This window comes from Chironomus tepperi, unplaced genomic scaffold, assembly GCF_022539635.2.
Source record: "Chironomus tepperi strain 1889 unplaced genomic scaffold, CSIRO-AGI_Ctep_v1 contig_472, whole genome shotgun sequence".
In the NCBI taxonomy this organism is placed as follows: domain Eukaryota; kingdom Metazoa; phylum Arthropoda; class Insecta; order Diptera; family Chironomidae; genus Chironomus; species Chironomus tepperi.
Genome location: NW_027226594.1, coordinates 1,460,297 through 1,532,385, shown reverse-complemented (window position 1 = coordinate 1,532,385; position 72,089 = coordinate 1,460,297). Strand labels below are relative to the sequence as shown.

General features: G+C 31.2%; 2 protein-coding genes across 2 annotated transcripts in view; both read left to right on the top strand.

Moving 5' to 3' along the window:
• Window positions 1-4,517, top strand: part of LOC139099471 (cytochrome P450 4c3-like) — a 16,271-nt gene extending 11,754 nt beyond the window's left edge. The window contains exons 4-11 of the mRNA XM_070651941.1: window positions 110-226; window positions 300-459; window positions 1,505-1,574; window positions 1,686-2,058; window positions 2,129-2,335; window positions 2,942-2,984; window positions 3,130-3,150; window positions 3,649-4,517. Coding sequence (XP_070508042.1) covers window positions 110-226; window positions 300-459; window positions 1,505-1,574; window positions 1,686-2,058; window positions 2,129-2,335; window positions 2,942-2,984; window positions 3,130-3,150; window positions 3,649-3,968 — 1,311 coding nt within the window. The 3' untranslated portion in view covers window positions 3,969-4,517. The remainder of the gene's footprint in view (window positions 1-109; window positions 227-299; window positions 460-1,504; window positions 1,575-1,685; window positions 2,059-2,128; window positions 2,336-2,941; window positions 2,985-3,129; window positions 3,151-3,648) is intronic.
• A 23,039-nt stretch (window positions 4,518-27,556) lies between these two features.
• Window positions 27,557-63,005, top strand: Ptx1 (pituitary homeobox homolog Ptx1). The gene is made up of 6 exons (XM_070651999.1): window positions 27,557-28,908; window positions 35,690-36,176; window positions 48,452-48,580; window positions 52,383-52,612; window positions 59,642-59,831; window positions 59,898-63,005. Exons 2-6 carry the CDS (start codon window positions 35,804-35,806, stop codon window positions 60,317-60,319), a joined length of 1,344 nt encoding a protein of 447 aa, XP_070508100.1. The 5' UTR covers window positions 27,557-28,908; window positions 35,690-35,803; the 3' UTR covers window positions 60,320-63,005.
• The last annotated feature ends 9,084 nt before the right edge of the window (window positions 63,006-72,089 follow it).

Below are 72,089 nucleotides of genomic sequence, written 5' to 3'. Positions count from 1 at the left end.
AGCACATTATACATTTATCAATTGATTAACACTTCCATTTTATTTCAACCTCGAAAAAACTTTTCATGATCACCAAACTGACACTTTTTATTTATCCATTCATTTCTAGCCGATTTTGAGTAGTCCAAAGCACATCGACAAAAGTGACGATTATACTTATCTACAGCCATGGTTGGGTACAGGACTTTTAACGAGTTTCGGACAAAAATGGCATTCCAGACGAAAGGTAAATCCAACATAAATCCCACTTATTTTCTTTTTCATTGACATTTTCTTCTTTTCCTTTATATCCATCATAGATTTTGACACCAGCTTTCCACTTTAAGATTTTAGAGGATTTTATGGATATTTTCAATGAACAAAGTTCAGTGTTAGTCAAGAAATTGGAAAAGGAGATTGATCGGGATTCATTTAATGTTTTTCCATATGTGACGTTGTGTACATTGGATATTGTTTGTGGTAAGTTTGGCTGATTACAGCAAATTTGTGATAATTATGAAACTTTTCTTGAGTCTCGACTTGAGTTTTAATGATTGTCAAAGTGATTATGTGATGCTGTTCACTTAGAAGGGTTTATCCAGCAGTAGTTGGTATCAGAGTTGACAGGACTTGGACAGGACTTCAATATGGAAGCGTCTTTTGCCCAAACATTGGCAAAGTCTTGCCCACTCTGACTGACATCCAATTGTGGAATCTAAAGATATGACTAAAGACACATTAGACACGCAGGTTGACTGCAGCTTTATTATGAAGCTAAGGACACTTGATGCATACTTGGTGACTACTTGGTGCTTTCTTGACCAACAAAATATAGTCGTTAGAGCTCCGCTTCCTTTCTGGTTGATTAAAACCTCAAGACTAGGACCAAGACCGAGATTTCGAAGAATTCTTCGAAATTTATAGACAAGGAAGACTAAATGGACACCTGACATCTATTTTGAAGGCGAAATTTGAAATTTGTCACAATTTTCCTCTCGAATGTTCCACTTCCTCGTCCATTTCGCATTCAATATTCAATGCTGCTTAAGCATGATAATATATGCTAATATTGAGTATATTTACCAAAGATCTTGAACCTATCTGAATAAATCTATCGGTCAATTCAATTCGCGCTATGTTTTGGCAATCTTACTATTTTATATACCTTATTATAAATGCTAATGACTGCCAAATATCAACTTTGTTTTAATCACGATGATTTCGCAGTATATAAGCATATTGTGCTGATAAACAGTGAATTTTATGCTAATTTATCGCGATATTTTGATTCTGCGAATGAGAATCTTGCTTAGAGCCATTAAAATCCAAAAACCTGCCAAAAGTCACATGAGTAGGTTTACAACTGGATCCTTATCAGAAAATCATCAATTAAATTCATAATCAATAGACGGAACACATGTCGAACCTTGAAGATTGTTTTGTTTTTGCGAATTTCACGATTTAAAATTTTAATGATTCACTTCCTGCAGCATATGATTAGTCTATGTTTTATGACATATTTTAGAAACGGCAATGGGACAGCAGGTAAATGCCCAGGGAAACAAAGACTCGGAATATGTTAAAGCAGTTTATGAGTAAGTAAATGACTTCAAAGTCCAGAACTCAAAGGTGACTTCTTCAAGTCGACTTCAAGTTCTGCTTCCAATAAAGCAATTCCTTATTAATTAATTCCATGACTATTTTAGAATCGGCTCAATCATCCTCAATCGTCAAACAAAGTTCTGGCTTCATTCAGACACAATTTTCCGTTTTACAGCTGACTACCAAAGGCATCAAGAGTGCATCAAGATTCTACACGGATTCAGCTACAAAGTTATTAGAGAAAAACGAGACATGATCAGATCTGAACGACTTAACAACAACAACACTGTCAATAGCAACAACAATAACACAAAAATTGATGAAAATGGCAACCAACTTGGCAAACTTTACATGGAGGAAGACAACTTTGGCAAGAAGAAGAGACTTGCATTTTTGGATTTATTGATAACAGCCTCAGATGCTCAAAAGGGTGCACATTTGACAGATGAAGACATACGTGAGGAAGTTGATACATTTGTAAGGCTTAATTAGCACATTCAATTAGCGACTCAGTCCAAAAATGCGTAAATTTTAATTTTTTTCATAGATGTTTGAAGGTCACGACACAACATCGGCTGCTGTCTCGTGGAGTTTACTTCTATTAGGTGGAAATCCAAAAATTCAAGAAAAAGTTTTCCAAGAAATTGACACAATTATGTGCGGCGATAGAGATCGTGCACCAACTATGAGTGAACTACATGAGATGAAATATTTGGAATGTTGTATTAAAGAAGCATTGAGACTATATCCTAGTGTAAGTTGAACAAGGGGGTGATTTCTCGGGTACTTGTACTGGTACGGTATAGGTATATACCGGTATGGGAAAGTGGTCTCCATACACCACACCAATTGTATGCCGGTGGTGAACCAATGATGCACGGGTGGTACGGTATAGTGGTACGATGGGAGTGGTACACCATTGGCACCGTATAGGTACGGTATATATGCACCAATTTGGTATTATTTTCCGGTACTACTTGTGCTCTTATACCGTACCATTGGTGTACCAATATCATATCGCACTATGTTGTACCTTACAATGCCGTACCGTATTACTCCATACCATACCGTACCGAAACATGTCATACCGTACCGTAACATGTCGTACCGTACTGTACTATGTCTTACCGTAACGTAATGTACTATGTATTGCCGTACCGTACCGTGTCATATCGTGTCATGCGGTACCGTATTACACCATGCCGTACCGTAATGCACCATATCATACTGTACTGTACCGCACTATGTCATACCGTACCATGCCGTGCTTTACTGTACCGTACCATACCAGTACCGGAGAAATCAGCCACAACCTTTAAAGTCACTGACATTTGATGATGATTAAAAATTCATTTTTTAGGTTCCAATGATTGGCCGGCATTTGAAAGAAGATATTAAAATAGGTGAGATATATTTTGTTAATTAGCTGTATGGCTTACCACGTGTCTGCAAAATGCGTCAGTGATAATTAACTAGAGCCAAACAGTTAATTAAATTAAATATGAACAAAAAAAGAACTTGCTTAACTTAATTTTTTCTAATCGACAGATAACTACATCGTTCCTGCTGGTAAGTGTCGACTACCAAAAATGCTAATTTGGCTAATCTTTTAAGAAGAAATCCACAAGAGCATTAGCAAACTTCCTAACTTTTTAGCACATTTTTGGTATGAATCTGCAAGATATTTTGTCAAGGCGTCTGTTTGTTGATTTCATTTAGTGGATAGCTGCTAAAAATTTATGCAAATATTGGACATAATATGATTAGCAGTAGATTTTTGTTATTGATATCAATTGTGGCAAGCGATTCCAATGATGTGGAACTTCCTTGTAAATATTTGGATGCTATTTTTGGTGTATCAAGCCTGTCAATGACTTTAATCAAGTGCACATTCACAAAAGCATGACAGAACACCCCATTAGACATGTTCCGTCCAAACTACCAGCTGATAAGCATAATATTCATCAAAATAACTTACATCTTTAATGCTCTTGTGCATTATTCAAACTTATTCATCCAATTTCCTCCTTATTCCTTAACTTTATCTAATTCTCCCAATATTTATAGGCACAACAGCTTTAATAGTCACATACATGCTTCATCGTCGTCCAGAAATTTACAAAAATCCAGATCGCTTCGATCCAGATCGTTTCCTGCCAGAAAATTGTATTGGTCGACATCCATTTGCGTACATTCCATTCTCAGCAGGTCCACGTAATTGTATCGGACAAAAGTTTGCAATTTTAGAGGAGAAAGCAATTATATCAGCTGTATTGAGGAAGTATAGAATAGAGGCCGTAGACAGACGAGAAGATTTGACATTAATGGGTGAACTTATTCTACGTCCAAAAGATGGACTTAGGATTAAAATTACTAAGAGAGAATAGATTAAAAATTTATCCATATTCATGCATTTATTATTCACATTTTGCTTCGACTGATGGACATGATTTTTTTGAGTAGCATAGACCTGATAGAAATATTGGAATTTAATACAGGTACGAATGTGATGATATAATGTCTATCAGTTGTCATCGGAGTGTTTTTGTTAAGGAAGTTCGTTACTCAAAAGACTCGATAAGGATGGAAATGAGATTGTTAAGTAGAAGATGAAGTCCAAAATGATGTATTCCAGTATATTAGTTCTATAATAAGTGTGTTTTTGACTTTATGGTTGTGGCACATTCCATAAAAATAATGATTTTAGGTAGTTGATATGTTTTGGCATGAAATGGATAATAAGTCATTGGTTTTGGTATAAATTACTTGCTGACAAGGCTTTGAAATACGAGACTTTTTGGACTAATCCTTAAAAATTCCGAATTTCGAGATTTCTTCTTGTTTTAGACTTGTCAGCATCAAAACCGAACAGCTCAATAGGCAAATTTTAGTTTTTCGGCGTATTGAACCATGATGAACAGCCGTCATGTTGCCGACAGAGCTTCTACATGTCTTGTCGTCAACATGATACGTGGCAGTGACCTAGTGACTACCCAGAGTGGACAATAACATGTTATAACTTAAGTTATTAAGTAGTTAACGACTGGTCCTTACGTTTTTTTGTCCACTCGAGTACAGTACGTGCTACTCGGGACATTAAAACTAATATCCAAATTATTCCATATGAACCCTTGATGTGCAACATCCATAAAGTAGGAAACACATGTCTCTATAAAAATTATCTATACTTTATGCTTAAAGAAGAATATGATATGTGATTTTTCATCATATTTATGCACATTTTTAATTTGTATGTATGGTATTTGTGTATTTTATATTATTTTTAAGGCAATTAATAAATTTTTTAGAGAAATTTTTACTAAAATTACATAGAAGCTGTTTTATTGATCATCAGCAGAGATCGAAATCTTCTTAGATATTGCTTGGAAAAGTCAGCTTGAGGATACTTGACTGTATACGAAATTCAAGTCGAGTTCGAGCTCTGATCCTCAGTATTAGGAAGTATTAGAGGATATAAGGTTGGTGATCAGAATGAGAAGAGATTGAGGCTTCATCTGGCTGAACCAAAATGAACTGTAAATCGACACTTCTAAGACATTGTGCTACATTTTTGGCATTGGCTGCAAACCAACCAGGTCGATACAAATAAAAATTCTCCGTCCAGTTTCTATTTGGTGCTAATAAGTATAGCCATCCTAAAACCTTATAACATTCTAAATGAACAGCCCCTAAACATTTCCAGAAACATCTCATCTTATTCCTTCAAGCCTTAAATCAATAGAAAAACAGAAAAAATTGACAAAACTGCACTTTAGTCATGAAATAATATCCAAGTGATTTTAGTCCTAATTCATTTCACATTCAAAAGCGAGTAAAACGTGGAAAGCAATTTCTACTGTGTATATAATTTTTTTTTTAAAAAAAAAGACAACAGTTAGCTATATACGTACACTCAGATGGGGATTTTAAAACCTTTTAAAAGCTTTTCACATTTAACCGCATACTGTTGACGTTGTTTCAATTCATTGGCATGAAATTATTCTTTCATTTTTTTTTTATTTTCAATTATAAGAGAAAAGCGCATTTTTCATCGCATTGTTATTGTTTGCTGAAGGATTTCCTTTCGAAACTAAGGAAGAGGAATTTTTTAAAGCAATTTTTATAACTTGTTTGTAGCTTAATAATGCACATTGTCCGTTTGTTCGTTCGGATAAAACAAAAACTCAACAATTAGACACATAGAGAGCTTGAAAACGACTCGAATTTTGTATGCAGTCGAGTAGGCTCAAGCAAGACTCAATTTGACTTTTCCACACAAAATCTGACTTGAATTCGAGTTTTGGAGCTCACGTTTGCTTTAATAGCTCCTTTCTATTAAGTTATTGGCTCACCTGGTATTTAAAAGTTTCAAATCAACACATAAATATTATAATTAACAATTTTTCATTTTGGTAAACAAATACACGTTGTTTCGTTGTTTTACAGTGTTTTTCAATGTTTTTTGATGTTTTCTCAGTGTTTCTTGAAAAAAAAAAACTTGTCGTAACCGTTAAAACGTTTGAACTGTGAAAAATCCGTTAAATGATGAAATCCATAAATTTTTTGTATGGTCACTTGGAATCTACTATGTTTAGGTCGGAGAGGTGACTTTAAACTTACTGGATCTTGTTTTTATGTTTGAGAATTAACTTTGATCTTACTGGATCTTGTCTTTTAGATAGGAGAATTGACTAAGACTTTACTGGATCTTGCTTTTCAGGTTGGGGATGTGACTTGAATCCTACTAAATCTCGTTTTGTGGGTCTTGAAGTGACCTGTACCATACTGGATCTCGTTTTGAGGGTCTGAAAGTAGCATGGATCTTACTGGATCTCGTTTTGTAGGACTTATTAATCAATTTCTGTTATCTGGCACAAAAATGCGCTAGAGTCACTCAACAAAAGAGAGCAATTTTAATTTTTTTTTTATTTTTTTAAAATAACAGCAGCATCAACGCATGACATCGTTAAAATGGAAAAAAAAGTACGCGTTTACGGATGACATTTATTTATTTAACTGTTTGATGAGTGCGGAAAATGTTAAAACACATAAAATCCCTCATTTTAGTAGAACAATATATGCAGGACACCAAGCATGTAGGAAATAATAATTGTAAATATCCCCTTTTTTATACATCCGAATCCGAGTACGGGATTCTACTTAGTTAAATTCTCATTCTCATTCTCTCATGTGATTACTATATGCCTTTTTTCCCCTTTATTTTTATTTTTATGTCCTCCTTTCTTCCTATGTGTGTACATTGAGCTTCAATTTCACATTCAATTTTCCGTAAAATTTTGCACATCAAATCAAATATTTATGGAATTTTGTGATTTCTTTTTTAGTTATTGTCGTAAATTTTTGGGTCGACAAATTTACTGCCTGTAATTTGTCAGACTGCATTGTTTGTTTTATATTTTATTATTGAATGGAATTGTTTGGGCAATGATCCTTTTTTTTCATCATGAAAATGGACTCTGATGTTATGAATGAATATTTAAGTTTAAGGTTGAAGTATTTGGGTTTTTGTGAAGGAAAGGGAAATGAAAGGATTGAATTTTAGAGTTTATTGGGATTTTAGGACGTAACTTGATTATATTTTGATCAGTTCCACACTCATGGCTTGATTTTAAAGATTTTCTAGTCAAATTCCATTGATTATTTACTTTTGTAGCTGTATGATGACGGTTTTTGTCCTAAAGGACGTTTTGATGTTGCTTTCCCCAACTCTGCACGCTGTATGACCCAGGGTATATCAATGCAACGTACCTAGCCACAATTTGTGTGTCGCGAATCACACAAATCGAGTTGGTGTGACTAGAACAGCGAAAAAGCATCCGAATCCAACTAGACTTTCCCTGGGATTGAACCCGCGTCGTTAGAACGGTAGTCTGACGCTCTAAACACTTGTCCATTGCCGCTTTTTCGCTGCCTATTTCTGTAGCAATTTAGTTGCACTTTTTTACATTTTTTTCAGGCATAAAATGTTGCAGCGTTAATTTTATCATGTATTATAGGTTGTACTGTTTCTTTGAGTGGTCCCCGACCACGACACATTGAAATAATGCCACCACAGTGTCAAGTTGGTAGTTTACTTAAAGACAATCAAATATACATTCAAGTTATCAACATTCATCAAAAAAATCTGCGCTCTAACTCAAATCCCTCCTAAAAAATCCAAATTTCCAACTTACAATATTCCTTTCCTCATCAGCATCGTCATCACACACATAACAAAATACACATACTACCACCAACAGTAAGGAGAATAAGACTGATGCACTTTGAATTACATTTTAATCAAACATAAATAAGCCTCCTGACACGTGATCTCACACAATTTTTATTTGCTTTCTAATTTTGATTTCGTGCTGAGAAATTTATGCACCCGTACGCGCCTACCAATATAAGCAAAAAAATGTATATTTTTTCACATTGTGTCACGTGATATGATTGCACCAGTTTGGTTCCTTTAATAATATAATTTTTAAATAAACATTTCAACTGTAAAATTGGTTAAGGAATAGAGAATGACAGTTTAACCGGCGACACGTGTACCATAAACTACCCATTTGATGTAATGTATCATGAACCTAATTCATTCATCAAATTCAACCATATAAGAGGAATTGATTTGAAACCACGAGCGTGGAAGAAATAGGCGGAGATGTAAGCTTTAAATGATTTAATTAAAAATATTAAGGCATAATTCACTGGTTGATTCTGAATAATGAAAATTTCAATTAAAATGCACTCAAATATAAAAAAATTCAATTTTTTTTTATATATATACATGATGGACAGCTATCAAGATTTGTGTCATATGATATCTGTCGCATTTCATAAATTGCACGATGACGACAATTGAAATGAGAAATAATAAATTTTTATGTCTGTGTGTGCGTTGTCTTGTTTTTTTCATTGATAAAACAAAATTAAATTACAAAAGAATTTGCTGATAAGTCACAAAAATGAAAAATGGAGACTCTTTTTTTAGCGATTGAACGTCAATGGATGAAATCATTGAGAAATAATTAGAAAAGAAGAATTGTTGGGAGTGAGATAATGTTTTATGGGCGTAGGGCAAGGTGCAAAATTGGGGATTTTGGGAATCTTGAAGATTTTATAAATAACTTTGAAATTATTAAAAGAATTCCTTGATTTTGTGAAAAAGAATTGAAATTTTAAACTTAATGTTTATGACTAATACGAGTTAGTACTCAAATTTGCAAAATCAAGCATAACAATCAATCTAAAATCCACAAGCCCAGTCAAGTGTCTTTCTCAAAAACTGGAACATTTTCAAGCTCTAAACCGAAATAATTTGCAAATTATTCTTCAAAATATGTTGAAAATTGATCCAATATCATCAAGAATATTTAAAAATTATGAATTATCTTCCAAAATGTTCGAAAAAATGTCATAAAACTTCAGAATCGAGCGAAAAAGTTCAAAAGTGTTCAAATAATAGATCAAACTGATCAAAATGAATATAAAAATTCAAAACTTATCAAAAATGTATAAAAATTTTTTACAGAAATGTCCAAACTGCTCAGAACTGATGAAAAATGTTCAAAATTGTCCCAAACTGATCAATACTGGCCAAAACAGATCAAAATTTTTCAAAATTAATCAAAATTGTTCAAAAAAGATCAAAAATGCTTTTAAAAAGTTCAAAACTCATCATAAAAGTTGAAAAAACTAGTGTATCGGGTAGAAACCCAATGCGGATATATTCACACCGTCCCATAAAAAGTCTCGCGAGTAAATTTGCCAAGCTTTCGCTTGGCAAATGTTTGAGGAATCAAGCTCCAGCGGGTAAGCTTCGCTTGGCACATGTTTGAGGAATCAGGCTCCAGCGGGTAGGCCAAGCTTCGCTTGGCAAATGTTTGAGGAATCAAGCTCCAGCGAGTAGGCCAAGCTTCGCTTGGCAAATGTTTGAGGAATCAAGCTCCAGCGAGTAGGCCAAGCTTCGCTTGGCAAATGTTTGAGGGACCAAGCTCCAGGGTAGGCTGCAAATTTCAAAGATTCGCTTGGCTAATGTTTGAGAAATCAGGCTCCAGCGGGTAGGCCAAGCTTCGCTTGGCTAATGTTTGAGGAATCAGGTTCCAGCGGGCAGGCCAAGCTTCGCTTGGCAAATGTTTGAGGAATCAAGCTCCAGTGGGTAGGCCAAGCTTCGCTTGGCTAATGTTTGAGGAATCAGGCTCCAGCGGGCAGGCCAAGCTTCGCTTGGCAAATGTTTGAGAGACCAAGCTCCAGCAGGCAAACAAGCTTCGCTTGGCACATGTTTGAGGAATCAGGCTCCAGCGGGTAGGCCAAGCTTCGCTTGGCACATGTTTGAGAGACCAAGTCCAGCACTAGGAAGCTTCGCTTGGCAAATGTTTGAGGGACCAAGCTCCAGCGGGTAGGCCAAGCTTCGCTTGGCAAATGTTTGAGGGACCAAGCTCCAGCGGGTAGGCCAAGCTTCGCTTGGCAAATGTTTGAGGGACCAAGCTCCAGCGGGTAGGCCAAGCTTCGCTTGGCAAATGTTTGAGGAATCAAGCTCCAGCGGGTAGGCCAAGCTTCGCTTGGCAAATGTTTGAGGAATCAGGCTCCAGCGGGTAGGCCAAGCTTCGCTTGGCACATGTTTGAGGAATCAGGCTCCAGCGGGTAGGTCAAGCTTCGCTTGGCACATATTTGCAGAATCAATTTTCATACAATGTTCAATCTTTCAAAAATCATAGAAAACATTGATTTTGAAATTTTGTATGAAAACGAAAGTTTTTTGCTTTTTTAGAAGCAACGGCTGCTCCTGGCATGCCCAAAAACTAATCAGCTCTTCTATAGAGCAACACGGATCGATTGCAAAAAACTAGAAGTCTCTACGATGTCTCGTTATTGAGATTTCTTGCTGATTAACTTGTTTGCTTGTTTGTTTGCTTGCTTACAGAAAGCGAATTTTTCGATTTTCTCAGCAATGCCTCAACCAATTTCAAATCTGTTTTTTGATTATGGTGAGGAATTCCAGGCACAAACTTTTTGAGATAGAACATAACTTGCCATTATGCTTAGTTTGGCTGAAAAATCCAAAAAACTGGTTTTCAAATCTGAACAAATTCAATACATTCACACGTGAAAACGGTGTGAATATAAAAATGTTCAAAATAGATCAAAAAAGTTGTTTGAAAAAGTTCAAATTTGTTCAAAAGAGTTCAAAGTTGTTCAAAAGAATTCAAAATTGATCCAAAGAGTTCAAAAAAATTCAAAATGTATCAAAAGTTAATGAAAATTGTTCAAAAGAATTCAAAAAGGATCAAAACTAATCAAAAATGTGCATTAAATGTTCATAACGAATCAAAAAAGTCCAAACTGATCAAAATTATTCAAAAAAGTTCAAAAATTAACCAAAAAGTTCAAAATTGTTCAAAAAAGAAATGAAAATGATTTTTCCAGAGATTCTTTAAACAAAAATTCATCAAAAAATTTCACATTCAAAGATAATTAATCAAAAAACCAACCCAAGAAGGAGGAAAAAACTGAAAAATGAAATCGAAACGAGAATGAATAAAAAGTTATGACTTGCAGTATAAAAATTATTGTCATTTTTATCATCCCATATGGGTCAGAAAAGAGCAAAAATTCTCTTTATTTTTGAGGAATAACAATGTGAATGGAATTTATAAATATAAAATATATATACAGCAGCCGTAGTAGTTAATATTGACTTGAATTTTGAAATAAAAGGAACAAGGAAAATAAAGGACGTGTCATGGAAAAGCCCATCACAATCATTCCTCTTCTTACTGTTTTTGTAATGAATTGTTTACTTTTTTTTTTTGGTTATGCCAAACAATAGGAATATCTGCAACCACATAAATGTCACAATATTTCTCATCCAGTAACCAACAATATATTCTCTATCCCGAAAAATAAAAACATAAATAAATGACATTGAAACTATTGCAATTTATTTATTTACTTTAGCCATACATATATTGATATTATCCGATATGTGTGTTTGTTTACTGGGCTTAAGAGACTTTTTATTGCTGTCAGTAAAAAATTACACCTATCAGTCCATAAAGCTAAAAGTTTTTTTTTACGATGAAAACTTAGATATATAGCAGGGTAAATTATGATTTTATTTTTTTATTTTTACTGGATTCTAACGACTTTTTGATCTGATAAAAATGATGTCGAATTGACTGGGTTTCCTATTTGGAGTCTAAACTGAAAATGAAGATGAAGATGACGATATAAACAGGAAGAGGTGGACTGTATTTTTGGCTTTAGAATTGAGTATAGTATGATGATCAGGTTAATGATTTAGATAGAATCTTTAAAGTAATTATTTTATTGTATATTGTGTATAGCAGTGTATAGCATGAAGCTCACAAGAATTGGTATTTGACAAATGCTTCCTTAGCATGCGTGAGTTCAACTCCCATATAATCCGATTTAGATAAGTAGGACGCTAGAGTTCTCAATATCCCGAATTGGCAGAAGCTATCGAAAGATAGAGCTGTCTTTAAACGTTCTTTAAACGTGGCAATGGGCCTCCGTGCCAAAGAAGTAAGTAAGTAAGTAACAGACAAAAAGGCCGCTTTAAGGTACCGTAATGGTCATTCTGTAACATGAAAGCATATTATTTGCCTACTAGGGTACGTGATAAACATTCACGAATATTACAAGTCGATTAATTAATCCAAAATCTGAAACCAAGAAGACGCGACTTTGCCATGCAGGCAGAGGTTTTTAGGTATTAAAAAGTTCGTCGAAAGCTGAATCTGTATTCAGCTAACTTCTGCCAATTTCTAATTCCCATTACTTTTAAATCGTTCCTCGCACAGTAATAACATGAGCTCTCTTGGGTCTACCTCAAGATCTCTTTACATCCCGATAATAATAAGTTGTTAAATAAATTAAATATTCTGTAGATATTACCAGGATTTGGTTTTGGCAATTGGCAAGCGGATGGCGGAAGCCAGCGATAGAACCAGCTTTAGACGCCATCTGAGATAGACCATGGATCACAGTTGAGCTGTACGGTCATCGACTTAAGTAAGTAGCCTTTAAACTGCATACCTTCCTGAAATGAACTTAAATGACATCATTGTGACGCGAGGACTTGAACTCTTTTTATTGCAGTCTCCTAATTTTTTTATTTTAAAAGATAAGATAAGATAACTGCATCAATTAACTTCTTAAATAAGTGTGCACGGCATTTTAAAACATTACTTATTGCAGGTATTACGTGGATATTTGATAAGAACTTATTGCATAGCAACGTGCCGTTAATCAATTTTCTTGAGGATCAGAATGTTTTTGAAATGATAACACTTTGTCGGTTGACTAGAAAGTAAAGTAAAGCTTAAAATTATTTTCGTCTTATTATTCTAAAAAAATTCATGGAAAAAACAACATATGTGTAGTTGTGATCGCTGGTTGTTGATGATCTACTTGAATATTATTGAATGATCTTTGAGATTTATCGTTGATTCTTACGTCTAGAAAGTCGAATTGGTTCGATGGTATGGTGGATTCATTCTTGAAGACTTATTACGTATCAATCCATTGATCATGAAGGAGGTAGAGCAATAACACAAGAAACTAGCAAAATTAGACTTTTTAGCAAGGAACAGAAACCTGATCAACCACCTTATTAATGTCCTAAAATTCATAACTTCCTTGGAGAAGACGCAGGAGTAGAGTTTCCAAAAACGTGAATTTTTCCGGGAATTCCCTCGAAATTTCACGGGAACGGGAATTCTGGAAACCCTACGCACGAGGGCCTATTGCCGCATTTAAAGTTCATCGATGGCTGAATCTTTCTTCACATAACTTCTGTGAGTTTCTAATTCCCAGAAATTTTGCATAGATTGACAAGCTTGCCTCTATATCCCTTGATACCCCAGATACCCCCACTCCATCCTCAACCACAACAATGATGAACCGTATCGATCACTTTTGAAGTATTTTGAAGGCAAATTTTAAACTTTTTTTTTAGGAAAAGAGTAAAGGAACCGAAAAAAAAATAAAAATAATTGTGCATGCATAAAATTTTATATATTTTAATTCGTATTCAGCATATATATATCATTATACATACGTATGTTGTTTATTCTGCAAAGTGATTTATTACAATAGAATGTCGAACACAAAAGGGAGGAGGAAGCATATAAAATAAAAAGAGCACAAACAGTATACACAGTATGTGAAAGAGAAAGGATGACACACAATACAGTAGTAGATTTATCTGATATTAATCCACACATTTTATTCACAATATAATATAATAATAGCAGTAATGATGATGATCAGAAATACACAAAACTGTGTGTAAGGGCAAGTTGTGCTATATGCTATATTCCTTAGTTTTTTTTTTGTTGCTTGCTTCCTCAACAGTGAGTATGAGACGTATTGTTGTTAGAAATAACGAAATAAAATTTAGAGGGTTAGGATATACACAATACAGCATTTAGGGGTTGATGATGATGATTTTGCCTTTACCGCTGTTCACTTTTTTGTTGTTGTTGTTCCTCACACCATTCAATATGATTTGAATTATGATAGAATTGAATAAAATATGCTTTTTTTGTTGCTGTTTTTTCGCAATAATGACGAAAATCATTTTAAAGTGTTGGAGATAATAGAACTGAATATTTTCATCATTCAAGTTACTTCCATTGTTGATTAATAAAAAATATTAATTTCTCATTATAATTTCAGTCAGATGTGAGGAATTGTTGGGCGGTGCAGGTTGAATTTTTAATGAATTTTTGCATTTCGAATTGATTAAAAAATTTAACCATATTTTTTTTGAGGAGGAAGGAACTGGTAAAATATGAATTTATGATGATGTAGAAATTAATGGATCGTTGACAGGTTCTGTAAATTTGGAACTGAATGCTTCAAATGTTCGAATATGGACATTTAAAATTAAAAAAAAGTTCCAAAATTACTCGACCTTATTGACTTATTTTGCGCATTTTTGTACCGATGACCTTAAGGTTTCCACAATACAAGATCAGTTCAGAATCCATAATACAAGGTACGGTGATATTTAAGCCATTTACGTCATACTAACTCACATAGAAAATTATACTTGCAGCGGTAATTCAAAATTCAAATTTTCAAGTTAAATTTTCCATTCGGAATGTTTACAAAAGAAATGTGAATGGAATTAAAATAATTAATCATCGAATTCAGGCTTGGAAAACAATTGATCTGTATGGCCAGCAAAGTAAGTAAAGAATTATTGAATTTAGGTATGATTACAAGATTTAAGACTATATAATTCGTCAAAAACCAAATAAAACAGATCCAAAAAACTTATTTCAGCTCTCTATGATGTCTGCTTTACGAGTTTTAGGCAGCAGCCGACCGACCGGACAAAATGTCCAGAAATTCAAAACTAAATCAGATTTAGAAAATTACATCAACTGGACATTAACTTATTATTAACCAGTTATAACATGTTTTTATCCACTCGGGATGAGCTCTAAGAGCTGTTCACTAAGAACAGTTAATCTTTTGTTCCGATACTCTACAAATATAATACCAGACTTTAGAGACTTAAAAGATCAATGATGATCCATGAAATCTTTCTATTGTTGCCTGTTGCTTGCCTCTTTCTTTCCCTTAGTGCAATAATCATTGTAGAGTTCCAAAGATTGAAATTTTAACTACAATTTTGAATTTCACCGGCTACATGCCAAATTTTTTTAAAAATGCCATGAACCGTGAGTATGCCGTTTGCAGTTTCGGTCGAGGCATACAAAAAAGCAAAAAATACAAGGATGTCTATCACTGTGCTAGAGTCATGTTCATAAGCTCTAACATACAATGAGTACACTAACCCAAATAAACTTGTCATCTAATAAACTCAATCAACATACTTGAGAATGCTCAATCCACATTCTCACGAGCATTTTCATCGTCTTTTCGTGATTAGTCAAAAGTTTTGATAATTCTAGACTGTGTGCCGTCAGTCACATGAAGCATCAAATCTAAAACATTCAAATAACTCATCAATGAATCAAATCACTATCAAGTCATTGAAAGAAACAATAAAAAAAGCTCAGAAACAGGTTTGCTAAGCATATCATCATAAACATAATCTGATCATGCACGTGGAACTAGCACCAGGTGATAATAAAAGAAACTGTAAATGACACGTGACACGTTCAATGGCTTTCAACATGTTAAAGACGTAAGCAATACTTGTTTTTCTATAGAATCCATTAGTCAACATGCTGAACAGTTCGTTGCATGATTGATGCTCATTAAAAAATAGAATTGACCAAAAAATCACCAAAAATGTACAAATAAATTATTTTTAATGTGCTGCAATTTCCCTCATCCCCAAAAGCAGCATTTATTTATTTTTTCACCCATTCGATTATTTTTATTTTCCAGCATGTACATGCACAGTTCCTGCAAAAATGAAATCAATATAAAAAATGTTAAATTTATTTGCCTATTTTCATTAATTCGATTACATATCGCATCATGATGCAAAAATAATTGAATTTTTTTTTTTTGTGCATGCACTGCCAAATGGCATTCGCGAATGGCGTATTTATGTTGACAATTATGTTTAATGTGTTGGATGATTGGAGATACACAGCAAAAGAAAATTAATGGACAAAAAAATGAATAAATTCAAATAAAATTTATTTATCAATGGTGGAAAAAAAATAACATATTTAATGGAAAATTTGTGAAAATTTATGTTGATGGATGTGAAATGGAAGCATTTTAAAGATGTTCAGAAGTGGCATGTCATTGAAGGATGTAACTCAATAATGTTTGGAATACTTGAGTTGATTTTAAAGGTTTTTAAGATTTTTACTTGAATTTATAGGATCGGAACCAACGCCGGCACATTGAACTGGTGTCGATTGAATTGGTTTAAACCAGAGTTGCAAAAAAGGTGCCTCCAACAGGCAAAAAACGTAAAAATTCTTGATAATTTGCATAATTTTTTCTCCAAAACCAAATCATCAAGAATTTGTACGGATTTTGCTTGTCAGAGGCCACTGTTTTGTAACTCTAACTCCAAGGATATCCAAACTAACTCTCTATCCCTCAGACACATCGCCAAATAATCAACATCCGCACATTTTCACCATAACCATCACCATCAACTAATAAATTTTTCACTATAAATTTTAAAATAAAATTAATGATTAGTTGTTAGAAATTGCATTGATTTCAATCAATCATTCCGTTCCCAAAAATAAAGACGAAAATATTTTTCAATGTGTCGATAAAAAAATAGAAAATAAAGCTCAGCAGGAGATGCAAAAATGAATAAAAAGTCTCGTATGTAATTAAACCATCATTAGTCTTCAATCATCATTGTCAATGCTATTCTATTGATTATATTATTTTTTTATTCGCAGTCAAGAGACAGTATGAAGCAGTGGTGGGCAACCTGTGTGACGCGGGACACTTGTGTGTTGGGAAAAATTGTTGGAAATGACATGAATCGTATGTCATGTGGGGTTTTGGTCGAGGCTGACATCAAGGTGTACTTATTTACTTACTTTGCTGGTCGTGCAGATCAATTGTGATCCATGACTTTGTTTAGACGTCTCCTAAAGTTGATTCTATCGTTGGCGTTCGTCTGCCAATTCCTGATAATAAATGCCATATTGAGTAGCTTCTTTCCTTGTGTTCTCAGGACTTTCTCGCATTCTTTTGTCAAGACCTTATTTAATGGAACTTCCACAGATCTCCTAATAACATGTCCTGCCCATCGTGGCGCGTATTCTTCAATCGGAGCATTTTCACCTTAATTAGAGCCTGTTCATCACAATTGAAGCCTGTTCACCTCAAATAGAGCCTATCGACCTCGATCGAAACCTATTAACCTCAATTGGAGCCTGTTCACCTCAATCAGTGCCAGTTCATCACATTCGGAGCCTGTTCACCTCAATCGGGGCCTATTCACCTCAATCGGAGCCTGTTCACCTCAATCAGAGCCTATTCACCACAATCAGAGCCTGTTCACCTCAATTTAAACCTGTTCACCTCAATCTGAGCCTGTTCACCTCAATCGGAGCTTATTCACCTCAATCAGAGTCTGTTCACCTCAATCTGAGCCTATTCACCTCAATCGGAGCTTATTCACCTCAATCAGAGTCTGTTCACCTCAATCAGAGCCTATTCACCTCAATTGGAGCCTCTTCATCTCAATCCACCTTACCATCAAGGTACCCCGCGAAAGAAAAGGTTACCCATCACTGCCATACAGCATAGAATATATAAAAAACTGTATATATATTTGAAACAGGTGTCTTTTGAAATATTGACATCTCAAAATTTATGCGAAAGGCATATGTTCAATAAATTATGGTGTTATCCTATCAGTTAATATCTAGAGTATATCTATATATGTATATATTTTATACTGACATATTATACACCATTTTGAGTGTGCTATATGCAATCGCACGCACACCTTTCTCATGTCTCCATTCGCATGTGTACCTTATAGACTCTTCATGTCATGTATATAGATTTTGTGTACATACTTGACTGGAAAATGCAAAAAAGGATTAAATAAGAAGAAAAATTTTCATTTTTTAGAGAGATTTTTCCCTTCATTACTTTCTTACTCCTCTACACTTGCTTCATACTGCAAAAATGTTGATATACACACATTTATATTCCTTTTTATATATTGAGACATGAACAAATCTTTTGTGATTATAAGTCATGCGCATTTCTACAACATTATTTCAATTCACTCTCTTTTTTATTCATCATGTTCCTCATCGTACCTCATACCCATTGAAAAATGTATGTGGATATTGAGGAATATTTTAGGCGTTTATGAACAAGATTGAAAATTTTTAGGATTGAGGATTCTTTAAAGATTTTGATTGTATTTTTAGTCAATTAAATAGCTTTTGAGAGTTTTAACGTATTTCAAACATTGGAAGGATTTCATAAGGGAATGTTCGAAAATTACGAAACGCTAAAAATAGTGTTTTGAGACTCTATCCCTCACCCGTGACGCTTTGCAACAAAATCATAAATTAATCATCGTAACCAAATTGTCTCCTTCCGTAAAAGTAACGAAATTTCCGAAGGTTTCCTTACATTACATTGCGTTTCAAAACTCGAAGTTGACACTTTCCATCTTCTAGGAAGGCACATTCGAAGCACAGGAAAGCGGAAAAATTCAAAAACACGGCTCGATACTGACATGAATCTTACTAGAATAGTGTTGTCCAAGCTATGTGCCACGTCACACAAATGCGCCACCCTTTGGAACTAACATGAATCGCATGTCTTGACGTGAAATAGTTTGTATAGCACTGAACTAGAGTCATGTCGAAATGGGATTGGATTTTTCTCCTTTTCTCCTTTGTGCGTAGGAAAGCGATCCGGACTTTAACCGAATCAGGCACCCAACCGGTACTTAGTCAGAGCCGGATCTAACCGAAAACGGTACCAAGTCAGAGTCAGATTTAAACCGAATCTGGCATATTGCCATAGTCTTGCCAGAGGTTTTTTTTTGGATTGATTAAACGATTTGTGTTATTTCTAAGCTATTTTGATGTCTTGCCGACAATGCTGGGACGTTTCATCGCTCTATACTATCTATTCTTCTATCTTATCGCACTATATTGTGCTGCACTTGAGAGACAATAGTCTAAAATTGTCAATCTTTAGGTTCAACATTGCTAAAACTACTCCAATTCAGGACTTTTAGCTTTTAATCGTTCCTCTTTGAATTAATATCCCCAAAAAATCATCTATGCGGACTTACACCCCATAGCTAAAAATTTCAATCTCCATCCACCTCCATACTTTCCCAATATTACTCTCCTAATGAAAAAAGAACAAGTACAATGTTTAGCCAAACCAAGCGAGTGAACAAGCAATAAGTGAAAGTTTTCAATTCCATTCGATGTCAAGTCTTCCTTCAAAGATACATAACATGGCAGTTCGGGAAGAAAAAATAATAAATGGCAGAAAATTAAGAAAATTGTGTATTTCTTATTAAATTTCTTCGATGTAGCGTGCACTTTCAACGGATAGATAGGAATGAGAGCAGCACAAGAAAATAAGGAAAAAAAAAATTGTGTATTGTGATAAAGGCATAATAATGATGGAAGTGGAATGAGGAATAGAAAAATTATTTTTCGTGTTTCATCTTCATCTCCTCTATTATTTTTCGTGCTTGCTCAACTGTATGTTCAGATGAGTGGGGTGGAAGAGAGGAAAAAGCACAAGGAATGAGCAAAAAACTTTATGATGCGTGAATTAATTATCATGAACTTTTTTTTTCTTATTTTCCTTTCCTTCATTTTCTCAAACTCACTTGCATGATGTTGTTTGGTGTCGAGTTATTTTATATTTGTTTTTTGGAAAGGATAGGAAAGGGTGATTAGCAGATTTTCTGTCTGTCTGGTTGGTACATTGATTTTAGATTACTGAAAGATGAGGTCAATAAAATTTGGAAAAGGCAAGGACTTTCAGGACAATTCTTGACATATTATAAAGTGACAATTTCTAATCATGAAAATTATCTATTAGATGCCAAATTGAAGCCACTGCCATGAATAATTTGATCCAATCAGGAACTGATCGACACCCGAATAGTCTTGAATTTTAAAATCGGGAAGTGGCTTGTCATAGCCAGCCGTAGAGCTAGATTCTTGCAACAATTGAAGAAGGTCATGGATCACAATTGATCTTGACGGCCTTTGCTGGTAAGGATGATTGAAGATTGACACCCGAGCGACTTAAATGACAAAAGACTCCACCACGGCTCTGTTAAGGCTCTATCAGGAACACACTTATTATTGCCTTTTTGCATTTTTGTCATTCGGAACAGATCTGATCTACAAATTGTATTGATTCTGAGTAACAAGATTAATCGATTCGAATCCTGAAAAATAAGCCTCTTAATTACTTTTTGGATTAGTTATCCATTTGTAGACAAATCTGCCGTCGCCTATAGAAGACCTTCAGTGACCGAATGGTTAGGTAACAGAGGAGCAATCTAAAAATTTGATGAATTTTTATAAGCATTTGAGTTCGATTCCTACTTATTTGAAACAAAATTATCAATTTAATATTGTCTATATGCAACTAAGTTTCGTCGTTTTATTATGGATTCAAATAACCAAAGAATACGGTTATATCCATGCTTACCAATTAGAATAGTACAAATCAATTAATCGACCGTCGACGGTGACTCTGACTTGGTGTCGAATTTAAATTACATCTACAAAGCAGTATTGCATAGTCATACCGGCCTGGTACCGGATTTTGGATCGATTAACTGACTTGCGCTATTCGAGTTACTACTCTGTCATTCATAGGGTAAATTTAGTACATTCGAGGGAAACAAGTTACATTTAGTATACTGTGTGTCTAGTTATTAACTCGATATTTTATTACAAGTTCCAAAATGCCAAGACTATTTTAAGACATACTGGTAGAATGTTCACAGCCTGAACAACTTGGATGTAAGATCAATAACTTGGTCTATACTTTGAATCCTTCTGTCAATTCTAGGATCAATTCTTAAAAAAGACACTCTAGAAATAAAAAAAAAATACAAAATATCCAACAAAATGCGCCTCCATCTCCATCCAACTCCCAAATCTACCCAATTTCAACTTCCTCTCTTTTATGTATTTTAATCTTGATCTAAATTGAAAGCAATAAGCAGTGCCTAAAATAAGTAAATTGTTTCTCCATGCTCTCTTTTATCTTAAATAGTCAGCATTATTATCCTTGTAGCAATGTCTTAAAAATTATTTTTTATTTTTATTTTTATTCTTATCTTTTCCCCACTCATTATTTCCCTCATTGTCATTGTCTTTGGCATGCAAAAATATAATTCTTTAAATTAATCTTCTTTTTTGCTGTGCTGGAATCGAGCGAGGAACAGCACTTTTTTTCTACTTTCATGCTTAATTACATCTAATTAATGAATCAATTAATTTTCGTCTCATGCATGTGATGTGTTGTGGATGGAGTGGAAATATTTCATTGGATGTGCCGACTGTTGTTGTGCTGCTTACGCATAAATTGAACATTTTTCCCATATTTACATATATGAACCCCAAAATTATTATTACGCACAAAATTCAATACTCGGATTCTAAAAATACGCAAGCCATTAAAGTATTGATACCGAAAAAAAAAAATCATTTAGCAAAAATCAACATTGAATGACTTCTTTTTATATTTGCCGCTTGATGAATGTACGAAATATATAAAAAAAAACCTTACTCAATATGTGTCGCCTGATAAAACAAGCAATTTTCTAGTAGATAAATAATCGTTGAATGGTGGTTTTTGTAACTTACAGATGTACTTTTGATGGCTGATGGTCTTGAAGGCTGAGGATTTTGCAAGGTTTTTGTAATAACCCGAAGTTGCCCTTAAGCAGAGCTCGAACTCGATTGGCATATTGTGTGAAAATGATGACTGCAAATTCAAATTGACTTCCATCTCTGCCCTTAACTTTTAGAATAATTGTTAATATTTAGAGATGATGGACTGACTTTAGAGAATTGAACACAAACAGGGACTGAAAAGTTTGATAGATTTTCAAGGGTAGAGTTTGAATAAATCATAAAAGAACAATTGAGTAACTCTGATCTTCAATATTGAATACAAGTTAAGTATAATTTACTGTTAACGATGCAGACAAAATTTTTCGAAATTCGGCATCATTTGTAAAAGTTTAAAAATTTAGAATCGAATCAGTACAACAACTTAGTGACGTATCAAGTCAAGGTGGACTATTTGTTATAGTTCTGGAAGGCACACGAAGCAGAAATGATCAGAAATCCGCCCGGTAATAAGCAGGCATATGGTTTGATTCTGACAAGATTTCATCGAATTTGACTTAGGAACAGAATCACCGGATTTTTGATTATTTCTACGAAGTGTGCTTTCCAAAAATCTTTCTTTAATTGAGCTTTTTATTGATCTTGAGAGGAATTTCTATTAATTTGAACCTAGATATATTCATGTATATTCCTGAGTCAACTTGCTTTCATTAACGCAATTTTTGGATAACAAATCACATCTGATTGACAATACTCGTCTTTAAAACTAGACATATAATTAAATAATCATCTTTTAACTTGTCTACTTGAGAAATTTCAACGATTTCTCAATCTTGCGACTACTAATTCAAAATATTTTAATCTTAGACTACGTTGCTCTCTCTCTCCATTACTTCAATAGGTACTACAAATGTTTGAAGACGAGTCAGATTTTTTATGGACTAGAGTCGACTCAAATCGACCTTTCCAATCAAAATCCGAGTTGACTACGAACTCTGGATATTACTGAAAGTAAAATAGCTTAAAAATGCAATTTCGATCCGAATATGTTCTTAAAGTCTTCAATTTGAATATTTAATTTCAGAGGTCGAAGTCGGTGTTAGTCGACTATAGTCGACTAAAGTTTGTTTTAGTCGACTAAAGCCGACTAAAAAATTTCTGAGAATTTTCTTAGTCGACTATAGTCGACTAAAACCGACTAAAGCCGACTAAAGCCGCGACTAAGATCGAATAAAATGAAATTTTTCACTCTTGTGAAGTATATAGAATTTCATATAAAAAATTCCTTTTTTTGATTTCCAACAAGCTTAAGTTCGAATCTCATAATATTTTTTGAATATTTTTTCAACATTTAACTACTTTATAATCTCAGAAAAGTCTAATTTTCTTATTCTAAGATGCAAAACTCCTAAAAAAGCCGATTTTGCATAGATTTTTTTATTAAAACGTGAAAAATTTACAAAAAATCCGAATTATTTCTCGATTTTCTAATTTTTGGATGAAAAACTCTCGAAAATTTTATATTTTGCCTGAATTATCTTATTTGGGATAAAAAAAAAACCAGGAAAGCCAAGTTTTGTATCGGCTTTCTCACTAAATAAGAAAATTTGAAGCAAAATTCAGTATTTCTTAGTGTTTTTCATCCAATAATTAGCAATTTGAGGCAAAATTCGGATTTCTCGTGAATTTTTCAAGATTTAATAAGAAAATCTATGCAAAATCGGCTTTTTTAGGAGTTTTGCATCTTAGAATAAGAAAATTAGTCTTTTCTGAGATTATAAAGTAGTTAAATGTTGAAAAAATATTAAAAAAGCAAGTTAAGAAAAACGATGTAAAAAATATTATGAGATTCGAACTTCGAAATTAAAAAAATGGAATTTTTTATATGAAATTCCATATACTTCACAAGTGTAAAAATTTCATTTTAGTCGATCTTAGTCGCGGCTTTAGTCGGCTTTAGCCGGTTTTAGTCGACTATAGTCGACAAAGAAAATTCTCAGAAATTTTTTAGTCGGCTTTAGTCGACTAAATTTTAGTCGACTTTAGTCGACTAAAGCCGACTAAAAACCTTCCGACTACGACCTCTGTTTAATTTGATTAAAGTTGAAGCAATTCCATCCAAATTAACAAAACTATTCATATATCATTCCTTTACTATGACTCAACTACGAAGTATTTTTCGCAAAATCTCATCAAAAGTCAATATCATATCTTAAAACCACAACATCATCCCAAATAAGACACACAGTCAGTCCAAAGAAAAAAGTCGATAAAAGTTCATCCACCAATTTTTGTGTGTTGAGTAATAAGACATAAAAAAATTGTGCGACACGCTTTATCATAATTCAACGACTTACTATCATAAATTAATGAATTGTACCTAATAACTTAAGTACAGTAAAATTGAAAATTAATCTCAAGATTTAATTAAAATGTCATGGAAATTTTTTTTATTTTATTTTTATTTTGTGCCTTACTATCTTCATTCTAATCTTTTGATCGTCCAAATTTGGTATTAAAATTTTATTTGACGCAATTCGAGCTCCTTGACGAAGTTTTTGGGAAGAGTTTGGCAGACTCACGACGAGCAAAAAAAAAATAAAAGAAGTATAAAAGAAGTCCGAAGGGAACAAAAAAAAAAATATGAAATATAAAAAAAAAAATCACTACACACGTTATCAGATTAAGTTAACCGAAAATTGATTCCACCGTTCTTATCTATAATCCGTTAATCAAGAGCGGTAATGTTTGTTATTTTGAGAAAGGTGATTGATAAAGCTTAGTTTGAGTTTCTTTTTATTTACTATTATTATATTTTTTTTTTTTGTCATATTTAATTTCGATTTTTTTTTTCAATTAAAACAAGCTGACGACGAAACTGATTGATAATTGGCGTCTAAAACTGGTGTCTTATCGGATGTTTGTGTGTGTGTAAATGGGGGTCGTATATACATAATGGAGGTTTGATGTCGGCAGTTTCTCTTTCTAAATTTTTATTTTTTCTTTAATGATGATGCTCTTGTTGATTTTGGAATAAGTAGTACGTTGATAAGGCTTTTGGTGTCAAAGCTACAGCTGTAAAGTGGTGTTGTGAAGGTTGTTGGATACTTTTTTTTTTTACTTTTGATTCTCTTCTTATTGAATTTTAAGGTATGTGAATTATTATGGCATGTGAAATTTAAAGCTTGAAGGAAATTGAGTTTTTTTTTTTTTAAATTAGAAAAAAACATCTTTAGAAAAAAATTTATTTTTTTTTTGTAGATTTTAACATTTTGAAATTATTAGAATTTGGGAATAAGTTTTAAATGCAGGATATTTAACTTTTAGCAGTTATATAGTAGAATTTAAAGATAGTATCCTAAAGGACAGTAATAAATGTCGCCTAATGAATGCGCTTGTGAGTAAACTCAATCAATATAATTTAGTATTGTATTTTTCTATTGAAGATAGTCAATATATTGATTATCATAGTCAATATGACTATCATAGTCTTCCAAATAGTTGATATATAGTCAATATATTGAAGCAACAAGAAGAAACAAGCTCTAAATAAATCAGTTAATCGATCTAAAACTGACTTTTATTCGGTGTCGGATTCTGTTTAAACGAGAGTCACAATAGTCTGGTATGCAAGATTTTGGATATATTAACTTGCTGGACTATTCGGGAATAAATTGTAGATTTTGGTTTCTTTTATAGCAGTTAGTTGCTAACAATGCAGAGTTACAAGATTCAGAGTTTATCAGTATAATATATCTAACTATAATTTGCGTGTCGCAAAATATAAAAACTGAATAGAAGAGGCCTAAACAGCGATAAAATACTTAACAATCTATAAATCCGACTAGACTTTCCCTAAGATCGAACACAGGACATTAAAATTGATTGGCTGCTACACTTTCCACGGCGCTACTGTTTTTCGCTGTATGGATTACTCTTAAATATATCTGTAAAATTTTTAATTTTCAGAATATTTCATATAAGTTGAAATTTCAAAATGTGTCATTAAAATTTATTGAACTAGTTAATAAAATCAAATAATATTAATATTTGCAATTTATTTGAATTTTAAAACTAACTTAAACTAAAATGAGATGATTGCACCTTCTACCCAAAGTGGACAAAAATACGTTATTCTACAACTAGTTTTTGACTACAAGAAATCATATAAATGTCCAACATATCATAATAAATACAATTTCAAAGAGATTCAGCTTTAAAATCATAAATCTTTTTCATTTAAAACTTCAATGATAATTTTATGCAGATCCACTCCAAATTGTACAAATTTACAATCCTAAATAAACTAAATTATATCCTAAACTTCAACAATCACTGCCCAACTACTCTTCACAGCCACTTAGTCTTCCTTATATGCCCAATATCAACAATAATTTCATCAGCAACTTCACTTTAAATTGAAATTTTTGTTCTGAAATTCCTGGAAATTTCCTCATCATATAAAAAAATTTAATTTTCCTTTTCCAAAAAATAAAAGAAAATTTTAATTGAAAATAAACAAGAAAAAAAAATTTTCCTTCGTCAACTAAAAAATATTTTTTCAATACTGAACAATATTGAAAATACAAACAGTCAATGAGAAATTTCCCTCAAAATTTTCCGCTCTCGAGAGTTCCCAAACGCACACATCCATAAAGACACAGTTGTTTGTACAGGCAAAGAAAAACATTTTCTTTTCTATTTCATCACGTCGGAGATTTTTGTCAATTTTTTTTTTGTGTTTTTTCGAATTCTCTTTCTGTTTTGTTTTCGAACAGCCGCCATTTCTCTTATAATATTTTTCATTAAGCAACGCCCATCGTTTGTTGCTTCCTTTTGTTTCTTTATAGCACAGATCAGATACGTTTTGGTTATAGAATGTGTTGGATGTGTTGGGAAAATTGAATTGAACGAATTTTGGAATTTATTTTTGTATGAAATGTTTTAGTTTGTTGGCAGTAAGTTTTGTGGTTGATATATTGCTGAATTTTCTAATTTTGTTGAAGATTTGAGCAATTTTTTAAGAGTTTTTAACAAATTTTAAGAGTTTTTCAATATTTTTGAATGTTTAAAATTGAATTGAAATTCAAATTTAAATCTTTGAAGACTTTTTGACAATTTTTAAACAGATTCTAACAAAGAATCATCAAAATAGACTTAAAACCATCAAAATTCATCAATAAACCTTCCAAAACTAACTTAAATTCAAATTTTACAAAGAATTCAAACTTAAAAATTCAAATTTTCAAAGAATTCAAACCAAAAAGATTTCAAATTTTTCCACAAAATTTCCTTTACCTCGTCACTCCATCCTCATCCACGTCGGCATCCAAATTCAAAAACAAAAAAAAAATTTCATCTATCTATCCACAAATATTGCCGTTCCTTTCTACCCCATACAATTTCGAAAAAACAATATTTTTCCGAAACCTGAGAAGCAATGATTCGCTGCATTTCCCCTACAATTCTACACGATATAGAATACACATACGACTGTATATTGTGCTAGTTCGGCTGTATGAACACACTGATCGTTCTCTGTTCTTTCACAACTACACATTTCTGGTCTAGTAAATGATAAACACACATTTTATATTGCTTTTTTTTTTCTTTATCAAAATAAGTTAGGTTTGGAAGTTTTTCTGTCAGTTTTAAAATTCAATTCATTGCGTAAACTCGCGCGTGTATAATTAAATCGGAGAAAAAAATATTCTTTGTGACAAGAAACGGCGGCAAATGAAAGTTTGATGAATATTGACGAATTTGATGGATAAATTGCGAGATTGTTGAAATAAATTGAAAGATTTTCAAAGTTTACTGAGATTTTAATTTGAAAAATTCAAATTTAAGTTGAAAATTGAAAGATTCTTCAAATTTGAGCAAAAAAATTGAAAGATTCTTGAAAATTGCCACAAAACAATTCAAAATTGACAAAAAAGGAACAAAAAATCTCAAAAAAAGGAAACGCAACAGTGTGTCTAAAAAAAATATCAAAAACGTGCTTCATCCAAGTCAAATTACTTAACATATTTCGAAAATAAGATAACATCCAGCAGTAGTAGGAACGTCAAGCAGCAGCATCAGCAGCAGCATCGAGAGACAGGGGAGGGGAGAGTAGTGTTGTTCATAAAATGTGTTAGTGTGTTCAATGAACATAAATTTTTATGCTTAAAAAGAGCATCAAGGAGGAAAAAAATAAAGTTATAGTCTTTGTGTGTATCCGAAATAAAAAGAGGAATAACAAAAAGAGATAGAAGACAGAGAAAGTTGCGTTAGGGAAGGAAAAGGACAAAAAAAAAAGGAAAATAACAAACACATCGTTCTACAAATCAAATTGTAATGATGAATATATCGCGACCAGCCTCTCAACATCATCATTACAAGAATATCAACCCGACAAAAGCGAGTTAGTTGTGCCGGGTAGCATAAAAAAAAGAAAAAAAAATATAAAGGAATTATTAGTGATTTATATATACTTGAGTGAAGTTAAGACCGGGTTAATTCTCTTTTAAGACTTTACACTTTTTTCTCTCCGTTTTTTGTGTCCTCGTTTGTGATTTTTTTTTTGTTGTTGCTTTTTTGCAATCAAAATCAACTTCTATGCGTAAACGGATTTGTGGATTTGTGGATCAGACATAACAGTTTATTTACTTTTTTTTGTTTATTGCTGTTATATACATATGATATGGAATCAATGTGTGTGACATAATTGTGCGGTATATCCAGTGTCCTTAAAAATAATTATTATTAAAGGTTGCGGACGATTCAAGCCTTTAATTATCGGAACTAATAAAAAAATAATTTTTTTTTTCACACACGCAAATTTCAAGTTAGCGACGGACCTAAAAATGAATGTGTGAATGAAAATTCTTTATAAATATATTTTTTTGATATAAGCTTGTGCACGTACACAAGATAGAAGACGAAAAAGAAGTAGAAAAAAATATCGAGACTATAAATTAGTGCTAACATAGCCATTTAGTGAATTAAATTCATTTCAATTCTGGATCAAATTAATGTAAGTAGAAAAAAATCCATATACACAGTGTGAATGTCAATGAATTGATGATATCATCATGTAGGATTAAGGATTTAAAGCTACGAGAGAAATTATATATATGAGAAAGTGATGTGACTTATTTATTTGCTTGGGAGCTTAATTGTTAGACTCAAAAATTTGTGGCTTTCATAATTTAATTTGAGACTTTTATGTCCAATTTATGTTTTGTTGACGATAATTAGCATTTGATAGATGCTTTGCAAAATCCTTTGATGATTATTTGATTCTAAAGGATTAAAATTTTTAAAAGAAATTTGTTTTTAAGAAATTTTTGAAATTTGAATTTTTTAAAACAATTTTTTGAGATTTTAAAGAATTTTCTAATTTTATTATCAATCAAAATATGAAATATGCAGCGGTAAATTGATGATTATTGAGGAATTTCGACAATTTTTGATGATTTTTTCAAAGAAAAATGAAATTTTTTTGAATCAAAATTGTTAATTTGATATGATTTATTGAATTGACCTAAATTTTCATAATTTTAAGTTTTGTAAGATTGTATCAAACTTTAATATGGACAAAAACTATAGTTATTGTTTAGTTCTTGCTTAATTTCATAATATATGTAGCGTAAAAAGCTTATAAAAAACTTATAAAAAATAGAAGCAAATCATCTCAAATTGTTTATTTTGAACTTTTTATTCTTCAAATTTGAATATTCAATATTCAGTTTATTTAAATTAATTAATTTAATATTCATAACTCGAACTCTGATTCTGTATGAAAAAGTTGACTCAATTCGTTTAAGATTCCATACAAAACTCAAATGCTATGTTCAAATGTTCAATACTTTTGAATTCTTCAAAGTTCGAATTTAGATCAAATATTAAAAATTCTTTTAAAAAGTTAATGATTCATAAAGACTCTTAGAATTTCTCTGCAAAATTCATTTTCTTTATCAAAGTTCAATTAACAAATAGAATTTCCGACAAAATTGAAATCTTAAAAATTCATTTGTCAATATTTCAAAAATTAATTTTTATCAAAATTCAAACTCAAAATAAAACTTCTGAAAATTTAAAAATTTCAAAAATTAATTTTTAAAGTCCAAACAAAAAACGTGATAAAAAGGCCGTGAATTTCCCATTCATGTATAAACTTAAAAAATCTAAGTAACCACAGATTACATTGACTATTTTTATCTAATCCATCTTATCTTTAAACTTTAATCACATTAGATACTAATATGTCTAAAAAAGTAGTTTATGCAATACTATTTATCAAAAAAAGGGTTTTAATGCGTCAAAGTATGAAGCTTGAATTAGTGTTTTTGGTTGGTTTGAAAAAGTTTTGAGATATTTGATATATCTGATTAAAAATTTGTATTTTAAAAGGATTTTTGAATTTTTAAACATAAAAAAGTTAACTTTTTTGGTTATTTACTGCTTTATATTGACTTTATCTCTATTTAATTGAATGAATTAAGTTTAATATTAGAAATAGTGAATGGAGATTTGAATTAAAACGAAGAAAATTTAACTTTTAAAGTCAAAACAGTAAGATTTTCAATTTTCTGCTCTCAATTGGTTATCGGGCCGCAAAACAAGTTCTTAACTTGCATTTCTTGACTTCTGCCTTGCAGTCTTGAACTAATCCAAGCTCAAAACATAAACAAAAATTCAAATTAAGTCCTAAATTAAAATTCACTTAAAATTTCATAAAAATAGAAATTCCTTCAATAAAAATTTCCAATGATTCAAAGTTCAATTCCCCATTTTTTCCCAGTAAAAACTAATTTTTAAATAAACAACAACACTCATGGCTGACACATTTACTCATATCGCATTCTTAAAATTTTAAGTCGCAAAAAAAAAATCCTCAGAAATTTCATTCGCTCTCTTCTAAAGTTTTTTTCAATCCCGATTATCTCTTAACTTTATCAATATCTTATCCGTTTATCAGTGCAAAATTATGAATTGACACGAAATAAAAAATTTTTTATATTAAATTTTTCGGAGAAAAATTATTTCTAGTCTTAACTCTAATTAATGTTGTGTGATTCTTGAAGTATATTTTCTTGACTACTTCTTATTTAATTATATTTTATTGACTTTTGAGAGACGCGTCTGAGTTATTAAATTTTTCACGAGTATTAGAGTCGATGGATGATTAAATGGGCAAATATTTGAGGTTATGTGAGGTTGTGGAGTGATGGTGCTGGTGATTGTTGATGAGATGTTGCAATGGCTCAAGTGACAAAGATGAAGAAGCTTCCGTCAAAGAGCTGGTATGGCGTTTGGCGTCTAAATGGCTTCCATAAATAAGAGGCCTTCATATGGTGCTAATAAAAGAGGTTTAGCGGAACCTGGAAGTTCCGTTGCGGAACTTTTTTCATTTGTTTCGCTCGGGTGGATGTCATGTCAAGTAGTATGTGCTACACATCTTAAGTAAATCAAGATTTCTGATGAATTCTTTAGAAAATCTCAAATTTTCCAATAAATTCTTCAATTTTGAATCAAAACTTTACTTAAATTCCCCAAACATCCACAAAATATAACTTCAATTCCATTGCTCTAATTCCACCAATCTCATTCATAACTTGACCATAAAATCACCCCAAAAACATCTTATTCAAGTTCAAACATCCAAAAATGAAATCCATAAATTCCAATCTTGAATTCTATGTACACATAGCATCCAAAGTAGTAGACACACATCTACTTATCTACATATTAAGCCATTATCATCATCGTCAACATCAACATAATGCCAATAATAATAAGTGTGTCTCCGTTGCCTTTACTTTCACTCTTTAAGAATGTAGCAGAGAGAAGCAAAAGAAATAAGAACATAAATGTGTGTGATCCCATTAAAATCCCATTCGAATTATCGATTTTTTTTTGCTGCTGCTCTCCTTCTTTTACACATTTGATAATGTCATAAAAACTTCCTCGCCATTCACAGACGATTCTTGTGTGTGTTTGTGTATGCTGTTGATGGAGCAAAAATGGCAAAAAAGGAGGAAAATTTGATGGAAAAGATGTAATTGAAGAAAAATTTCATTAGAAAAGAATGGATGTGGGATGGAAATGGTTGATTTTAGAGTTAAAATGTTGGTTGAACGCATTGAAAATTTTAACGGTTTTTTGGAAATTTGAATATTGAAGGGCTTGAAAATAAGAGCAAAAATTTATCAGTTTTAAGAATTTTTATTGAATATTTACTTTGATAGACCGAATTAAAACAATGTTGAAGCATATTAAGGTAGTAAAAAGCAGCAATAAACTAAAAAAAAATAGTTTTTAGCAAAACTCGTCCCAAAAGTCCAAAAAATCATATACAAATCAATTTTAAGTAAATAAAAATTTTCAACGTTTTTTGCTAATTTGAATTTTGAAGGGTTTGAAATTAAAATAAAACATGATGGAATTCATCAGTTTTAAGAATTTTTATTGAATATTTCTTCAAATAGATCGAATTAAAACATAATTAAACAGTCTTTAAGTAGTAAAAAGCAGCAACAGCTTAAAAATCAATAGTTTCAAGCTCAACTAGCTCCCCAAAGTCAGAATAAATCAATTCTAACCTTAAGTCAAACGAGTTGATCACCCAAAATGAAGAAGAAAGCTTCCCATAATCTTATGAAAAATGCACTGGCAAAAAAAGACACACAAATATGAATTGAAAGCACAGATGGTGAAGATGGAAAGGAAGAGATTATTAGCTTTTGATGGGCGCACCATAATATCGATTTTTCTGTTCTTCATCTCTTCTTCTTCCTATTCCAAAAAAAAGGTTTATTAAAACAGCAGATAACAAAAAAACAGATGAAGGAAACTTTGTTCTTCTTCTTTTTTCGTGTTCGTGCAAAAAAAAGTCTTCATACGTAGGATACACAGAGATAAATAGATAGACAGACCTTCCTGACGCCATTACAATAAAATTATAATTTATTATTGTAGCAAGTGGAGGAAAAAAAAATGTTTTTTTTCTTTCTTTTTGCTTCTCTGTGTTCTATCTAGTCACATTGAGTGTTGCTTGGGGATTCATATTACACACATTGAGTGCCACACTCGAGCGGATCTTTTTTCATTCTTTTGCAATTATTTAAATTTGAAAATATGTTGAGAGTTGAGAAAAGAAACAATTTTTATAGGAAAATTTTCAGAGTTTTTTTTTGCTGTTTTTTTTGCGACTGATGTGCTTTAAAAGGCAGACAATTTAATATGTCGGGAGAAGTTTTATTTTGAGAGGTTCTTTTGTTGGGTTGGAATTTTATTATTGTCGAGAAATCACGTAAATTATAAGACAGAAAGAAGTATTTTTGTTATGGAATGAAAATGGGAAATATTGAATAAGAACATGAATATGTCATGACTGCATTTTTGCCAATTTTAGACTTTGTAGCTTGAAAACTTGAATACGAGATTGGATTTGGGTTGATATTGTGCCAATTTTAAGAAATTGTGGGAACTTGCACAACACAATGCGAAAGTGACTAAGTAGGGATTTAGGAACCATTAGTAGCCAAATCTATCAATGATAGAATAAAGTCTTATTGCCTGAGTGGTTATACAACATAGAAGACAGTCAAATTCAACCCTTTCTATTCTAAAACCAAAGGTTCAATTCCCACCAGAGACACATATTTATCTCAATCATACCAAACAAGACTGTCAACATGACTATGAAAATTAGTAAAAATAATTGAAATTTAAGAAATATTGTTTACTGCTAATAAGTTTCAAGTCTCAAGGGACAATCTTTTGATCTCACTTCATATTTCAATAGAAATCACACGAATTAAATTTCAAATCTGATTACACACAGTTGAAAAGATTACACAAGTTATGCACGTGCAGCTTCACAAAATAAACAAAGCAATTGCAAATGCTTTTTTCTAAATGTTCTAAAGTGATGGGTAAATAAAGTAGAGAAGAATAGGAAAACTCCCACAAAAATTAGAATTTTGTATGTAATCTGTTGATTGATTTGGAAGTTCTAATGTAAGATTCTGAGCGATGCAAATGAAGAAAGGCTCATTTAAAGGAAGCGAAAATGAAGCAGTTTTTATATAATCGGCTAACCCAAATAGCAAAAGTAGGTTAATCTATCAAAAATCCGGCACCAGGTTAGCGTGACTCTGACTTGGTACCGAATTTGGCTTTCATCCGGATGTCAATCTGATGCCGAATTTTGGATCAATTAACTGGCTTTTGCTGTTTTTCGCAGGTTGCCGCGTGAATGGAAAAACATCAAAATTTCAATTTACCGCATGATTTCGCCCTGGATAGTTTCAAACTTCCAAAATGCCAAGCACATAGCCAAAAAATTATCAAAAAGTAATGAACTCACTTTTTGCTAATAAAAAATCCCAAAAATTCAAATTTATCCCGATTAAATCAACAAAACTATTGCAAAACTCTGCAAAAAAAGATTCATCCAAAAAAATACCCTAAAATATTTGTAAATCCATCACACACATATTTGAGTATGATTGCATAATCAATGTTTACTATCAACAACGCAGAGAGATTTTTGGTCTTGAACATCATCAATGTCAATGCTATTATGGATTTACAGATGTAAAAACTGTAAACTATATGAAATATTAGCATTTTTTCATGTGAATTGGCTCACGTGTTGCGGAAATGTTTATTATTTTTTGGGGAATCGCAGATTAAATTTGAAAATTGAAGTCATAAATCAGTGATGGACAACCTTTTTTTCGCGGCATGCTCTTGTGGCAAGCCTCTATCGAAACCGCACAAGGTATACGGTTAATGGCAATTCCGAAAACTTTTGGCGACACAGTAGCCGTGACCCACAGGTTGCCCATCATTGCCATTAATATTGCCCAAAAAATTGAAAATTTCCATCAAGAAAAATTAATTTTCCCACTCGTAATTTGATTTTTAAATAAAAAAAATATTTCAGAATTCATAAGACATAAAACATACCACAACGATTCAAAAGAAAATTCATCAGAAATCCTCTTTTAATCTTTTGGTGATTAAAATATTATTCTGCAATGACTACTTTTGACCACTGTCTAATAAAAGAGATCAAATTGTTTGTAGAATGAGCTTATTTTTATGTGACTATATTTTCACTTTTTAACGCTAACAAAATTTTTATTTTTATGAGAATGAAAGAAAGGGAAGATTGAAGAAAGTCATGAGATTATTGTTGGAGTTTAGCGTGCGTTTTTGGATTGAATTTTGATTTTTGAGGAGTTTTAATGCACAAAATTCAAAATTTCATTTAAACGGTTTATGTAAATTTTAATTCTTGCACAATTCGAAGATGCAAAGGGTTTCAAAGAAGCAAAAATTCATAATTTCATTTTAACGGTTTTCTCAATTTTAAATTTTCTCATCACTTAAAGATGCGAAAAGTTTTAGAGAAGCAAGCATTTGTTTTTGTCAATTTTTAGTTAAATTTGTCAATTTTAATTAGTTAAAGCTTGATTACAGCCATCAAAATTCAATTGAACAATCAATAATGGTGAAATTAAGAGCAGCAGTCAGTTAAATACTCTTAAATTCTACTACTTATTTGTATTTTCCTCAACATTGCTAATAATTCATCAAACTTGTTTAAAAGTCTCAAGCAATAAAGAAGAATTTAAGGATGAAAACTGTAGATTTAAAGATCATAATAAGATATTTCTCTCGTAGGTGTAAACAATTTTCACATTTAAAATTTGATTTTAATAACAAAAATATTTATGGAAGTTTAAAGAAAGAAAAACAAAATTTTATTAATTTATTTACATTTTTCTCATCTATTTTAGACATTAACGGTGGCGACTACAACAGAACTCGGTAGCAAAAGTGTGAAAAACGCTTTTAAAGCTATTAACATCGGCTCATATCAGGAAGTGTTTCCATCATTTTATCCAATATCAATGATGGATCGAACGGGCCTCGATTCAATGTCCGACACTTCCGGCCTTTGTCTACAGGATTTGGTTGGCAATAATAATAACAACAATAATAATCCAACATCAAATGGTAGCATAACAACAAGTCAATCAAATTCAAATGATCACCTGCACAACCATCATCATCATCATATGGATGGAACATCAGTGAGTGTTTCATCAGCAATATCAAATATAATGTCACCAAGTGTCGGTTCAATTGGAAGTGGATTAACGTCAGGTCTTAGTCATTTGCATCATTCAACGCATCATGATTTATCCGGTCATCATCATCATCATCATATTACATCACCGCATACACCATCAGTTCTTCATGAACCGCTAGAAAAATTAAAATGTTAGTATGATTAATATCCTATTATTTTTTTTTTGGTATAAATCCTGTTCCGCGAAAATGCACCTAGCTATCTCCTAATATTGCAATCAATCATTACGGATGACTGAATGGATAAATGAATGCATGCATAACTTTTTAAGGGATATGAATGAGTTTAATTTACAAATCGGATCAAATTTGTTCTGCAAACAAATTCATTTTGTGATGCTTAATAATCAATTTGTAAACCTCCCCTACCTCCTAGTGACGTACGCAATGCATACACATAATGATATGCTCAATTTTTATTACATTCCTCACTCTCCTTGTGCATTTTTTGTCGTGTCGAAGCGTGATATGGAAATGATTTTTTATGAAGTGAAACTTCTTCCTATGTTTGTAATATTAGAGGGGTGATTAATTAGCCAGAACGCCGATGAAAAAACTTCTGTGTGACAAAAAAAAAATATTAAAGAATATTCAACAGGAACTCTCACTTCCAAGAGACATACTGAGTAGTAAAAAGAAGGCGTTCAAGATGAAATGATTTCAAGTCATGCATAAAAACGCATGGGAATGTAAATATGTAAAGAATCGAGAATTATTTATGACTTTCTTAACGAGAAGTCTGTTCTGTTCCTGATGATTAACCGAAAAAATTTGTTATTTGGAATTTGTCATAAAATTTATTTATTTTCCATTTAATTTTTTTTGATGAAGTGAGAATTGGGGCTAAGGTTATTAGGAAATTGGAGGGAATGTTTAGAAAGAAATGATGATTAGTTCCTATTGGTATTAAAGAAAGTAGCAGAAGGAATTGTTTTAACCAGAAAATTGGGCAGATTTCTTTGGTACTGTATAGCCCAGTGTTGTCCAAAGTGTGTGTTGCTGAACTTTCTTGGAATTGCCATGAATCACATGCCGTATGCGGTTTTGACTAACCAAAGTGTGGCCTCACAAAACAGTTTTTGCATCGATGGAACATCATCTGGAACAACATCTGTATTTTATCATACAAATACTTTAGAAATTGACTTCCGAATTCAATCCTTGATCGGCTCAGATTGAAATGCTGCAACTAAAGAGTCACGATTGCAACTAACTGATTGATATTCAACTGATCTGGCTCTAATTGTGATGCTTTAAACACAGTACCCGCTCGGTTATGTCGTTGCAACGTTTCAATCTTTGTCAATTGGTATCGCTTTCTTAACGAAATACAATTCATACTGGATTACACGACCAGAACAGCGTGCTTGCTAAGCCACCTTTACTTAGCCGTATTAAGGGAAGACATAAAGTGGTCTTGACGGCACCTTGATGGCTAATTTTTACGGCTCATTTTAACACTTAGGTTAGTTATCAAAAATGTTTATTGCTAATATCTTGAGGATACAGGGCAGATAATGAGGTCTTTTAGGCATAAGTATGACCATTAGTCGCAGTGACTAAAGTATCACAGTAGTCCAAATCATCCCAAAATACAAGAATTCATATTGAGTAATGAAATTGAATATTGACCTAGAAACAGGTTCGATTCCTATAGAATTGGTCTAATCTATGCTCAAATCTAATGCATTTGATACCTTAAACCTTGAAACTTATTTCAAATTCAAAATCAGATTCAATAATAACTTCTTAAACATCTTAATTCTGTCTTAAAACCAACAACAGCTGAACAAATCCTCTCCAGTAAATCTAATTCCTCCTCAAATGCCCTCACCAATATCCGAACAATCTTTATTTATTTATTTACACAAAAAACAACATAATTTCATTATTATCATCCTAAACTTGACACATCAACTTGAAATGTGATAGTTATTTGATGATTTTTCATGGGAATTTTTCGCACTTGTTGCGACCATGTTATTGTGCAACATCTATCAACGAAATACAACAACAAAAAAGAATTATGTTTCAAGCATGAGTTGCTGTTGAAATTCATTTATGTCAATTTTGACAATCCAAAAATTTGAATTATTTTCATTTTTAAATAATAAAAAGATAGAATAGGCAAGGGAGTCGAGGGTTGATGATAATAGTATTAATAATTGCATGCGCAATTTTTATGGGTACATAATCAGGTGTTACATCCATTCCAAAAAAAACAGTCCCAAATGTTGTATTAAAACCATATGTTGTGCCTGCTTTCTTATTTCCAGTGAAAGTGATCCTTTTTTAAGACATAAAGGAAGAGAGCAGCAATTTAGTCTGTGATGATGCCATAATGTCTAGGTCTACTTACATGCCTTCCTACTTTTTTTTTTGACCGCCGTGTACAACTTCCACGAATTATTTCATATTATTGAGAAAAAGGATCGACTTTGTTATTCGGAAATTGCTCAATTAGCTACCATATTGGTGTTGGATGTGCTGCTTTTGTCTCAATATCATTAACCATTATGATTTTTATTTGTACAAATAATAATAACCATCTGTATGAATAGAAATGAGACAATATGTCAGGAACTGTAAGTTATTGCATTGAAAAAGCAAATATTGGGATGAAATTAAGGAAGACAACAGCAGAAAAAAAAGTCATATCTCATGCCACAAAATAAAGACAAATTATTGCTGTATTTTTGTTCTGAAAAATAGATAGAGAAGTCGAGAGTGAGGAACAGTACAGCAGGGTTGAAATAAATAGTAATTTAAATTAACTTTTATTTGACAGTAAACAAATCTGAAAAGGGCAATATCTGCACACATCACTATTTACAACAAAAAAAAAGAAGATATAGAGGAGAATAACAAAAAAAAGGGAAAGATTGTGGTATTACAAGGAGGGGTGCAAAAACCAACTAAATGACTAACTGACTCACAATCGATGTGTAGAATAATTTGTTTTTGAAATTGGATGATGAAGTCAATGAGTTTAAGCGTTTTTTTTGGGATTGATGGGAATGGAAAGGTATTGTGATGTTAAAGAAGTGATTTATGTGGACGCTGCGGAATTAGAATCTAAAATTTGAAGTAAATTTTACTAGAATTTGATAATTTTACTGATTTAACAATGCTGTATGACTTTTTGATATTGTTGTTGATATCAAAATTCCTTTTAAGTAGTGAAAATGCGTATTGTATCGGTATTAAAGACTACAGTACTAAAGACACATAGCACTGAGATTGTTTGACAGGCTTCGTTATTGCTCTAAAAGTAAGACGCTGGTTCAAATCCCAATTTTGATATCACCTTACCGATACAGTCGTTTACACTGACAGTATTGAACTTAAAACTATTCAAAAATAAGTATCATCTGATCCTAACAGACAGTCAGTATATTCACCTAAATGAGAGTCCTCATGAGTACCCTTGAACAACAAGTGCTGCTAATTTGCAATATTGAATCTAAGTGCTCTAATTGACAGTATTGATCCTAAGCGTTGTCATTGACAGTATTGAACCTTGGGTTGAAGTTCCAAAAAAAATGATCATCTGAAATTAAGTCTTCAAAACCACCCAAACTGCACAATCCAACCACACTTCCATCACAGAAAACCCTCCGAAAATCCAACAAAATAATAAGAAAAAAAATCTCATTCGACTAGCGTTAATCTCATTGTTATAAAAGTTATCTATACTCACTTTGCATTCATCTATTAGTATTGTATCGGTTAAAGGGAACTTACAATGTACAAGAACATGGGCTAAATGATATAAATTATTATTCCATGCAATACACATCGTAGATGGTACGAAAAAAATCATTTGAAACTCATTTGCAATCATACTTTTAGTGCATTTAACCAAAATATAACCATAATCACCATTAAATATGCGTGAGGGGTTGCAGAAGGGATACAAGCTACAATATTAATGCATAAAAGAATGAGAAACAATAAAAATTGTTGAATAAATAAGCCATATGGGACCAATTTTACTCATCACTTACAAATTTAAATTTCTTCTCCTTTTTGCATGTCGATGTCACATCCAGTGAGGGACTTTATCGTCCAAAATGCTATAAAAATTAAAGTTTGATTAATTCATTAATGAATTAAATAGCTATTATAGTTTGGTGTCAAGCAATACATCTTCATATGTTCACATTATTGTTCCTCATTTTATATTTAGAGACACAAAAAATTGTCTACAAAATGAAATTCATAAAAAAAGGCAGTGTTCATCTCGCTGAATATCGTGACATGTGCAAGAATTTTATTTTTTATTTTATTATATTCAAGACAAAAAAGAACTCCGCCTTCCATCAACATTAAAAATGTTTTATTTTAATTTTGAAATTTGAATATAAATTTTTTTAGCAAAGTTTTTTTTTTTTTGGTTGTTGGGGGATTGATGGGTTGGTGTGTAGGCAGATTGTCTTGGTTATTAATGGGGTATATGAGGGGGGACACGAGGATACAGTTGGAAGTTGTGAGAGGTGCAGGAGAGAATTTAATGTTTAAGTTGGGGTTTTCAAAGCTCTACGGATGATTTATCTGGTGATACCATTTGATTTAAACCATGAACATTCCAAGAATTTTAATGTCTATTTTTGATAGTGAACATGTGGATCCTTAGAATTTAACACTATTTAACAAAAATTTCATGACAACATCTATAAAAACCAAGTTAGTTTCTTGTCAATTTCTATAAATTAGCTAAATTGACATAGTTGGGTAATAATTTCGTACTTTAGTATCCGAAAATTGCAATACTTGACCTAGCAGTCCTAGGTTCGAATCTCGGCAGATACAATTGTTATTTTTTGAATCAAACATATGATTCGGCTTTAAGAATGATTCAGATGGTAAACAATGATAGAAAAGGCAATTTCTGGCAAAAAAATCTGGCTCAATATCAACTCAATTGATCAGGCCTGTTCCGTACAGCCGAAATCAGCTCTAGCTTAAAAACAAGGTGTGGGCACAACTTCAATTCTAGCTCAAATCTTATCTGTTATACCAAATCAGAGTCCACTTTGTATTTACGAAGAACAGATCAATTGTGATCCATGACGTCCCATAGGTGTCGCCTGAAGCTGGCTTCCACTTGCCAATTTCCAATACCAAGTGCAACACTATCTCTATTCTATCAACAGTTTCCTTCCAAGAGTTCATTGGTACTCTGCAGTAAAACATGCATTCAGTTCCCCAGCATAACATACAATAACTTTCCAACTTTTTTCTCCATCATGAAATATTTTAAATAAAAGACCATAAAAAATATTGAGTAGCACCACCAGCTATGATAATATATTCATATTCCACATTATTATTGCACAATACATTATAGTCGAATATATAAAAAAAAAATTGAAAATATGAACAATATTGAAAACACAATTTTTCCGCACATGATGTCTATCATTGACTATCCCAAAACAGATGTTGCGAGAAATTACAACATCAATGAAAAATAAATCAAATTTTTCAGTTCTTCCCTGAAATTTTGCGGTATTTTTTTATTGCACTTTGCTCATTTTGTGTCTTTTTTTTTTTTCAAAAAAAAGGAAGGGTTCGAGTAAAAGGCTTTAAATATCAACCAAACAATATATCACAATGTTGAGGGTGACAAAAACAAAATTATTTGCGGTGTCTTTCCACTGCTGTTGTTGTGTCTAATTCGTAAGAGGAATCAAAACAAATAAATTAAACAATGAAATTGCAATAATTTTCCATTTCAATGAATTTTTATTGTCTCTTCTTCGTACGATCCATATGTGCGGTCATAGATCTCGTCATATGGATATTTAGAAAAAAAAGAAACTATCATAATAAATTACACACTTGGCAAAGCATCACATCCACAACAAAATATCCCTTTTTTTTCACACTGCAGTCAGTGCTGATTTTTTATTACCTTACGATAGAGTTTTTTGGCTGTTAGAAACAAAACACAGTTTTTTTTAACCATTTGCCAATGATTGTTGAAAAGGTTATCTCTATTCTATGCTGTATATAAACAGTAGAAATACACAGTCCATTGACAAATAGTAAAATGGCACTTTTGGGTGCTATTAAAAAACCAAATAGCTATTTTTTTTGTCTATCTAGTTTTTTTTTATGTGTTTTACTTTTTCATCCTTTCGACGAGTTGCTTATGACTGTATGCAATGTGAATTGATAAAAAAAATAAATAGAATTGGTGAAAGAGGATGTGAAGATTTGAGGTTTGATGATGAGTTTGAGGCGCATTTTTAATAAAAACATCAATTTCTATGTAAAATCATCAATAAATGTTGAAATTTTGGTGAAAATTGATCGATTAAGCACAAGTTCAGCTGGAAATGCATAATTTAGCAACGAATCAGTTGAAAATTGCTGAATTGAGCACAATATTACTTTTCCTGCTGAATCCAGCATCGTTTTAACTGAAAATTGTTGAATTCAACACAATTTCATCAAAAAATGCTGCAGTCAGCACAATATTAACAATAAATGTTGAATTCAGCTCAAAATCAGTTGAAAATTGCTGAATTCAGTAATATGTTTAAAAAATGCCGAATTCAGTACAAAATTTGTTTTAAAAATGCTGAATTCAGCAAATTTTATTTTAAAAATTGTTGCTAATCAAAGCTGAATAACATTGATTTGAGCTGAATAACATTGAGTTTAGCTGAATTACGTTGAGGTTAGTTGATCATTGCTAAATGATGCTTTGTTCAGCTAGATAACGCTGAATTTTGATGGGTTTAGCTAAATGAAAGTAAATTTGACTTAACAGACTTAAAATAAACAAAATAATTCTGACTAAAATTGAATAAGGCTGAAATGCACTGAAAAAAGCTAGTTCAGACTTAATCTCAGACAAAAACATTCGAAAAGATAGAATAAAGTTAAATTTAGTGATTAAAGTATACTTTAATAAGAACTCAAACATCACAAACAGGACAAACCACCCTCAATCCCATCCACAACCCTTTCAAAAATTCCAGTTCATTTAAAACAGCAATAACAAGTAATAGAAATAGCAAACATACAAGCAAAAAATAATATTATGACACATTTGTATCATTACAATATGATTGTAATCACATTGGATTTGTCCGATTGAATAGTTTGATGGCTCTTTTTATGTCGCCTTGTTGGATAATAAAAAAAATATATTTTTTTTGCACATCATTGAGAAATCATCATCAGATCATAATAATAATGACAAAAATCTGTTGTTATTTTTCAATTTCATCTTTCTTTTTTTTACTTCCATCAATTACTTCCATTACATAAAATAGAAATTGGATAATAGAATTTTTATGATAATTACTATATAGCGAAAATTGGCTTGAGATATGAAAATGAAGGGAATTTGATTAGGATGGGGGAAGATAATGGAAATTGAGAGCAGATTTTTGTGGATTTTGAAGGGATTTCTTTGTTTGTGATTTAATCTGAGTATTCCTCTTTGGGTATATGGGGTTATACCTCATTTATTGTCTCGCAGTACTCGAAGTCTCGACTTTAAGCTCTACTAAACTGAAGAGAAGCTCATTGCCGTATTTAGAGTATGTCAAAAATTTGTTGTTTCTGTTTAAGACTTCTTCCTAGTAAGGAATTAATTATTTAATTCGCTTAACGTACAGATCAATTGTGATTCATGGCCTCCCCCAGATGGCGTCTAAAGATAGTTCTATCACTGGCTTCCATCTGTCAATTTCCAATATTAAGTACAATACTGGCTCTATCGGCTCTTTGGGTATACCACATTTATTGTATACTTAGTCTCGACGTAAAGCTCTACTTCCTTGATGAAAGGCTCTTTGCCACAATTAGAGTATGTCAATAACTGGGATTTTATGTTTAATACTACTTCCAAACCCTAATATTCATCATATTTGCATCATTTTTCAATTGTTTTAGCTTACCTAAAGATCTCTTATTGTCCGCAATATCACATGCTGTCAAGCAAGGTCTGCCTGTTTCGCCATTTGGGAAGAAGTATCTTGATTATATCTGGTTCAGAGACGTTGCCAGATTGGGTCATTATTTGGGACCAATCGCTAGATTCTACCCGTTCTTGTGTTCTTTAAGACACTTATTTGTTAAACCTTGATACAATATCAAGGTTGATGTCTTGGGTGTTTTATGGTTTAATAGTCTTGGTTACACCACCTAACCTTTGATGTCCATAGACATCAGCCCTATCTGAAAACAGACCCCCAACCCCTAACCACAGCCTCAGTAGCAAGAAAAACAAAACTTTTCCACAATTCAATGTTATGCCTCATATAAATCTTACAATGGAAATTATAAATCACATTTAAAAGGAGAGGAATAAAAAAAAATTTTTTATAATGTTCGCGCAATAGCGCAAAAGATAAGATTTATTGCATTTTGCATACTGCAGTGTTTATGCATTTTATTGCATTTTAGTAATTACATTACGATAGCAATGACAGTTTACATTTTCAAACAATTTATTATTATACAGTTTTGTCTGTGCTGAGCTTTTTTTTTATTTCATTCTTCCTCATTTTGCTCAATAAATTCAAATATTTGAATTCCAAAGGAGATGTGTAATTTGTTGTCATTTTATTGTAGACATTTTACTTCAAGGAAATGTATGGCTTTGTGTATGTAAATTTTCATTTGACATGAGGAATTGTGATGCTACGGAGGGGAAGTTGGGATTTTTTACTATTTTTAGACTGTGATTTGGATGGTGAAATTCAATAAATTTCAATTTAAAGCCTCCCCTAAGGCAGTGGTGGACAACCTTTGTGACGCGGCACGCTAATGTGTCGCCAAGACAGTTTGGAAATGCTAAGAACCGTATATCGTGTACGGTTTTGGTCGAGGGTAACCTCCAAAGTGTGCCGCGACACAAAGGTTGCCCACAACTGCCCTAAATAAATTCTAATAGTTCCATCCCAATAGCTGATCATTCTCACCTCAAGACATCTGTCAACTAAGCCCAAAAAATGCCATAACATTTAAAATTGTCGTAAATATTCAAATTACAACAAATTATTGTCACATTTTTAGACATCAGGATTCAAAAATAAACAACAAAAAGCTCATAGATATCCGAATGGGATTTAATTCAATGCTTTATAAGACTGATGATGATGCTGGCTCCTCAACCTTGGTGTTATTTTACAATTAAATGGCTTTAATATTTAAGCTACCCCATATTAAGTGTCTTTAATGGTATTAATTATTAATTTTATGTATTAAAACAATTTTGAGTGAGGAAAAAAAATCGATAAAAATCAAGTCGAAATGGCACCGACTGGGAAAAAATTCAGCTGTAAAGTATTATAAAGTATTTAAGAAATCATTAATATTGATGACTAAATTAAGAAATTTTTCTCTTCTCCATCGTGTGGTATTTTTTTGGGGAGCCAAGAGGAAAAGTATGCAGAACAACAAATTAGACAAATTTAATGACACAACACAAAAATTCCTCATCGTCTACAGATGAATTTTTGTTGTCTGTTTTCTGAAAATTAATTTCTTAAGAAAAATTTCCGTCGTTAAATTTTTTTATGTGCATTTTTTTCTTAAAAAATTGTGTGTTTATGTTTATATTTTGCGTTGTTGGCTTGATATTAAAGTGATTGGATGGATTTGTGGCTTGTTTTAGTTGTAAATGTCTTCAACTTTCATAAATTAACGGTAAAATTTACGTTTGAATTTGAACTATTCAAAGTTTTGCTGATTTTGCAAAAAAACATTCTTATTTTCACTTTTAAAACTTGATTAATGCAAGTTAATTGTACCAAATAGTGTCAAAACAGTCGTTGCCACTCTCTTAATCAATAATAAATACCAAAACATTTAAATTAACCTATTTAAAACCAATTTTTTTCAATAAAACTTTTCGAAGTGAGCAAATTTCATATTTTTTTAATTTAAGCATAATTAAAGCAAGGTAAATGCACCAAATATAGTCCAAACAGTCGTTGCCACTCTCTAAATCACCAAAAACACAAAAACAATCAAATTATCCCATTAAAAATCAATTTATTTCAATAAAACTATTTGAAGTGAGCACATCACTTACATCGGATCATAAATCAATTTCAAATTCCATTCAAAACCGTAAAAATTCGTTACAGTAAATTTAACATCATGCGCTCTGAACGATATAATTCATTAAACATTTTCTTCTCAGGCAATTTAGTATGTGATTATAAATTAATTAATTTCTTACTAATTGCCTGACATTTTTACGTGTGAAAGAATGAAAATTTTTCTTTCATGTTGTATGACAAAGAAAGAAATTTATCTTTTTTTTTTGCTTTCTTTGCCTTCCTTTCCGCTCACTTTACTTGTTTCTCATTTTCCACATTTATTCGAAAAACCGTTATTTAATTCAGTCTGAGAGGAAATATGAGGAAAAATATTATAAATTATTTTAAACAAATTTTCCTTTTGGATATTTTTATATGCTGAATATTTTTTACAAAACAGTCAGTATAAAAAAGAGATAATTTATTAGTTCAACTGTTCAACAGTAGCGATTTTAACAGTAACTTCACATAGAAAGAAGGAAAATGAAAAATATGATCAAGTTGAATAGACTAGTTGAGGATTAAACAGCATTTGAATCTTTGAATGATTTGAAACGGTCATTTTTGATTTGAAATTTAATATTTTTTCATCAAAGAAAATCATTTTCGAATCTTCACCTCGAAAAGTTTTTCGCTAATTAAAATCTATACGGACATCGTTAGTAACAATAATTAGCTTCAATAGTTAGTAAAAAGTGGCACAAATTCAATATTAAACATTAAAATGCTTCAAAACTCAAAAATTCAGCAAAAAATTGCATTGAAAAAATACCACGTGGTCGACAATTTTCTTTTATTTCAATTAAATCTAAGCTAATTAATCCAAAGTGATTCAAGCAAACTTTGTGGCTAATAAAAATCAACTCAAATGTGCAATAAAGAAAGAACTGAAGTAAATACACAAAATAAAGTAAAAAATTAATTTTCAACATGAATAATTAATGCAATAAATTACCGATTACTAATTATTTTAAATGTTTTTCTTTCTTTAACGACGACAAGCTACGACGATCATTATTATGTGAAGTGACAAGCATTTAACACTTGTATGGAATGTCATAGTCGTTGAAAGTCGAACACTTCTGATGATGATGTTGTTGGAAAACATAAAAAAAAGGCAAAAAATAACAAATAGAAGATTTATGAAGATATTCATGTTCATTTTTATGTTTATTTTCGGATATATGTGTGCTCTAACTCTCTATATTTCACCAAGAGAATATTATTCATGCATAGTTATATGAAAATAAGATTTTTTATATACTGCTGTCCCGTAAGAAAATTAATAATTCATTGCTCTTGTGAAAAATAATCTCACAGTTGTTAACGGAAGATGAGTGCAGCGCATTTTCCTTTTATTTCCTCATTCTCTCCATCCTTTTTCAAGCTTATGCTCTTTTGATGATGGTTATCTACTTGTAGTAAACTATATAACACGGCTATATTGTTGTTATATGTTGTCTTATGCGCTATAAATCCTTTTATTATCCTCTACTACACTTTTAACAGCAATAGTCTTTTCTCATATAATAAAAAGATATATATATATTTATTTTTATATAAATATATGTTTGTACGGTACACAGAAATAATATTATAAGGTGCCACTTAGCTTTATATTATACTTCTTTAGCTACTGCTGCTGCACAATGCTGCATGAATGTTGTCGGTTCATTATGTTTTTTACTAGAATTAATGCCCTTCAAGCAATGAACAATTTTTAATGAGTTTTGAAAATTTAACGGAATTTTCAAATTTAAAAATTTTCTCACCTCGAAAAGTTTTTCTTCTTTTTAATGCTTTTAAACTACGAAATTGAGATTGGATATGAGTCAGTTCCATTAAAAAAAGTGGCAAGAATCCAATGAGATAAATTTTATTAAGTACAAACCTGAAGTGATTTAAATAACCCCAAAAATTTTCATAACATAGCCCCAAAAATATCCATAAAAACTATATAAACATAAAAAAACAAGCAAGAAACTCGGATAGACAGCAGTAGCATTATAATAAGAAGTAGATATAAAGAAAATAAGAAGAAGAAAATAGAGGAAAATTTATGTTCATGTTTTAGATGTGTGCATGGTCATGGATTATGATTATAAAGAGTCACTGAGTGTCTGAAGAGAGGATGTGTATTATATATTTTATCTTAGAACGAACTGTGCTCGTAAAAAAAAATTTTCTTTATTATCATGGAAATTAATTTAATTCATTAATGCTGCTTTAGAGACTTTTTAAAGGTTTTTTGAAATCTTGTTGAAGTTTCGGAAGTTTCGACAGTGAAAACTATATTTTGGTAAATCATAAATCATTATTTCTTCTTTTTACTTACAGTATGGGCTGAAACAGGAGAATTTCGTGAAAGCAATCACAATACAATGTCAGCGGTAACAAACATGGACCATTCACAAATGAACTTTCAAACACCAACATCGAGAAATCGTCGTGATAGGAAGAATGACGGTAAGTCTACAGCAGCAATGGATTTACTTTGATCAACAAGTTACTTACTTACTTACTTATTCTAACTGAAGTGGCACACATTGAAAGAAAGAAACAAAATTTACAACCCAAAAAAAAGAGGCACTTAAAGCTGCAGATAATCTTTGAAAAGAAATAATGTAAACATCTAACCGTATGTCGGCATTATAAAGAAGGCAAAAAAAAAACGACGATAATTTAGATTAACTGTATTGCCTATAATTTACACAATTTGATTTACACTGAAAATAAATGAAAACGTGACATTCGATTTGTCAAAACACGTTTCATTATCAAAGAATTCTTTGATAAATTTAGATTTCGATATCAACTATATTTCATGTGGACTTTGCATTCTGTGGAGTTTGATTTGGTTGAATTTGATTGAGTCAAGGTGTTTTAAGTGAAAGAGTGTGAGCTAATTCGATGGAATCTTAAGTGCAAGTAATTGATAAGCACGACTGTGATTAATTTAGATTTGAGAATGCAGCTGAAATTTTGTGCAAAGTAAGAAATGCTAAATTAACGGAATTTTCAATTTTGAATATTTTTGCCTGAGAATGTAATCCATTTAGCTTTGAAAATGCAGCTGAATCATAATTTAACGGTCGATTCAATTTCAAATTTTTATAAAAAATTTGAAATTTTTTTCTCACTTCGAAATTTGAAATCTAATTTTTAAGCGTATTAAGACCTTTTATAGCTCAATAATACTACCAAATTAAAGAAAAAAGTGGCAAGATATCAATAAAATCAGTCTCAGTTATTGAAATGACTGTTAATTCAGTAATATTCAATTAAAAATATTCTTTTAAAATGTAAATAAATGCATAATGATCAAGGTTGATTTCCCCTAACTCAATATTTACAACTTTTCAAGCCAAAAATAAAATTTGTCTTAAAATGTATAATCTCCAACATAATGTCTATTCCCATCTAACCGAAAAATAGAAGAAATTTTCAACAGACAAGCTGAAAACTTTAAAAAAAATTATAAAGAAAGAAAAAAATAATAATTTATTAGCTTTTACATCGCAATGGGGAAACATACATATACAAGGCAGGCCTATAGACTAATCCTACATAATCATGCTTCAGTTGAATTATGATTTATTAAGGTTATTGAACCACTGTAGTGATGCTGCAGTGATAGCAATGATTTAGAATTTCCATTCTAAAAAAGCAATAAAAATCTTTTTTTTTTTGCAATAACAATATTTATCAAAAGTATCAACTCCTTTTTTATATTTCCATCTAAAAGGCCTATATCCATTTATTTACTTATAAAATAAAAAATTTGTATCAAAGCTCTTGAAATGAAAACATAAAATATATACGAAAGGCAGCAAAAAAGCGAAATTGTCACGTTTTAAGTGTTTCAAGTATTATCATTGAAAATCGGCTCTCACTCATACTCTCAGAGTAGATTCATAAAACAAAGAAGGAATATATATGTATATATATAGGAAAAATTATGAAAGTACTCGATCTTATTAAGCGAATTCAGCGCATTTTTGTCATAGTGATCAGTAATTGGTTAGCAAAGAAATGAGAATTGACTTTAAGAATAAAATCCAGTATGATCCAAGGGACTTATTAGACATAAACAGTAAGATCCGGTAAGATCCAGGTGACTTTCTAGACCTAAAAAGGAATATCCAGGAGGGTCCAGGTTTCTTCCTTAACCTAAATAGAAAGATCCAGTAGAATTCAACTGACTTCTTTGACCTAAATAATAAGATCCAGTAGGATTTAGTTCACTTCCAAACCCACAAAATACAACATCCAGAAACATTTCATGCAATGAAAATTTGAATATTAAAATTTTTTCATTTAACGGTTTTCTGGAAATCAAACTTCCTAACGGTTGCTTAAAATTTAAATTTATTGAAGGCAACGCTTTTAAAAATTTTTTTTTGTTGTTTATTTAATGAAAAATCATTAATTAAAGTAAGTAGAGACGGTATTTCGCTTCTGAACCAAATAAAGCCGAGATAACTCGATGGCACTAAGCTAATGCTTCAAATTAGAGCTTTCTACGAGGTCTAATTTACGAGATCTCGCACCTCACCTATCCACCCTGCCAGCAATCAAGGCAAAGTGTAATATTTATATTCTTATTTTAAAAAAATACGCTTAAAAAATACACAATACAAAGTGACGTTGTTCCTATATGCGATACTGCATGATGGATTACCTCTGACTCTATGACGACTCCATCGTCAAATGATTATTTTTTTTTTTTTTGTTAAATGATTGATAATGAAAATATAAAAAAAAAAGAAATAAAATCGACTATAAAAATGAAATTAATTAAGTGTTGAATCACTTTTTAACATCATAAGGTATAAAAAAGTACACAAGTTAATTTTGTTTGATTAGATTGTGCTTTCAAAAAAAAAAGCCATTAATTGTAATAAGGAGAAGGTGAAAAAAAAAATTGATACGTTTTTGAAGGCATAGAAAACAATATCAATCAATTAAAAGCAATTATTATAATTTATTATTGATAAAAGATTACTTTGCTGTTGATTAATCGGGGTTTTTGGTAAGGTAAAGTAAATGTGCAAATCGTGACGCCAATTGGTTAATTTCATAATTTAACGTTTCAATTAGAATTGTTGAAGCTTATGAACTCAATCAATGCAATTCTGTTGGTTTTTTGTGATTTTTGATAGAAAAATCCAGTTTTTGTACTGAAAAACATCTAGAATATGCAAAAACGTAAGCTAATCCTGACCTCCTTATACCCAAATGTGGTTCATTTGACCCAAAGCTCCATGTCAAACTGCCAAAGTCACACGGAGTACGGAGTTTATTATTGCTCTAAATGTTCAACCTTTAATTTTACGCGGCACACTCTTTTGGTAACCCTCGAGTCAAAACGCACACGTCATACGGTTCATGAATTTTCCCAAAAAAATTAGGCTGCACACAAGTTGCCCACCACTGCACTAAATGGAATCCACATTGAGTCCTTTGTCTACTTTATGTGACTTAAGAATATAATTAGAATCGAGTGATATGCAATAGGCTATTGGTGGGCAACCTATGAGCCAAATTTCCCGTCAAAATATTTAGAAATGCCATGAACCGTATTCCGTGTGCGGATTCGGTCGAGACTTGCAAGCAAATAGAAGCCATTCCCAAAAAGACAATGAGCATGCTCTTGGATATACTCACAAAACCCGCTCATTAAGGAGGGTGTGATCATTGTTATTAGGGACTGCTTAGGCATTGATAAGCCAAATGATGACCTCTGCCAGGCAACGACATCTGCTTCTATTAATATGGTTCGTTTCGGCTGTCCTGAGGACAACATTTGATTGTATGTTAGGGACGGGCAGCTCATGTGATAAAGTTTGTTACTTTTGTCAACGTTTAGTCACTTTTCACCTGAGTAGTCCACCTACCATTGTGTGTCGATATAAATTTCCTTAAAATCAACAGTTTAACCACCAAAAATCAGGCATTCTTTTCATAAATCATCGACGGACACATTAATCCATACCCAAAAGTCAAAAGAATGGTAATAAAAAATTTAGCACCTCTTGAACTTCAAACACTCCAGACTAATTAAAACAATTCATGTCCAATTCAGACAATTCAAAGTGTCCAAAAAAGTGTGCGATTCTCATCACCGTCACACTTATGCATCATTGCATTCTCAAGTGGAAATATAATCCAGTCTCAAGTATCATCACTTAAACCTATTCATGTCTATTAAGTGCCTCTTCAAAATTCTCTTCATGATTAACTCATAATTTGTCATTTCTATTTTCAGCATCAAGATTGACTGAGACGACAGTAAAGCAGGAAAATACGGATGATGCAATCGCATCAGATGATCCAAAAAATGATAAAAAGAATAAAAGACAACGTCGTCAAAGAACGCATTTTACGTCGCAACAATTACATGAATTGGAGCAAACATTTAGCCGTAATCGATATCCTGATATGAGTACACGAGAGGAAATAGCTATGTGGACAAATTTAACTGAAGCTCGTGTTAGGGTGAGTTATAAAGCTTTGATCCAGAGTGTGGTTGTCTCAAAAAAAAAATTTCAAAAAAAATTTTGCCGTTAAAATTCAAATTTTTTTTGACCGTTACTTTTACTTTTCTTCGTAACGTAAATTTTTATTTTAAAAAAAGTTGAGTTCAAAATGAATTTTGTGAAAAAATTCGAATTTGAGACGGCCGCACTCTGCCTTGATCAACATTATTCAAATTGAAATGAAAATTTATTCAAATTGGATTTTTTAAAAAAACAAAAAATCTCTAAATTTTGTGTCTATTATGAAATTAAAATGTAAAAAAGCGAGTTGAGCTGAGGGTAGTTGATGATGATGATGGTAATCAAACTTAAAATGATTGCTGCATTTATTAAGTCATTTAGAGGGTTGCTGGGGGATTTCTGCATTGATAGATTGTGATGAGGTTTTACTCGGCATGGATCTTCCCTCCCTTTAACCAAAAAATATCATTTCCTAATAAAATTAAAATAAAGAAAATACGAGCGAGAGGAGGAAAAACTTTAATCGAATTGAGTGAGTTGAAAATGGTGAGGGTCAGAAAAACAATAAAAATCGGATTAAGCTTTAAATAAAATGCTATTTTTCCTCTTTTCTTTTGCTGTATGTCTGCGAGATTTGAGATTTATTTGTTGTTTTAAAATATTATACAGTTAATGATTCGATTAACTGAATGAATAGAAATTTTTTATATTGAAATAAATAAAGGAAAACAATTTTTAAAGTGATTGATTCTGAATGATTTGAGATGGCTTAACATAGCGCAATGAAATTCCAAATTGAATGCTTATTCTCTTAAATTTATAACCGATTAAATTCAAATTGACACAAAAAAAAATGCGGGAAAAATTGTTATTGTTTACAGTTTCCATATGGAAAGTTTTTTACTTAGTTTTGACGTCATTAGGTGCTATGGAATGAATCAAATTGCTGATAATGGTTTAATATAAGTGAGCAAAAAGATTGATGCGTCAATTTTGGTGTGAATCAATCAAATCAAGCTTGAAATAGTTCATTTTCAATTTCAATATTGTGATAGAATTTTGTAAACAATGCTTTTAAAGGGATGGAAGATTTTGAATAGTTTTGGTATGCAAATAGAGGTTGATTTATCTGGATTGGGTGATTAAATGCATTTTTGGGCTAAATTTGGAAGAGAAAATTGCAAATTTGATTAAAACTGATCAAAAAAGTGGAATTTACTGATTTTAATGAAGAAAATTGAGATTTTTCCAAACAATAAAGTGTAGTTTTGACCTAAAAATGAGCTGGATTAAGCCATCAAGACAACCTGAAGTCTTTCCGCCAACTCGGCGACACAGCGTCAACTCAGCGCCTCAATTGTGCTGCTCGAGCACATTTTAAACTATTCTGTCCTAATTTCATACCCAAAAGATAGACAAAAATCCTCAATCCGACAATATTTCCATCATTAAATGTCTCCGCCGAAAATAATTTATTCTACATTAGCAATATAGATAAGTTATATTTACATCCATTTATGGATATATAATTATTATCTGTTAGTCTGAATAAAATAAATAAATACAACAAAAATTCGATCCAGTGACTGTGTGACAATATAAAGAAGTAGAAAAAAAATATAACATGAAGTTCATATCCCTATAAACAACTGATAATAGGCGACACAACATGCAGTTAATGCAAACACGTAATTAGATAATTTATGACGAACAAAGTAAATATTTTTCTTTTAGTGTACTTCATTTGATATTTTACACGACCAAAAAAAAAAGAAGGTAAATTATGATAAATATGAGCACACAATAATTTTTGATAGAAAACTGAAAAAATCGATTGGAAATACAGAAGTTAATTTGATAAGTTAGGCGCCAACAATTTTTTTTATTCAGATTGATGAGTTTTGACGTGATATCTAATGTGATATTCTGTTTATCTATGCTTATGTCTAATGTTCATAGACTCCTCAAATGACATACTCGAAAACGAAAATTCGTTATTTATGCGTTATCAAATTGTTTAATGTGAATTGAAGTGGCCTGAGTGGCGGGATTGGTGTAAGTGGATGGGTAGTTTGGCTAATTTGTCAGATGGTTTGGGTGTCTGATTCTATTGATGGTTATAAATCTTTTGGAAATTGATGGGAAATTGAGTTTTTGTTGATGTAAAAATTATGAGTTACTTCATGTTAGTCAATTTGAATGAGTTTTGGATGTTTTGGAGGGTTGCTGAGTAGAATAGAATAAAAAAAATATTTAAATTGGAACTGCTAATAGCAAATCGGCACTAAAATCGACGATCTGCTGTACAATCTCAACAGATCTTTATTTTGGATATTTTAACTGCATGAAGGTGTCTTTGAGTCAAAGTTAGTTGGTTTATAGGCTGAACTAAGCAACAATGCATCTGTATTAACCTTTATCTAGCTCATACTTAGCGTTAGGACCTTAGGATACCTAAAAATACCTTACTTAGAAACTTTATATCGCTGGGCATACAGATCATCTTATATCCATCGGTTCTTTTAGTTAGCGTCTAAAAATGGCGGTTTCTCTGGTTGTCATTAGCCAATTACTAAGTAATTTAACGAAAAGTGTCTATTAACGACTTAAATGCAATTGATAATCCTCAATTCAATTTCTTGCTTAATTCACTGGTCGTACAATTATGATCCATGACTATAGGACCCTATAGGTGTAGCTTGAAGCTGGCGTCAACTTGCCAATTACATATGCCAACTTGAACCAAATCTCCATTTACAGCCTCTTTCCAAGAGTTCTTTCATCATCCTCGAGCTCTTTTACGATCCCAAAATCTATTCTCAAATTTCCAATATATTCCATCATCAAAATCATATGTCAGACTTCTCACCTACCAACCTCAAATATTCTAATATCCACCAATCAATTACAACCATTCCATAACATTTCACAGGCAAAAATTATTAAACCATCACCGTCATTTCAATTCATTCATTCAAAATGAGTATGAGATGTACATAATATAAAAAATTATTGATTTCTCAATCTACAGCACTAAAATTGACCAGATGTATTCAGAAGTTGTTCTATCTGTATCATCAAAAAAAAAAAATTATACCTAAGGAGATCCCAAAATAATGCTTATAATCACGATGGATTAGTTGACTCAGACGATGTCTCTCGAAACTTTTTTTTTTTCTTTCTCTACAGTCTCACTTCCTCTCATTTCCTTTTTTTCCCTTTTTTGCTCACTTTCTCTCCGTAATTCACCAGAAAATATTTTTCCGTTTATTTGTCATTTTGGCGCTTTTGCTATTATTTTATAATTATTGTCTTCTCCTCTCCACTTGAATGGAGTCTAGGTTTGACGGCCGTAAAAATAAGAGAAAAAATATCGATTACAAATAATACAGACGTTTTTTAATTGGCACAGCTGATCCATTATGGATGTATCTTTTTTTTGTGTTGCCAATGATTGGGTTCCGTATTTATTTTAATGTAATTGTATTTATTGTCTCAATGTCAGCTGACTGACTGAGATGTAAAAATACAATTCTGCTTGTTGTTTATCTATTTGAAGTTTGATAACGGAAAAAAAAGAAAGGAGTTCTAATAGATGTATATCTATTTTATATTCTTGGCATCACAAGGGCAAATTTTATGTAGTTGGAAAGATCTCGGGGAGCTTAAGTTGTATATAAATTTTATTTGTATGTGCATTAGTTGCCATTACAATTTATTGTGCTTACTTTTATAGTCTAGCTTTCTTTTTTTTCATGTTGCACAAAAAAAATATGTATTGCTAGTCACTTTAATAAACTCATATGGAAGCTACTGCTTCTGCTGCTTCCAATGCTGAATGGAGAGACATAAAATAAAAAAGTTCTCGATTTGTCCAAAATAATGTTAAAATGGAGATAAGAAATGGAAGTTTGCGCAGTTGTAAATTTTGGGAGGTGAAAATGTTGTCTTTTTTTTGCCGACGGAATTGAAATTTATGTGAAAAAGTGTTTTATTTAATTTAGATAACTTGGCTTGGTGTTGCTTTAGCTTGATTCTACAAAATTTTGTAATTTTCAACGAACTTTGCAATTATTTTAGTATTTTAAATGTCTGTTAATGGTTTATATGATTTAGATAGTAAGATTAACTGAAAATTGAGCTCTAAATCCACTTAATTCTAACTTAATTTCAATATTTTCACTTTATTTACTCAAATTCGTTCACTAAAGTCTGAAATGAAGTTTTTACTGAACGAACTTGAAAATTCAAATTTCAAAAAACCGTTAAATCTTTATTGCAATTTGAACTTCACTTAAATTGATTTTAACATTGTTAAATGATTAATTCAAGCTTATTAGCATCACTATAATATTCCATCATCACAATAATCCATTTCAAATCATGAAATTCATCATTATTCCTTAATTTTCCCTTTAATATTCAAAAAAGTTCCAATGATTCTTTCTTAATTTCTTCACAACACGCTCAATGTTCTTGATGAATATAATTCCATATGTATGTACATCAAGCACAACTGTACATAAATCAAACGATAGATACATCAACTTTATGCATACGAAACAGCAGCAAAAAAAAAAACAATATTTTTTTGGAAAATTACTTTTCTATTCAGGCTTTGTGAAATATAATTGCTTTTTGTATGTGATCAAAATCCTTAATTTAGCAATGAAACATGATTTGATTTTTCAAGCATTATTGTAATGTAAGATGAGTGGGATGTGGGAAAAAGAAGGGGAAAAAAAAAAACAATTTTTCCACATAAATATTGCATCTATCTTGTTTGTTGGCATGAACAAAATTTTTAATTGAAGTTTTTTTTGAATTTCAATGAGATGAAAGGAAAGAAGATGGCAAAAATGTTTCCCTTCGGTGGAGCTTCATTTGAAATTTTAAATTAGTTTCAAAGTTTTTAGACTTGTTTTTAAGTTTTTCGTACAATTTTTTTCGGTTCATAAAGTTTCGCAATAAATCTTTTTGTGAACATCAATAAATTAAATTTTTTGTGGTTGAGTTTTAGAACTGCTTTTGAATATTTTTGTAGTCATTTCCATTCATATTTTATAATTTTTAACTTTCTGTCATTGAAATAAAATGAAAATTTTGTAAATTCCGCCATTTTGAATTTGCAAAAACATAAAATTTTGCCTTATTTTGAGCAATCTTAATGTTTTGAGTGTTTTATTCAAATTTTGCCACTTTTTACTGCTAAATTTATTAAAATTTGCATTTGAAATTCTCAAAAATATGTCCAAAAACTACAAAAAACTTTTCGAAGTGACAAAATTCCACCATTTTGTAAATTCAAAATACCGAAAAATCGTTATTTTTTCAACAAATTCATTTAAAACTCAAATTCATTATTTATGTCAAGAATAATGTACATTTTGACCTCGATACAGAACATTCTACTCATCCATTCACAATATAGCTCTGTTCTTCTTCAATATAGCTTCACTCGACTCAAATTTGATATAAAATTACATTTTTTTGTTCATGTCAAAACAGAATAAAATTGCGATTCATAAAAAAAAAAGAGAATAAAAAGCAAGAACAGAATGAAATGAAATAAAAAAGAAAAAATTCAATGTAATTTAATGAAATGAAAATTTTAGTAGCGAATAATCCAAACATTACACACTTGTATCTTTAAATCAACATATCACATATTCGAAAAGCTATTGTTGAAATATATACACACGCTTATGGCATACAATACAGCAAAATTTTTCTGCCTGCCAATAAAAAAGCCGAAAATAATACTAAATTTATTGGCTTCTAGATATTGTGTATATGTAGGTATATACACGTTGACTCCTACTAGTATTCGCTGTGATATACAAACTTTAGGTATTGTGCAGTCAGCCACACACGAAATATCATCATCTCAATAAGCCTATGAAATAAATATTTTTATGCGAAATTTATGGTGCAGCAAGCTTTTTTTTTTTGCTGCCTCTATTTTTACTATTGAAAAATAAAAAGAAGCCAGCAAAAGCTATGCAGAGGAAGAGATAAAAAATGGCAGAGAAATATTTCCGAAAAATCACAAATAGAGAATGACAAAAAAAAACGTAAATTTATCCCCGAAGAGGAAAAAAAAAAAATTGGAAACGTTTTTAAATTCTTTATGACTTTTCATCTCCTCTAATGCGAGGCAATATTAAAGTCATGCATTGAAATAGAATTTTTTTCAGCTCTTTGCTGGATTTGTTGCTTGGATCTTCAGGGTATTACTGTTGTTATTTAGTTTAGTGGTGAAATTGAAGCATTTATGTCTATTCATGTCTGTTTTAATGATTTTTATGCTGACCTTAAAGATTCTGTTGATAGGAATTAAGAACTGATGTCAATAGGATTTGATTGTGAAATTTTATGACTGTTTATTGCAGAACCGTTTTAATTTGAATAACTGAAAATTATTTTTTGAATTTTTTGGCAAAATTTTGTTTTGTTTTTGTACAAAATTGATAAATTTTAGTTTCAAATTGTTAATTTTTGCTTTATTTAGACTTATTTAGGTTGCAATATTGATTAAATCTTGCTTGCTCACTCAATATGATTCATTTGCAACAGTTAAAATGCTCAGGAAGTTCTTAAATTGTCTGAAATTTGCAATGAAAAACGTGAGATGGAGAAAATTGGAAAAAACCAAAAATTCAAATTTTTCCAATTAAAACTCTGACTAATCAATATTTTAAGCCTCACCAAACTTAAGCAAATCATTAACCACTTGAACCTAATCATTTAGTCGGCTATTTTGGTATTTTAAACTTCATATCTACAAAAATACCAGCTGCAAATCCTTAAATCTTAGTTTTAAATTATGTCAGCACATTTGCTGTAATAATTCCGATTTTCCGAGAAATCCATCATTGTTATCGAACACTCTATTTACATTTTAATATCAACACACTTAACCTGGGAATTCCCAAATTACAAAATTTTAATCCAATTTGTTATCATAACCTTACTTTGTATTAAATTTCCCAATTTTAAAAATGTATTTGTTTTTCTTTAATTATAGGTTTGGTTTAAAAATCGACGCGCAAAATGGCGTAAACGTGAGCGAAATCAAATGAATGCATTAGCAACAGCAGCTGATTTTAAAAATGGATTTGGAACGCAATTTGTGCAACCATTCCCAGATACTGATGCTTTATATTCATCATATTCACATTACAATAATTGGGCAGCTAAAGTGCCATCCCCATTAGGTAATTAATGATGATTAAATTGCAATTTTTGTTCTTTTTTTAACTGATTGATATTTTTTGAATTAGGTACAAAAACATTTCCATGGCCAGTGAATCCATTGGGCTCGGTAGTATCAACAAATCATCATCAAAATTCAATAAACTGCTTCAATACGACATCATCGTCAGTGGCTGCAAGTATGAGCTCATCAATGTTGCCAACAATGGGTAGTGGATTGGGTGGTAGTGGATCATCAGGCGGTGCACCATGTCCTTATACGACACCGACAAATCCATATTCAATGTATCATCATCGTACAACAGCCGAACCTGGTAATGCAATGAGTTCAAGTATCGCAACATTACGTCTAAAGGCAAAACAACATTCATCAGGTTTCTCAAGTCCATACTCGACCCAATCATCATCAATATCGCCGGTCTCGCGATCGTCAAATTCAGGTGGATTAGCAGCATGTCAATACGCGAGTGTATCAGATTCGACCGTTTGAGATAACGCCTTAGTGGGAACGTTATTTCAAGCGACGTCCTCACTAAATCATCTGTTGAATAGCGAACACGATTTGAATTTTGATCAACGTGATGATGTGAAGCCTCTTATTCATCACGGCTCAAACGGTACGCCATCAACAGTCAATGTCCCCTCAACTGATGACGATGATGATTGCACCTCACGTAATGATGGCAGTGCATTGATTAATAATGATATTAACGAGTAATTATAAATATTTATTATAAATACTTCTATTTAAAACAAATTTTTAAGCATGGATGAAAAATTCAGAATTTAAAAAAAAAATACTTTGAATAACTTTTTCTTTAAAAATTCAACAGAAAACCATGGATTTTCATATTCTAAATGCTACTTTTTTCATCAATCGCTATCGAAATCCAATAATCAACGCTTGCATTCATTGGAAAACCTTTGTGTTAATTCTGTAAATTATTATTTTAAATTTGAAATGGGACAAAATGCAATTTAACGGTTATTTTTAATTTGAATTTTACATTGATGAAAATTCAAAAATTATTTTGACAGTTGAAATTTTGAAATACAAGTGAGTCAGACTACTTCATGGTCTATAAAATTATCGCAACCATTTGGGTTATCTTTAAGTCATGGCTTCAAATTTATTATCAATGCAACCAATACAACCTTCTCATTTCTTCCCATTTCTATCCAATGAGAAATCGAAAAGTCACAAAAATATATATTTTTGTTTCAGTCATAAAAATAAGCATTTTGATAAAAACAAATCAATTTTTATGTCTTATCTTAAGTCCCCACGATTAAAACTCTTTCATTTCTGATGTTGCCGACGTAATGAAAAAAAAAATAAAATAAAATAATGAGAAAAAAAATGATTAAAAAAAATGAATAAAAAAATTTTTTGTTGTAAGAAATATGTGTAAATACAAAACTATATGAAATAAAATAATAATAATAATAATAATGATAACGATAATGATGATGAGGAGGCAAAAAATACATTAATAAGATAAAGAAAAAGGAATGTTAAGGTGTCATGATTGAATCAATAAAGACAAATAATAATTTTAAGGTCAAAAAAAAAAGTAAAAGAAATTATGATAATGATTGAATGATGGAAGTTTGGGATGAAAATTGAAACAAAAAGGAATTTATTGCAAAATTTGAAATTGAAAATGGCGGATTTTTAAAGAAAAATATAATTTTTTGCATAATTTGTTCATTTAAGCAACAAAAACTATTAAAATTCTTATTTGCTCCGACCGAAAGTTACTTAATGTGCTTATTGTTTGTAAATTCTTCCTTTCAAAAGAGTTAAATTAGTATTTGAATAATCGAAGTGAGAAATTCTCTGAAAAAATGAGAAATTCAATCCACAGTCAATAATTCTGAGCTTAAGTTCAAACTTCAAATTCAAAATGGCAGATTTTTAAACAAAATCACATTTTTAGCATATTTTGATCATTTTTGCAACAAAAGCTATTTAAAATCTTGTTTGCTCCGGGCTAAAGTTACTTAATTTGCTTTTGGTTTGTAAATTCATGTATTTAACACAATAAACTAAGCAGTTGAATATCCGAAGTGAGAAATCCTTTGAAAAATGAAAAATTCAATCCAATGTTAATAATGCTGAGCCTAAGTTCAAATTTTAAAGCAAAAATAACAGATTTTTAAGTTAAATTGTGATAATTCCTTGTTTTATTGCACAGCCTTGCCATTTGTAAACATTTAATAAAAATGCTACAACAAAACCTTTAAGTTTTTAACAAAATCAGGTCATTTAGGAAAGTTTATGAGCTTTGCACTAACAAAAAAAAAGGATCCAAAAACAAACAAAAATGCTCAACTAGATGAACTGCATAAATCTTGAAAACGAACGGAATAAAAGAAGAAAATAATTTCTTCATGCAATAATTCATGAGTATCTTAGAGAAAGCGAGAAAGAAAGAAAAGAAACAGAGAGAAAAATCTATGTATATCAAAATAATCTCAAGCTCTATATGAATTATAAGATACTCCATTATATAATTTAAAGTACAATAATACGCATGTACAGAAAGACGGGAAGAAGAACGAGCCACAAAAAAAAGGGAGAAAAAATATTGAACGAGATACACAAAAATGTCCTACATTATGCTTGTTTTCCCTCGAAAAATGAGAAAAATTTTCTGCTTCATTTTCTTATTTTTCATTCTTAATTTCCATCATTCAATCATGAAGTTTAGATTAGATAATAATAATAATTATAATTTTAATAATGATAATATAAAAATAAGTTATGACATTGAGCGAAATTAAATTTAAATTAAAAACAGAAAATAAATAAATTAATGAAGAATGATAAGAAAAAAAATTGAAATTTTATAAGTATCTATTTAAAAATTGTAGACTATAAAGTGCGCTAATGTGCAATTTTTGGTTTTTTGGGATGATTTTGGATGGTTTTTGAACAGTTTTTGACTGTATTTTGATGAATTAAGCAGATTTGAATCAAATTATTGATTTGAAAGCTTAATTTGAGAATAATAAATGCTGTAAAAGTCTCTATATGAATGCTGGGCAACCTTTTATATTCCTTGGCACAACTTAATGATAAACCTCGACTAAAACCGTACAAAACATATGGTTCTTGTCATTTTCAATCATTTTTGACTCTCATATTTTGAACAACATATTAAACTAGAGTCGATAACAGAAAATCACAAAAATTATTTGAAATATTGAATTTAAAATTCGAATTTTTTAATAAAAAATTTAAATTCAAATTTAGAATTCAAATTTTGAACAATAAATTTAAACTTTGAATAAAAAATTTCAAATTTTGAATTAAAAAATTTAAGTTTTGAGTTAAAAATTCAAATTTTTAAATTTAAAATTCAAAAAATTAAGTTTTTCCTCAAAATCTACTTAAAAATACAAAATATTTAAATTCAAAAAAGTCAAAAATTTTTCAAAATCTCCCAAAATCCTCCCTAAAAAAATGTTCTTTAATTTTCCTCTTTCCCCCCTTTAAAAAAACACACAAAAAAGAGAATTTTCTTTCTTTGTTTTTTCATATCTTCTATTCTATTTTTGAACTAAATACACACAAAACGTGAATAAATATAATTAATTATGTAAAATTATTCAAAATGGAAAAAAAAATCATATTTAATTTTTAAAAGAAGACAAAAAAAAATTATGAATGAAAAAAAAAAGATAATTTTTAAAAATGAAAAGAAAAATGAAACAATTTTGTCTAGTCGAATGAAAATAAAAATAGATAAAAAAAATAATTCTTAAAGATTTCTTTTTATTCAAGCTCGTCCTTGTCCTCAAGAATGTGTAACATATGGGGACAAATGTCAGATATGGTTTGGGGATCTCTTATGGAGATTTTGTGGGATTTTTTGGACAATTTTGAATGTTTGTTGCAGGATTTGAGTTCAGATTTGTTGAGTTTTCAGAAGTTTTTAGGTTAAGTTAGTGTTGGGCAACAATGTGCTACGGGACACTAGTTTATGTCACCATAACAATTTGGAAATGCCTTAATCCTCATGACGTATGTGGTTTCTATCTATTCTTATCATTAAGATGTGCCGAGGCACACAGGTTGTCCACCACTGGTCTAAATGTCCTCTCTGGTCCAGAATCCTATTCCAAAGCTCTACCTTAAGCATTTAAAGTATCTGACCCTCAACTTCATGTCAGTGGAGGTCAACCTTTACTGTTTAGAGACTTACCTTGCTGCTAAGCTGTATTCGACATGCGATGGGCAACTATCACTTGTGTGTCGTGGCATACAGGTTGTACATCACAGCCTTAAGTAAAATTTTCAATTTCTATCGATCATTAACCTCAAAATTCACTTCAATTCCATTTAAATTCCAGTTCCTTTCAAACCTTCTCTTCCAGAAAATATCCACAAGGACATGTCACACATAGGCACAACAACATCCTCCTCTTCTTTATTGATTTTATGTTAATATCATTTTCTCTTTCAGTCTTTCCTTCCTTCCTTTTTACATTCAAAAATATCCAAAAGCTCATTCATCACACTGGCATGACAAAATAAAAGGGAAGAAGTGTGAGGAGGAAAAAAATGTAAAAAAGAAGCCTGCTGTTATAAACTCTATGTAGCACCACATAATGACACTATTATTGCCATTGCTACTACATCATCTATTGAGATAGACTTCCTTCATACTCTTTTTATCTTGTCTTTTGTGCTTTAGCAGAAATTATTTTTGAGAGATAAAGTAGGTTTGTTATTGCTGTTATGTCTGAGTTTGTGGTTTTGCAGTTGGGAATCATATTTGAATTATTAATGAATTTGTAGAGATGAGTTTTGCTTCTGAGATGATGCATTTTTGATTGGTTTTGTTGTCTTGATTACAAAATTTAAGCGAATTTTCTCTTTTTGCACAAATAAAATAGATTTCATCCTCTTGGTAGCAAAAATTAGACAAATTTAATTCTCTTGGTAACAATTATTTAACAGATTTCATCCTATCGGTAGCTAAAATTAGATAGATTTCATCCTCTCGGTAGCCAAAATTTGACTGGTTTTGTGCTTTTGTAATCAAGAATCAGACTAGTTTATCCTCTCGGTAACAATAGTTGAACAAATGTTATCCTCTGGGTAGCAAAAATTAGACAGATTTCATCTTCTTGGTAACAAGAATTAGACTAATCTCATCCTTTCGGTAGCTACAAATAGACAGTTTTAACCCACTTGGTATGAAAAATCAAGCTAGTTTCATCCTTTTAGAAAGAATAATTAGAAGATAGAAGAAAAGCAGATTTCATAATATCGGTTACAATATTTAGACAAATTGTACCCATTTTATAAAAAAATATTATCATCTAGCAAAACTGAGCAGATTTCGTCTTCTAGGTAACAAAAATTAAACAAATTTCATCCTCTTGGTAGCAAAAATTAGACAAATTTCATCCTCTAGGTTGGAAAAATTCAACAGATTTCATCCTCTAAGTAGCAACAAATAGAAAAATTCCATCTACTTGGTATTGTATTAGACTTGATTCATCCTCTCGGTAACAGATATCAGTCAGATGACATCCCTTCGGTAGCAAAACTGAACAGATTTCGTCGTCTAGGTAACAATAATTGAACAGATTTTATTTCAGTAAAAAATTGCATGCTCTCAGAAAAATTATATCATCTTGGATATCTAATTTTGAATTAAACTATTTTTATTCAAATTCAATGTCTAAACCTTCACAAATCTACATAAAAATGCGCCTAAAATCCCGAAAAAATCTTCCATCAACTAGGGTTGGGCAAATATTCGAATATATTCGAATATATTCGCATATGAACAAAAAAATATTCGAATATATTCGAATGCATATTCGAATATGCATTATTCAAAAAAATTACGTTGCAATTGGTTTCTTCAAAGAGTAATTTCTAATCACATTTGTGAAGTATGTAATTTCATACAAAAGTTGATCAATAATCCTTTTTTTGCTTATTTTTGGCAAAAAATGATAAAATCCTATTTAATTTGTGTTAAAACATGTATCTATGACTCGGAATAATTTTCTTATGAAAGAATGATGATGCATTAATGCAATTTTATTGAGATTTTCTAATTTTTTGCCTGAAATATGTAAAAAAAGGATTTTTGATCAACTTTTGTATGAAATTACATACTTCACAAATGTGATTAGAAATTACTCTTTGAAGAAACCAATTGCAACGGAATTTTTTTGAACAATGCATATTCGAATATGCATTCGAATATATTCGCATAAAATATTCGAATATTTGTATTCGAATATATTCGAATACGATTCTGCCCAACCCTACCATCAACTCTAAATCACATGATCGATATCACATCTTTTCAAAAAGTAAAAGATAACACATAAATTTCCACAACAATGTAACTTCATAACTTTTTATAACAAATGTAGAAAATATTTTGGGTATGAAATAAAATTTATTTCACTTTTGGGGGATCCAAAAACACTGAAAAAAAAGCTGAAAACTTTTTCTCTTTCAATGAGAAAATGAACATAAAAAATATGATTTTATTTCCAATCGATTTGATTATGTTGAAGAATATTTCATGTGAAATTTCCATATTTTTCATGATGCTACTTCATAAAATAATATAAGTGAGTAAGTAGTTTTTCCGGGCATAAATTTTCCTCACTTATAGAATATTCATATCACAAAAAATTGTGAAATAAAATGAAAAATTCAACGAGGCTGTAAAGTTTCATTATTTATAAGCAACTTCTCGTCTTCATCTTCCATGAGCGCCAGCATAATTTTGAGGATGGGTGAGGAAATAAGAAGAAAATAAAAAAAAAATTGTTGTAAGTCAAAAAAGATGGAAATTTGCGTGAAAAATTAAAACAATAATAATTTATGATTTTAAAAACCTTTATAATACCCAGTAGGATTAATTTACAGCAAGCAAAATTGTTCTTTTACTCATTTTTATGCTAACTTTTTGCTCCTTCTTCCTTCCTCACTCATTCCACTTTACACAATTTTCTTATTTCTCATTTTGTTTTCCTTCTTCTTCTTTTTTGTATGTTCAATATTAGAAATAAACGCTAACATTTCAACCCTTCCATTATTATTATATTTCATTCTATAATGTCGAAAAAATGAAAATGTAATGAAACATAAAAATGAGAATAAGAATAACAACAATCGATAAAAGAATAATTTTATGAACTTTTCTTCTCTTGATGTTTCTTTTTTTATTGGGGAAGAAATCTAGGGATGGAAACTTTAGAAGGTTGTGTTGATTCTTGGAATTGAATGAAGATTGTGGTGAATTTTACAGGATTTTTTTGAATTTTCTAAACTTTTTCCAGATTTCTGTGGATTTTTGAGCATTTTTATAAAAAATTACGACTGACTGGTAGGATATTTGACTGGATAAGCCTCAAAATCTCCAAGACCAGTGATCGTAGAGAGTTCTAGTATGAAGCATTAGCTTTGTGCCATGTAATTAATTCCATATCAATTTGTCTTGAAGCTCAAAACTATCCTTAAATATGTTAACTAATGATTTTTCATTTCGAAGCGAAAAAATAAAACGATTTTTACTGTGAACTATTGAGAAACTAAATTCAAATTTAAGAAAAACGTTTGAAATTTTGAATCTTACAAAACCGTTAAATGATAAATTTTGTTAAGATTGCTCTAGCTCCCGCATGCCAATTATTTACTTATTTACTTCCTTGAAAAGCCTAGAGAACTTTTAAATCCGGCTCTATCCTTCGAGAATTTCTGTTAGTTTTGAATGTTTAGGATTTAAGTGTCCTTTTCTACATATCCAATCCAGGAATGATATGGAAATCACCAATACCAAATTTAACAATGTCTCTATTCTATTGTTTGTCATAACCCTACTCAATTCTAGACTCTACATTCCCAAATTCACACTTCCCATCCCTTGAACAACACAACAAGCTACAATACAATTTTTCCTCTGATTTTTTCTCATCTAAACAGTTATAAAGAATGAGGCACCAAGCGAGTAAGAGAGGCTTTATAAGTTAATTTCCCCTTAATTTTTCTTTAATTTAAATTTATTTATTCGTCGTAGGCTGTGCGACTCGTAGCCAAGAAAGTTTTGATGTTTTGCTGTTTCCTCGCATGCGAGATTCTTCTTGTTTTGATTTATTGATTATGTTGGGAACTAAGTTATGAGTTCTAAATGTTGAAAATTTAAAGAAAAAAGTCTCACAGATCAGCAATAAATTATGTCACAGAAGATATGTTTGACTGCAAACCATACAAAAAAAATTCCATACTTATTTTCTTAATTTACTTAAAAATTTTAAATTCACTTCATGTTTATCATGTGTCTATATGGCTTAAAATTCTTTCATTGTACTCTCGCTTGCTACTTCCTTCACATCCCATAAGAAATGAAAATTTTAAAGATTATGGAAAAAGATTTTCATTTTGAAAATGTTGCGTAGATAGGCAATGCATATATTTACATACCATACAAATTTGTATACTATGAACTTACATAATAAGCCACATAGTTGATGATGAAGGAAACTACGAATAGAAAAAGATTTTCTCTTTCTTTTGTTCTTGTCTATTTTAAAATGTGTTTTTTGTTCTTTCTTTCCTCAACAGTGTAATGTCAAATACTCATAAAAAATAGAAATGAGGGCGAAATGTTTTTTTTTACAGTAAAATTGACTCTCCCCTTCATGAAATGCTAAAGAACAAGCAGTGGGTGGAAAATTTGTTTTGTTTTTAGACTGATGTAGGCGCATTTTTGTAATGTTAAGAACATTATGGCTGAGCGTCAAGTAGAGTTTTTTTTTAAAGTGAGGCCATTCTAAAAATAATGTTTGAGTCCATACAAAGCAGCCGTCACAGTGCTGCTAGGACCTTCGTCGTTATAGACGTTATACTGCCGACCTGTCACAGACAAAAAACGTACAATTTCTAGATAATTTGTATGGTTTTGTAAGAAAAAAACACATTATTAAGAAATTGTACGGTTTTCGTATGTGACTGATTCCTGTTTTGCAATTCCACCCTACTCATGTTATGCATATGCATTTAAGAATACTCTAAATGTGGATATTGGAGAGATTATACAAGGATTGCATGAATAGATTTTACCCCAAAACTACCTAACAAATTCAGTTCAATGTTCTACCTTGATCCCATCTGGTCCATCTGGTCATGCCCTTAAGTCAGGTATAAGCTACCAGACATCCAGATAAAGCAACAAACACTTCCAACACCCTCAATATAAAAAGGTGCACCAAAAAAAAAAAAATAGACACAGAAGAATCTTTTTTCTTTATATTTGGTTAATATTTGGAATATAAATTGGAAACAAAGAACGCACAAGCGGGATTTAATAAAATGAAGCAAAAATTATGTAAAAAAAGACCAATTTCCATTTTCTTCATTCTATCTGTGTGTATAACAATATTATACTTATATAATATGAAATGAAAGTTTAAAAGAGCGAGAGGAAATAGCGAAAGAGGAAAGAAGGATTTTAATTTAAATTCAAATTTCTTTTATTATCCTTTTTCATCCTCCACTAACACTCGACGGAAGGAATTTTTTTGTGTGTGAAGACGTAGCACAAAAAAATATAAACTTTTTGATTTGATTTTACTTTTTTTCTGGTCTTACAATCCTCATATCTATACATTTTTTTGATATTGTTGAAATTTCGGTATTGAGAGGTCTTTGTTTGGCTGTTTGTTTACAGGCAAACAAGAATATTTATGCATCCAATTTTTTATTGGGATATTATTTGCGTAAAAAATGAGGTCTGCTTAACTATGTTTGTTGACTGAAATTGCTTTTGGAATGAAATTTAAAATCTTTATTTGTTGGTATTGAATCAGAGTGTCTTTTATCTTTTCAAATTGGAAGATTGCTGCTGGAATTATAAAAAAGCGTGTAAAACACGTCAACTTTGTTTATTGCAAATAAAAAGCTTTGTTTATTGATGATAAAATGACAATTGATTTCTAACGGTTTTTGTAAAATTCAAACATTTTTTAGAACAGGGCTTATTGTTGAGTAGTTTTTCCCCTTTGTAGTGATAAGTTGATTTACCCTGATTTTCAATAAATAAGAGAAAAATAATATTTTTGTGAATTTTATCATAATTAAGTGAGATTAAATAGGTTTAAAGCAGTCAATTGTTTCTGCAAAGGTTATTAAGCCAAACTGGATCAGTAATTGCATGAAATTTGAAGAATTTAAGTAAGTTTTCATCAAATAAATAACAAAATGTGTTTTTTTAGAATTTTATCATTATTAAAGGAGTTTAAGTGGATTTAAAGCAGTCAATTATTCCTATAAAGGTTACTAACTCAAACTGGACAAGAAATTGTAGATGGAAGCATTTAACTTAGTTTTCAAGAAATAAGTAGAAAAATGTGTTTTTAAGAACTTTAAAAGAAATCAATTGCTCCTGCACAGATTACTAAGTCAGAATTGACCAGAAATCATAGAAAGTTTAAAGAATTTTAGAGAGGATCCAACAAAGAAGTAAGAAAATGTGTTTCTCAACAATTTCACTCATTTTAGAAGCAACTTTCGTCAGAAATATGAAAATCCACTGCTACCAACTCAGCGAAAATAATTGGCAATCATCTTGATACAATTGCGTCTTCCTCATAAATTTTCCATCATTAAGAAACGAGAAATGAAATGAAATATAAAATGAGAACCATTTTGAGATTAAAAATCAGTAGAATGTAATGTGGTATATGTGTTACATATTAACCAAAAATTCACTGCTTTCACATAATGCTATAATGAACATAATTTTTTTTGTTGTGTAGATCTAGAAATGAAGTTACATAAACATAAACGAAGTAGAAAGAAGAGAGATATGCTCATAAAAATTAATTCGACGCATAACAATTAATGCTCTGGTTGAAATAACAAAAAGATCCCTTTAATTTTCTATTAAAGACATACGAAAAAATTGTTCATTTTGTATCTCACTCTATTCTGTTCCTTATTTTCATGTTGCTTTTTCCATATGCTAAAAATAATATTTATACAGATCCATTAACATTAATTCCTTGCCATTTCTTATACAATTTTTGTTTCCACCCTCCGCATTTCTTTTCATTTCTTTCTAGATGAGCAACATCTTTCTTATTTTTTTTTTCCTCTCTATAGAAGGTCTTGCTTTTCCTCTTTTTTTTTCATATCATACACATACATATATTTTCTCCGTTTAGTAAATTTCTGTTCATTATTCAATTTCTCCGAGAATGATGAAGAAAAAATGTTGCAAGACTTAGATCATCATCATCATTATTTTCGTTTGCTCTCAATTCTATTGAGGGATTTTTTTTTTTTGTGTTGCTGCTTCTTTTCCATTTACTTCATTTTTATTTTGATGTGCCTTTTTTCCTTTGCTCGTCATTTCATTGCGCTTTTATTCTTTCTGAATCGTAAAATGAAATAAAATTGCGAATTTTTTTTTCTGTGGATTGATGGGCTGAGTGATGAAATCAATTGCTTGGTGATATCTTATGTGATTGGACTTTTTAGAATTACTTTTTTTGTAGATTTTGGCAATGTACTTACTTAATTCGCTGGCCGTACAGATCAGCTGTGATCAATGGCCTTTCTCACTGGACGTCCAAAACTGACTCTATCGATGGCTGCCTTTTGCTAATATCCAGTACACTTTTGCAATGTGAATACTGAAAAATACTCATGCTGCATGATACAGTTAAACCATAAAAATGGGTCGAACCAGGAGTCACGGTGGTTTCGGAGCAACTACTCGTCTTACTGTTAATACAGACGTAGCGGCGCCATAGTGAACATGGTGTGCGGTTCGGGGTATTTCTTATTAAGATTTTGAATCGAAGCCAGAACAAAACCCACTTAACACACATTAAAGTATTATCACTAACGTACTTTATGCTACTTGGCAGCCTATTGACTGCCATATGGCGTTAATTAGGCTCTTTTAATGTTAACTGAAAAGGTTGTACCGATTTTGAATCTATCAACAGATTCCTAAAGTCCCCAAGTTCAAATCATTCAAGATAATGTCTCGGTGAACGCAAAACTCCAGTTGTAAGGGATACGGAGCTCATTGCAATTCTGAATGGATTCCTATACCTCCTTTGAGTTGTCGGTAACTAAGCTATTCATTAAAAATCACATTTTCTAATTCTTCTTTGCAAAATCTTATCAAAAAAGTTTTGCATTGATGAATTTTTCCGCCTGTGCATAGGCAAACTACACAACTTGCAAATATCTTTGAAATTTCTAC

What these genes read in the sequence shown, in the direction of transcription:
- Ptx1 (XM_070651999.1), top strand. Translation starts at nt 35,804, where the DNA reads ATGATGGATCGAACGGGCCTCGATTCAATGTCCGACACTTCCGGCCTT. An exon ending in TCGTGATAGGAAGAATGACG is followed by an intron (nt 48,581 to 52,382) that starts GTAAGTCTACAG and finishes TTCTATTTTCAG; the next exon opens with CATCAAGATTGACTGAGACG. An exon ending in TAACTGAAGCTCGTGTTAGG is followed by an intron (nt 52,613 to 59,641) that starts GTGAGTTATAAA and finishes CTTTAATTATAG; the next exon opens with GTTTGGTTTAAAAATCGACG.